Source organism: Gossypium hirsutum, chromosome A01, assembly GCF_007990345.1.
Source record: "Gossypium hirsutum isolate 1008001.06 chromosome A01, Gossypium_hirsutum_v2.1, whole genome shotgun sequence".
Classification (NCBI taxonomy): Eukaryota; Viridiplantae; Streptophyta; class Magnoliopsida; order Malvales; family Malvaceae; genus Gossypium; species Gossypium hirsutum.
In genome coordinates this window covers 17,714,751-17,786,839 of record NC_053424.1, presented here as the reverse complement: position 1 = coordinate 17,786,839, position 72,089 = coordinate 17,714,751, and the positions used below count along the sequence as shown (strand labels likewise).

Here is a 72,089-nt window from a genome sequence, read left to right as displayed (position 1 = left end):
TAAATGTCGTCTTATGAACATCCGCCTCCTTAACTCTCAACTGATGATAGGCTGAACGTAAATCAATCTTAGAAAACACAGAGGCCCCTCTGAATTGGTCGAAAAAGTCGTCTATTCTCTAAAGTGAGTATTTATTCTTGATCATTAGCTTGTTCAGCTGTAGAGCTGTAGATAATCGATGCACATCCTCATTGTCCCATCTTTCTTCTTTACAAATAGAACACGTGTTCTCCACAGAAACACACTGGGATGAATGAACCCGCGATCTAACAGCTCCTGAATCTAATCTTTAAATTCTGCCAAGTCTTTTGATGTCATTATGTAGGGCGCGATAGATACCAGAGCTGTACCAGGGATCAACTCAATTCCAAACTCCACTTCTCAGCTTAGAGGCAAACTGGTAGTTCCTCAGGAAACACAACTGGAAAGTTTATCATGGTTCTGATGTCCTCAACCAAATAATCCCCAAAATCTGAAACACTAATATAGGTAAAAATGCATCACATTAGTCAAATAATTCCGACGCGCTCCTTAATCACAACTACCTCAAAATCTTCTTCGGTTCTTAAGACGACTCTCTTCATCACACAATCCAGACTTACCCAGTGTTTTACCAGCCAATCCATCCCTAATATCAAATCGAACTCCCCAAACGGAAGCTCCATCAGATCAGCCAGAAATACTTTCCCTTGAACCTCTAACGAAACGTCTCTATACAACCCACTAAACCAAAAATATTGTCCCAATGGGCTCAACACAGTCAGCTCACTATCAATATTCTCAACTAGAGTACCCTAATGACATCTGGGGCATCTCAGTCCTCTCGGCAATGAGCAGGATAGACAAGAGCAGGCTGCCTCACCTCTATATGTCCAGCACTTTTGCCCAGTGCTCTCTATCCATGTCCTATGCCGTTACCACCTCTAGCTTGCCCACAGCCCCTAGGTGGCTGTAAAAATACCCTCGGCAGCTGTGTAGTCCCAATAACCGAAGCTTGCATCTGATCAATTCTCAATGGACAATCTCTAACACGATGCTCAGTAGACTCACATCTCAGGCATGCCCCAATAGTCCTCCAACACTCGTCTAGATGGCGTACAACAGGAGCCCCAACTTTCACTGACCCATCAGGTCTGGCCTTTTTCTTAGTCCTTAACACAGAACTCAAAGGCTCTGAATCTCTCCTGTTCTTACCCTTCTCGTCATCCATGTTCTAACGTTTCGCACGCTTAACATCATCAGCAATCTTGGCCTTCTCGACTAGCGCTCCATCTGCAGAGCTATTAGTACCCTTAGATTATGCTTGAGGTTGTCTTCAAAACGGACACATCTCTCATATTCATTCGCCACCATGCCTCACGCATAACGGCTCAATCTGAAAAATTTAGCCTCATACTCGGCCACCGATAGATCACCTTAGGTGAGATTTAGGAACTCATGGCTCCTAGCATCAATATAACTGGGGCACCTACATACTTACTCTAAAATGCTGTCTTAAAATACTCCCAAGTCAATCGTTCAGATTGGGCGCCCTCCTTAACCGTCAGCCACCATTGGTATGCTTCGTCACAAAGCAGAAAAACAACCCCCTTAAGCTTTTGCTCAGCAGTAAAGTTTAAGTCATCCATAATTTTTTTTTGTGGCCTCCATCCAATACTTGGCCACGTTAGGGATGACTTCAGTGACACCCCGAAATAACTCAGCCCCATTGGACAAAAGTCGTTCCGTAACCGACCCTTGGCCTCTAGATCCAATGTTAGGCCTGTGACCCTCTCTAAAATCCGTTGCATAGGTTGGGACAATGGGTCGTCCCCAGCCATGTGATCCCGAGACCCAGTCTCAATAGCAGGTGACACTGACGTCTCACTAGTGTCTAAATTTGGTATATTATCCATGGCAGAGGACTCAGCTCGAGCCCCTCTACGGCCTCTACCTCGACCTCTAGTACCACTTCCGCAATACCTCATACGCTCATTGCCTAATTGAATTTATCTGTATTAAAAATTTTATGAATCAGTTATAGTTTTAGTATTTATTAATAGATGTTTTATGCAAAATAGTATCAGAAGTTTAGAGTTTGTTTCCGTAAGTTGCAGTCTCACTACAGTTTTCAGTATAGACTAACTAAAGTGTTTTCAGTGTAATGTACTAACTAAAGTAGTTTTAGTATATTCTAATCATACTTTCAGTCAATTCTAAACAGAGTTTCAGAAACTTACAAAATCGGCACCGTCGGTGTACCACATACTTATTCATAGAAATATTTTAAACATTTACAAATCATTTCTTTAAAACCAAATTTTAAAACCCAAATCTTAAGCCGAGTTTTGCAACCTAACTCTGATACCACTAAATGTAACACCTCAAACCCGGCCTAGACATTATGGCCGAATCTAGCGATGTCACATAATAGTGCTTTAGAAATCGCAATGATGTTAAGACCATTTCTCCGTATGTACCACTTTTCATATCTTATGCTATCTTCTAAAACGTGTAATTTGTTTTTAATCACTATCCATTTTCAAAACGTTATACTTTGCGAAAGCTTTTAAAACCACTTTCGTATGCGTGGTAGTTTCATAAAATATTCGATTCTTTTGAAAACTCGAGTTTTCCTACTACTAGCAGTAAAAACCATAAAACTTTGTAAAATCCCAAATTAAGCAAAAATCTGAAAAAAGGGCCTTAATTACATCAAATTTTCCCCAAATATAAATTAAATCATAAGTAAATAGAAAATAGTCTAAGTGGAAAACCGTGTGGCCACCGCTAAGTCCTCCGCTACTTCGATCCGTTTAATGTTGGGAATTACCTGAATAGATAAAATAGAAAATGGTGAGTTTTCGCAAACTCAGTGTGTAATCCCTACAAATAAATCATGCATACAAACAAACATCAGAATACAGTCTTGGGCCAAAGCCCATCACAGAACCAGTCTGGGCCTTAGGCCACTCAGATACAGATGTAGACTAGATCATTAAAGTCCTACCCACAAGCTTCTACACACCATCTCCATCCAACCCTACACATCATGTGAGGATAAAATCAACCCACCCATCTCTAAAACCAGGCTGTATTGAAATGCAGCACATAATCAGATAATTGCAGCTGAGCTGCCAGATATCAGGCTTAAAAGCCTTTCAGAATACCTCCCCAAAATAACATCAATCCAACCCCGATCAATGCTACATACAAATATGACATGCTAATATGCAATTTATCAGATCATATACTCAATTCAGTACAGATATTATGCTCAGTCGAACACCATATACTCAGATCACATAAATAGAGGTCTAAGTAACGCTTACCGACCCTACAGTAGGCCCACAATCGTCTTGGGTGACCCGTACAACCTTACAAAATATTCTAGAAAAATGGGTTCACATGCTCATGTGGCCCACACAGACCACATTGGTCTTGGCCGTGTAGATCACACGGCTTGGCCCAGTATCCCACACGCCTGTGTGGTTTTACCCGTGTGGGTCCACATGCCCGTGTGGCCCATATGGCCCAAATCAGTCTATCCGTGTGTCACATGCGGCCTACTTGGCCATCGCAAGGCTGTGTCTAATGCACACGGCCTGGCCCTGTCAGTCACACGGTCGTGTACTGTCACACGGCCTACCATACAGACAACCACATACCCTTATGGCGTCGACAGATTTATTTTTCAGCTTTCACTGTTTTTCGTTTTCTGTGATTTTGGGTACACACCTAGTTTCGATTTGCTGCAAAACACTTTCGAGCCTTTAGAGACCTAAAATCAGTATATTTCATCATTTAAGAAGCCCAAAAACAAGTCTAAAATGATTAATTGCAAAAATGAAAAGTCAACTTACCGCTATAGAATGAACACTACTCTGAATCAAATCTATGAAACGCTAATACCAGCCTCAGGAATGCCTCCTAAACAATAACTAAAACCCTATTAAACACTTAATCAGAGTAACATACGAGTTAGTGAACCGAAAACTTACCACATGCACCCCAATAGTGAGAAAACAGGACAATAGCAAGAAAAGAAGAATGTAAAGTTGAACAAAGAGGGAAACAAAGGAATTTTGATAACACAAGGAGTAAAAGGAAGGGGAATCGGTAGCAAAAATGGAGGAAAGGGAGAAGGATAGCTGAAATTACCAAAAAAGAAGTAGTAAAACTGAAAACTAATAACCCCTAGTGATTTTCTCCTTAATTCTCTCCACAGCTAAGATTTCTAATCCAACTCAAACTCTTCCCCTCAACCATACAAAAATAAAGCCGACGTAAGGAATTGAATACAGAACATCTAACATTCCAGCATTCCACTTAACCATCAGACCAGCAGGCCTATTCTGATATGCTTTTACAAATTCTTAAATATAAGTCTATTGAACAATCAAACAAATACCAAAAATTTCCAAAGATGGGGCTTGAATTTGGGACCTCTCACACACACCCAGAACACTTAACCACTGAAGCAGATACACACTTGTGTCATAAATTCACAGAAACAAAAATATAACTTTTAGGGCGTTACATACAGGGTGTAAAGCAAAAGGATCATCATGAGTTTCACAAAATATCAACTCTTTTAGCTCAGAAACGGCTGGAACACAGATCCGATCACGGTATCTCAAACAACCATGCTTATCAAAACTAAAATTCTCTATCATGCCATTCTGAATCATTTTTATTTTATTCACCAACTTGTCATCTTCTAGTTGTGCTGCTCTGATCTGATCAAACATTACTAGTTTAACTCTCAACTAAGCCAATAAGCTTCCATCTTCATTTATTGAGCTTTGTAAACATCGCTTGTAATTCAATTACTGCTTTTCTACTCAATGCATCAGCTACAACATTAGCTTTCCCATACAAATAATGTCTCCAAATCTTCAGTGCAAAAATCACAGTAGCTAATTCTAAATCGCTCGTCAGATAATTATGTTTATGGGATTTTAACTACCGAGATGCATAAGCAATCATCTTTCCATCTTGCATCAAAACGCACTCGAGACCATTTAATGAAGCATCACTATATACAACAAAATATCTTTCTAACTTTGGTAAAGTCAAAATCGGTGCCTTAGTCAACATTTGTTTCAACTTCTCAAAACTATCTTGATACTAATCATCCCAAACAAAGGGAACATTCTTTTGCAGTAGCTTCATCATTGGCAATGCTATCTTTGAAAATTCATTTACAAACCTTCTGTAGTACCCATCCAATCCAAGAAAACTACGTACCTCTGACACATTCTTCGGTGCTTTCCACTGAACAATTGCTTCAATCTTCTTCGGATCAACTCTAATTCCATCTACAATACAACATGTCCCAGAAATACAACCTATTGTGCAGAAAGCTATCTTCAGTACATCGCTTTCTTTCACCTTCAATTGATAATAGCCTGATATCAAATATATCTTTGAAAACACAAAAGCTATTTTCAACTAATCAAATAAATCATCAATGCGAGGTAATGGATATCGGTTCTTAATTGTTACCTTATTCAACTACCGGTAGTCAATACAGAGTCGTATCAAACCATCTTTCTTTTTTAACAAATATTACTGAAGCTCCCCAAGGTGAAGTACTAGGTCAAGTAAAACCTCGATCCAGTAATTCTTGCAGCTATACCTTTAGTTCTTTTAATTCTATAGGTGACATTCAGTACAGAGGTACTGATATCGAAGCTGTACCAAGATAAACCTCAATTGCAAACTCCACTTCCCGATTAGGAGGAAAACCCCACAATTCTTCAGGAAAAACATTAGAAAATTCACAGACAGTTCAAATTTTACTGTTACCACATTATGTGCTTCGCCCTCTTCTCGTATTCGTACCACATAGGCTCGAGATGATATTCTAGCTTCTGACTGTTGTGTGGCAACATCACTTGTTCTTCTTGCATCTCTTCTGAAAATTGAACCACCTTTGACTGATCCTCGACCTCTAGCAGTAGATACAAATATCTGTAATGTAACGGGTGTAGCACTTTTATTTTTCAGACAATCTTTAACAAAATGCTCGGTAGATCCGCAATGAAAACAACTCCTAGTCATTTTCCAACACTAACCCCAGTGTTTCTTTCCACAATGTTCACATTTTGGCATTTCAATATCCTGTGATGGACCCTTTACACTGCCGATAAAGATGTTCATCTGATTCCTCCTATTTTTTTCATCTCTATCTGATCTGAAACTTGGTCTCCAACCACCACGAAATTCTTTTGATCTTTTCAGTTGCGGGTTCTTACTAATAGCCCCAGATTGTTTCCCAGTGGAACGAGTAATTTCAGACTTTTTACCGAGACCCAAAACTTGTTCCACCATTTTAGCTCTTTCAACCAGATCTACACACTCAGTTATTCTATGAGATACCAATTGTACCCTTAATTCATCGCGCAAGCCCCGTAGAAATCATTTCCAACTATCAGTCTCAGTCGGTACAAATTCAGATGCATACCTACTAAGTCTTAAGAATTCTCGTTCGTAGTCCACCACTGACATCTCACCTTGTTTAAGCATAAAAAATTCTTGCTTTTTGTCTTCTATATACAGTTCTCCAACATACTTTTTTTTGAAATTCTTTCTGAAAGAATTCCCAACTTATTTGTTCTGTCGGTATATGCCAAATCACTGATTCCCACCATACATAGGCTTCCCCTTGTAATAATGAAAAAGCACATAATAAACTCTTCCTGGGTACATTCAGGTTGTTGTAGGATTCTTTTTATTGATTCCATCCAATTTTCAGCAATTGATGGATCAACTCCTTTTAGACCCAAAAATTTTGTGGCATCGTACTTACATAATTTTGTGATCAGAGCTCATCATGTAGTAGGAGCAGATGCCGTAGCTGCAACACCCCCTACCCGTGTCTAACGTTGAGACAGGATACGAGGCATTACCGGACTTAAACGCAAACAATCATGTAATCCAAGCTATAAAATTTCATTCCAAATTAAAACCAATCGAATATATTCATAGTGTCCCTATTATGGGCTTACGAGGCCTATAACATACATTTAAAATGGTCCGGGACTAAACAGAGAACTTTGAAAAGTTCTGAGAAAACTTAGAATTTTTTCTCATAAAATAAGGTCACACACCTGTGTGGACAGAAGGGCACGCCCTTATGTCATCAACATGCCCGTGTCCTTAGGCCGTGTAACTCTCTGTTTATGACGTCAGCACACAATTTGAACCACACAGCCAGGTCACACCCCCATGTCACCAAGCTATGTCCCTCACAACAGTTTTGTCTTAGCCCGTGTAGCCAACACTTAAACTAGTTTTTCAAGCCTTCATGTTACCCATAATCCCTTACAACTTAATACACATATAATCACAATTCATAGTAGCATTTTAATGATTAAAACACTCTTTATTGTGACACAACATGACATTTTCAAGGTATCATACACGTTTTACATATTCTCACATTATACTGAATCTAGGCATACCATATCTCATTCATTTGACCAAGCCAAATACTTTACCACTTATTCTCTTATACCATGATTATCAACTTATCCATCAAGCATTCACATTCAAGGCATTATTATCTCACTTGCCATATTATATCTTAAACATGGTCATGATCACTTTGAATGGTCGTGAAGCATTCATCACATATGCATGTCACAACACCGGTCATGCATAGCCAACCATCATGTTCACATTATTTCATCATAAACATTATAACATAGCATGGATAGATAGATTTACAAACCATACTCAATATGAGCCACACCCTATGGCCATATACAAATAAATGAAAATAAGCCAATACATTTGGCCAAATCATAGAACACATACCATAAAAACTAATCCCTATCCATGCCACTCACATGAAACTTCTCAACCTATGTATCAATATCCCAAGGTGATAGCTTGGTAGTGTGATGTTGTCTCCAACGTTCTCCAACCCCGAGCTAACCTGACAACACTAAAAGAAATAGAAAGGAGGGAGTAAGCTTTACGCTTAGTAAGCTCGCATGAAAATAATAAGCAATGAATTAATATGCTATTTCAATTTCTCTCTATTTATTCAAAATCCAGTCAAGTTGTTTTCTTAAGGCACAAACACTAAATCATTTATATCTAGAGCTACAGAACTCCAAATTAAGATCCGTTAATTTTCCTTAAGACTAAACTAATATATCTTCTTACCATAAAATTTTCAGAATTTTTGGTCTAGCCAATAAGTACAGTTTATTCTTTAAAGTTACCCCTATTTTGCTATCTGGCAATTCCGACCTCTGTTCACTATGAATTAATTATATCATAGTACGGGACTCAGGTGATGCTCTCATATATTTCCTTTCAAAATAGACTTATTAAGGATTTTAAGCATATAATTTATAACTCATAATAATTTTTTTAAAATTTTTAAAGATTTTAAAAATTAAGATGGGGGAGTTCGAGATCATTTTGACCCTGTTTCACAAAAAGTCAAAAATCTCATCATATGAGATTCTTTTTCTTACACCGTTTCCTTTATCTGAAACCAAACTCAATAAGATTTAATTTAATGTTTTACTTAGCCTCTAACTCAATTTCCACTATTTTTGGTGGATTTTCAAAGTCAAGCCGCTAGTATTGTACTAATCTGTCTTAGTGCAACATGATGATAACCATCACAAATTTCTCATAGAAATTATTCTCATAAATACCACTCATTCATTTGCACTCTTATCACAAGTCCATTTCATTTCACATGACAAACACATGCTCATGGGTTTTGAGTACGTACCTGTGCTATCTCTTAGCACAACCACTCATCTAAATATGATAATCATCTACATCATACTAGTATCATCTAAGCATAGATGAGTTTATCATTTCAAGTGTTTCCGTTCCATTTCTCATATTAATTCCCATTAAATTCCTTAGAATCTTAATGGATATCACATTTATCGTCAAGTCATGCAAGTGATCATTTCAAGTACGCACTCCCGCGAACCTCACTCATTATGGTGGGATTACCAGTTCAGGCTAAATCCCCCGTATCATAACACACAAAGTGTTGTCAGGATTACCAGTCCAAGTTAAATCCCTTACAACGACATACACTATCATAAATTCGGATTCTGAATTACCAGTCCAGGCTAAATTTAGTCCTTAATTAGATTACTCATCCGGACTAAATCCTTAATGCACACATATTCTTCGGGAGGCTCGATCACTTGAGGAACACCTATCTGGGCTAGATCCTTTCTATATTGAGATAAACGGATTACCTGTTGATAAACCATAAATTATACATATTTTTACCCCATGTTTAATGCATTTTATGGATGATTTCCTATTAGAATTGGTGAATTCGATGCTCCTTATGCTTTAATTTCATGTTTTATACTTAGGAGAGCATAGGAGAGCGAAAGGAAAGAGAAACGGGCCAAAAATGGAGAAAATGGGCCAAAGTATGAAATCAACACGGCCTGGACTTCCTCACGCGGGCAGACTACATGGCCGTGTCAATTTTCCAGGCTCGAGTACGGCTTGAAGTAATCGAACACGGGCGTGTACCACGGGCGTGTCCCTGCCGAGCCCAAGTTGAGTCCAATTTGGAAAAAGCTAATTTTGAGGGCTTCTAGGCATTCCAAAGCCTATAAATACACCCTAGAGAAGGAAGAAAAGGGGAGACGGAGAAGAGGGAGTAAGGAATTACTCCAAGGAAGCCGATTGATCCATCTCAGAAGCCGGATTCATCATCAAGACTGAAGATCTCTCCTCAATTTCCCTTCAGGAGTTTTGGGTTTTCTTTATGTTTTGTATTCTTTATTCTTCTGAGATGTTTTCTTATTTAGTTATGAACTAAAACCCCTAAATACCTAAGGGGAATGAAACCTAAGACGAATCTTGTTATTATTTTTTAATCGTATGATAAATATTTAACTTGTTCTTAATTATGTGTTCTTAATTCTTGTTTTGATATCCCAGGATACTGATTCAAGACATGCTCTTATTCAGAGGAGGAATAGACCCTGTCTAAGAGTACATTTGTCATAATTAAGCAGAGTTGATTGAGCGTCTAAACATAGGGTGACAAAATTTTGCTGGATTAGGGTGAAACCTAATAAGGGGATCTATAGATCGAGTTAATGCAATCCTAGAGTGTTAATTAGAGAAAAGTCTCGGTTATTCAATCTAGGGATTAGACGTTATTAGTCTTGAATAGGGATAATAACATAACTTAGGGATCTCTACGGAACAAGTTGAATGAATAAATCGTCCGATTCGGAGCCAGAATAATAAGTAAAGTCTAGGTGGATTTTTCCTTAGGTATTGTCTTAATTCAATTGATGTTTCCCAAAAGCAATTCCCAAATTCTTTTCTCTGTGCGTTCTTAGTTTAGATAATTAGTTAATTAAAACAAAACCTCTTTATTCTTAGGCTAGATAATAAAAAAACAGTCATTACTAGTACTTTTAGTTCCTTTGGGTTCGACAATCCGGTCTTGCTAAAACTATACTACTGTTCGATAGGTACACTTGCCTACATCGCAAAAATAGTTACTTTAAGAACGAGTAATTATAAATATTTAAAACCTAACACGAAATCACGCGATCAAGTTTTTGATTCCGTTATCCGAGAACTAAGATATTAGGAATGCTCAATTTTTATTACTTTAGCCATTTATTTTTCTTGCAATTTAATTTTATATTACAATTATTATTGCTTACTTATTTACTTTTTTTCCTTCTCTTGGCAGGTTTTTATAGTTTATGACTAGAAGAAACCCGTCAGGACCATTACTTTTTGACAAAGAAATTGATCGTACAGTTCGTAGAAACCAAAGAGAAATAAGGCAAAGCTTAAGATACACGGAGAACGAGCAAGAAGACGATACTCAACCCCCAACTGAAGAGATGACTAAAAACCAAGGCAATCAGCTACTTCCTACAATTGCGGTTAACCAAAATCTTGCTCCACGCACTATGTATGATTATGCTAAACCTTCTTTAACAGGAACTGAACCGAGCATAGTTAGACCTACTGTAGCTGCAAATACTTTTGAATTAAAACCTAACACTATTCAAATGATTTGATAGTTTGCAGGATGAGGATCCCAACGCTCATTTAGCCAACTTCATAGAACTATCCGATACATTTAAAATTAATGGCAATTCTGATGATGCCATACGTCTTCGGTTGTTTCCCTTTTCATTGAGGAACAAAGCTAAACAGCGGTTGAACTCGTTGCCATGAGGGTCAATTAATACTTGGGAACAAATGATCGAAAAATCCTTACTAAAATATTTTCTGCCGGCTAAAACCGCTAAATTACGTAATGATATCTCTTCTTTTGTGCAGATGGATTTAGAAACCCTCCACGATTCATGGGAGAGATACAAGGACTTACTGCGAAGGTGCCCTCACCATGGGTTACCGCTTTGGCTCCAAGTTCAAACATTTTACAATAGTCTGAATCCTTCGACTAGGCAAATGGTTGACGTAGCCATTGGCGGAACCATCATTAATAAAACACCTAAAGATGCCTATGAGTTTATTGAGGAGATGTCACTGAATAACTATCAGTGGCAAGTCAACGAAAATAGCCGGTGTTTATAACGTTGATTCGGTCACCATGCTGTCAAATCAGGTAGAACTCTTGAATAAAAAGATTGATGGTTTTCTTAGTTCTTCACAGGTTCACCTAGTAATGCAGTGCGAAGCAAGTAGCGGTAGAACAAGCCATACGGAATGTCAACCTTATACCCATAACATGGATAACGAGCAACTAAACTACATGGGTAATAATCCTCGACCTCAAAAAAATCCATTTAGTAACACTTACAATACAGGTTGGAGGAACCATCCCAATTTTTCGTGGAGAGGCCAAGGAAATCAAAGACCACAACATCCTCCAGGTTTTTAGCAACCCCCTACCAACAGGAAAAGAAGCCGAACCTAGAAGAGATGCTCTTAAAGTTTATATCGGTGTCAAAAACTCATTTCTAAAACACCGATATAGCACTTAAGAATCAACAAGCATCGATCCAAGGGCTCAAAACTCAGATAGGCCAGCTTTCCAAACTAATCTCTGAACGGCCACAAGGTAGTTTACCAAGGAATACTGAACCCAACCCAAAGGAATAGCTCAACGCGATTAATAATCAAAATGAAGAAGGATTTGTGGAGCCTGAACCAGAACTGCGGTAAGAAACTGTGGTAAGTACAGGTTAAGGTGAAGTAGATCAAAATACAAACAAATCAGTAAATGTCGAATATAAACCTCGTGTACCATACCCCAACGCAACAAGGAAAGACCGCTCAGATGAACAATTTGGTAAATTCCTTAAACTCTAAAAAAAATTACATATTAACTTATCGTTTATTGAAGCTCTATTGTAGATGCCAAACGTAATGAAATTCTTAAAAGAGCTTTTAGCAAATAAGCAGAAGTTGGACGAGGCGTCGCATGTGGGGCTAAACGTAGTGTGCTCAGCTATTCTGAAATATAAGCTACCGCACAAACTAAAAGATCCAGGGAGTTTTACGATTCCTTGCTTAATTGGTAGTTTAGATGTTAATAATGCATTAGCTGATTTAGGGGCTAGTATCAACATCATGCCTTTTAAAATGTTCAAGCAAATAGGTCTCGGGAAACCCAAATAGACTAGGATGAGCATTCAATTAGCAGATAAAACTATAAGATTTTCTAGGGGTATTATTGAAGATGTGCTAGTCAAAATCGATAAATTTATTTTTCCCGTTGACTTCATTGTTTTAGACATAGAGGAGGATAGCAATACTCCTTTAATCCTAGGAAGACCCTTTTTAGTAACTGCTAAAACAATTATTGATGTTGGCACAGGTGAGCTCACGCTTCGCGTAGGGGACGAAACACTCACCCTTCAAGCTCGCAATTCTGACAACACATCGGAAATTGAAAGTGATCGTCTAAACCATTCTATTAAAACTGACCATATGATACAACCCACTTTGCAAGAGTTAAGTCTAAAGGAAGTATATGAGCCACTCTCAAGCAATAGTAGAGGTTCTATTTATGAAGAACAAATGCTGCAAATAGAGGAGCTAGATGAATGGCGAACACATAAACCGAGAACACACGATAAACAAAAACTACGCCAGAACGAGCCCGATACCTCTCCAAATCAACTTAAGGTTGGTGATAAAGTCTTATTAGATGTCAGAAATCCCCACATTGTCACTACCACACCAAATGAGGAAACCCTCTTACGGTACTCAGTATTTTTCCATTTGGTACAGTGGAGGTGAGTCATCCCAAGTTCGGCACTTTTAAGGTAAACAACACCTGATTAAAACCTTATTTTGATGAGATTGATAGCAGGAATGAGGAGTATAAACTCCTCAAACCACCATGACCATTCACTGGAGAGGTAAGTCGAGCTTAGACTATAAATAAGCGCTTCTCGGGAGGCAACCCGAGCACTAACAATATTAATTTCTTTAAATTTTGGTATTTAACTCCTAACTTACTAATAGAAATCTTGAATACAAGTGTTTTCGCAGAGACACGGCCAAGCACACGGGCGTGCTTAAGGCCGTACGAAAACAGGGCAAGGATTTCCCCAACACAGGCTACGATAAAATGCCACAGCCGTGCGACATGGCCGTGGTCAAGCCTACCAAAACAACATGGGCGTGCGACACGCCCGTGTAGAAGACCCATGGTTGAACCTGTTAAAACAGCACGGGCGTGTGACACGCCCGTGTCTAACACCCGTGGTCGAACCGTTAGATTGACACAGGCGTGGGGCTTGTACACACAGGTGTGGGAGAAGCGAATGAAACTAGACACGGTCGTGTGACACGACCGTGTGAACCCACACGCCCGAGGAACATAGGCTTGTACTAAATGTCAGACGCGCCCAAATTTGAAATTCGCAAATCACACGGGCTGAAATTGGGGAACACGGGGGTGTGCCCTGGCTGTGTGGCCCAAAATCTATAAATACCCTGCACTATTCGCTTTCTTTCCCATTCAAAATAACCCTAACCCTAGCCGTTGCAACTCCACATGGCCTCCCTGCTACGCCCATGCGCTGCTTCCCACTTCATTTTTGACGCTCAATCTTTTTCCCTTAGCGTTTGTTTACTCCTTTCACTTCAATTTTACTTATTTCTAATGCTTATTATCAACATAATCTTCATATCTTTTGAACTATTTTTCATTTTTCTATCATTTAATTTGCATTCTTAGGTTAGTTATCATACATTTTGTGTTAGTTATTAGGAACACCTCATACCCATGACATTACTATGTTTATTCTCATGCTATTACCATGCCAATGTATATCATTTAATTTACATCACACATTCCGTGTTCAATTGAAATTAGGAAAACCTCATACCCATTACATCTCTATTCTCATTCTCATTGTTATTGTGGTTGAGTTTGCTTTATATTAATAGTATTGGATGAAATAATTAGTTCCAAATTCATGCTTTTTATTTTTTCAAATTTGTTTACCTATTATTATTCTTTATATTACAGGCTTGTGATGTCGTCTCCACAAGGAAAGAAAACCGCCGTACCTGCTTCAAAGAAGAGGAAGGGAGCGTCCTCTTCTGCGGGCCCAACCGCGAAAATTCGTCACCTTCTCCTACAGTTCCCCCGAGGGTTCTAGGAAGAACTGTTCCAAATATTTCGGGCCCGACCTTTAATTGTTGGTCGCTGCATCGACTGGGCTGCTGTAGAACAAGTTTAGTTGGCTGATTCGATTCGAGCCCTCTTAACCACCGACCCTTGGGAGCTATTCTTTGGGATTATCGAGCCAACATACCTTGAGCTCACGATGGAACTATGCTCAACGTTCCATCTTTAGACCGTAATGACGAACTAAAATGATCCCAGCACGGTTCAATTTCGCCTAGGCGGATTAATCCGCCAACTAAGCGTCCTAGAGTTTGGTGCTGCACTAGGCTTATATACAGAGGAGTTCAAGGAGGAGAATGAACTACATGCTCTCAGTCGCCACATACATTTCTCTCCCTCGAAGTATTGGCACACTTTGGCCCCTGGCGTGGCCTCCTACAATCCTAGCTGCTCCAAGGCATCAGTTCTCCCACCATCTCTGAGGTACTTACACGTTATTTTAACTCACACGGTTACAGGGAGGCGAGAGAGCACTGGTGTCGTCAACACCCACGACGCCTACTTCTTATGGTGCATGTCGTACAGGCACGCCATTGACCTTGCCTATTTCATCACCCTCGCAATTTAGCACCAAACAGAGCGGCATAGGAAGGGAGTCATCTCCATTGGCTCTTACGTGACTTAGCTGGTGTGACACTTCGGACTCCTAAACACCGTGGCCCAAGAATCATCCCTCACCTTCATCGGCTAGATATCTCCACAAGGCATCTCGAGCATACTTAACATGAGGATGATCGAGAGGCGCCGAGGAACCTACCCTCCCCAGTATCGTCTCGCCCAATCTACTGAAGAGGAGGCCTATGAGGACATTCCTGATGATGTCCCCCCACAGTAAAAGGGCCCACCGACTCAGCCACCACCACCCTCTCGTCCAGTTCATGCGGTGACTTCATACGCTGACATCTCTAAGCGCCTCACTCGATTCGAGCAATAGTGTTTACAACAATTTGACAACGTTGATGCTACTCTACAGCAGATTTGTCAGCACCTCCACATCTCATCGCCAGTCCCACCTCGCGAACCATCCAGCGATAAAGATGTTTAAAAATATTTATTTATTATTTTATATTTTTAATTTTTATTAAAACTACTTTTATTATAGATTGTTTCCCCAAGTCTAGGTATTACTTTGAATTGGAATTCACAAGTTTTAACACCAAAAAGCCATAATTTTTGTGAGATTTTTGAGCTTTTGAGCATCTATTAGTTCTTTCATGCTCACTTTTATCATTGCTTTGAGTGCGTTAGTATTGAACTGTTATTCTAGAACTTGCTTGATTATGCATGTCGAGACCACACTATTTGATTTGATATGTCAAAATCATTAAGGCACTTAAGATTAACCCACTCATGCCATGAAAAGCCTACCTTCACGATTAACCCCTAGTAAACCCCCTTGACCCTAACAAGTCATTTCTTGTATTGCCCTTAATATTAACCTTTAACCCATTATTGTTGAAATCCCTTAAATTAATCCCTATTTTTGTCGAGATTTGAGTTAAATGGATTGCTTAGCTATGTTTTGTTCTTAATAGTTAGTCCATATTATTTAACTTGTTCTTGAAAAAAACTATGTATATATATCAGTAATTCCATATTCTGAGAAGAAGCTCTGTTGTACGCAAGTAATGATTAACTCTTTTTCTAGTTAGGTAATTTGTCAATTCAATCTTGATTCTAACCCTTTCTTTCATCTTGTGACCACACCCCCTAACCAAGCCGCATTACAACCCTCTAAAGACCTTTTGATTGATGTATCATCTTAAATTATAGTGGTGGAGATTTGATTTTCATGCAAGCCTATGGTAATGACTTTTCATTATTAACTATTGAGTGCTTCATTTATTGTCCTTAAACACCTCGAGTGATTTGAATGAATCTTTAGTGAGGATGTAAAACTCTGTGATATTTTGAATCAAAAGGTAATTACTCAAATGAGGAGAGACACCTATGTTTGCATGATTAAATACTCAACTCAGAATGTTTGAAACTTTTATGTTCTTTTAGTTGAATTCTCAATGTATGATTACTTATGGATTAATGTGAGATATTATCGATAGAAATTATAAGTTGAGAAGAATTTATTTTGATTATGAGTTGAGAATTTTGCTTGAGGAAAAACAAATGCTTAAGCGCGGGGGTATTTGATAAACCATAAATTATACATATTTTTACCCCATGTTTAATTTATTTTATGGATGATTTCCCATTAGAATTGGTGAATTTGATGCTCCTAATGCTTTAATTTCATGTTTTATACTTAGGAGAGCATAGGAGAGCGAAAGGAACAAGAAATAGGCCAAAAACGAAGAAAATGGGCCAAAGTACGAAATCAACACGGCCTGGACTTCCTCACACGGGCAGACCACACAGCCGTGTCAATTTGGCAGGCTCGAGCACAGCCTGAAGAAATCGAACACGGGCATGTGCCACGGGCATGTCCCTACTGAACCAAGTTGAGTCCAATTCGAAAAAGGCTAATTTTGAGGGCTTCTAGGCATTCCAAAGCCTATAAATACACCCTAGAGAAGGAAGAAAAGAGGAGACGGAGAAGGGGAAGTAAGGAATTACTCTAAAGAAGTCGATTGATCCATCTCAGAAGCTGGATTCATCATCAAGACTGAAGATCTCTCCTCAATTTCCTTTCAGAAGTTTTGGGTTTTTTTTATGTTTTGTATTCTTTATTCTTCTGAGATGTTTTCTTATTTAGTTATGAACTAAAACCCCTAAATACCTAAGGGGAATGAAACCTAAGACGAATCTTGTTATTATTTTCTAATCGTATGATAAATATTTAACTTGTTCTTAATTATGTGTTCTTAATTCTTATTTTGATATCCTAGGATACTGATTCAAGACATGCTCTTATTCAGAGGAGGAATAGACCCTGTCTAAGAGTACATTTGTCATAATTAAGCGGAGTTGATTGCGCGCTTAGACATAGGGTGACAAAATTTTTCCAGATTAGGGTGAAACCTAATAAGGGGATCCATAGATCAAGTTGATGCAACCCTAGAGTGTTAATTAAAGAAAAGTCTTGGTTATTCAATCTAGGGATTAGACGTTATTAGTCTTGAATAGGGATAATAACATAACTTAGGGATTTCTACGGAACAAGTTGAATGATTAAATCGTCCGATTCGGAGCCAGAATAACAAGTAAAGTCTAGGTGGATTTTTCCTTAGGTATTGTCTTAAGTCAATCGGTTTTTCCCAAAAACAATTCCCAATTCTTTTCTCTGTGCGTTCTTAGTTTAGATAATTAGTTAATTAAAACAAAACCTTTTTATTCTTAGGCTAGATAATAAAAAGACAGTCATTACTAGTACTTTTAGTTCCTTTGGGTTCGACAATCCGGTCTTGCTAAAACTATAATACTATTCGATAGGTACACTTGCCTACATCGCAAAAAATAGTTAGTTTAAGAACGAGTAATTATAAATATTTAAAACCTATCACGAAATCACGCGATCACCCGTCTGGGCTAAATCCTTTTCTACAACACATGCAAGATCTCATGTCATGTAAACAATGATTTATCCATCGGACATCCCTTTTCATTCAACCGGGATTTTCTCTTTTCATCAAGTATATCAATATGCATAGATGATCATGCAATGTACATTCAATTCAACACATTTTCATGTTTATTTGGGCATTAGTCCATACAACCAAAAATAACATATCATCTAGTTTTCATACAAACTTATTCATTTAATTTAAAATGTCAATTTCCATCAAATGTCCATTAACGTCAAATTCAATACAATCATAGCAAGATATATTTCATGTATAACAATAATAACATGAATAATATGCTTATTAAATCACGCGAACTTACCTCAAATACAAAAACGACAAAGTTACCATTTTAATCCATAACCTTGTATTTTCCCGATTTAAGCCCTCGATTTCCTTGATCTATAATTTCAAATATAGACTATTTAGGAATCACATTGTTCAAGTTGACCCAAAAATCATAGTTTTGAAAATTTATAATTTTACCCCAAAACTTTCACATATTTGCAATTTAGTCCCTAGGTTCGTAAAATGAAATGTGTTTAATTTCTTGATTACCCAAGTGTAGCCGAACCATATTCAATCTTATGGCAGCCCACATTTCTCATTAAAATAGATTTTTAGTTACCTATTTTACACCTTTTTAAGTTTAGTCCTTTTTAGCTTTTCCATGAAAAATTACTTAGTAAAAGGTGTTAAATACATTTCAATCTTTCATATTATACCATTAAAAATAAAAATACTAGCATGTCATGCATGGGTAAATTATTAATTACCTCAAAATAATGGTAGAAACGAGTAGAGCATGTTACCGGGATTTTAAAAATACAAAGAACGTTAAAAACGAGGCTCGGGATCACTTACTATTGAGCTTGAAAGCTTGGAAACCCTAGCCATGGCTCCCCTCTTGATTCACATGGCCATGCGAGGAAGATGGGCACATTTGGCTTTTAATTTTTGTCTTTTAATTCATTTTACCCCTAAATGACCAAAATGTCCTTTTTACCATTCTTTCAAATTTTACCCTTCCAAGCCCATTTTTGTCCAAATTGTTAGAACTTGGTAAAATTACTCTTTAAGGACCTCTAATTAATATTCCAATTCAATTTCATGCTAATATCTTCTAGAACACAAGTTTTACAAATTATTCGATTTAGTCCTTAAAGTCTAGTTGAGCACTTTTCCAATAAAACTACCTCATGAAATTTTCACACAAGCATAGAGACATATCATAGACCTTATAATAATCATTAAATAATTATTACCATATCAGATTTTTTATCTCGAAACCACTATTCTGACTAGGCCCTAATTCGGGATGTTACAGTGGCAGATGTAGTTCCTACTACTCGTTGAAGGGCATCAACTATGACCCTAAGTAGTTGTCAATCATCCCTCTCTCTAGAATTTGGCCGTTCCACATTAGGGGGTTGATTACCTATCGAATTTACACTCGGTGTTGCTGACTTTGTTTCATCTAATTCACGGTCTCCAGTATACATTTCTTGATCTACATCACCTATACGTTCATCTGAAATCTTTAACTATAAAACAAAATCAAACAGATATATCAGCATCCAAATCCCGACTCAATTATGGCATGTACCTCTAGACTCATTTCTTAGCTCGATTTAGTCTGAGAATCGACTAAACCTGAATAACTCTGATACCACTAAATGTAACACCCCTAACCGTCACCAGAATAGAGTTATGAGGTATTACCTGACATATCAAATCAAATACAAAATTTAAATAAATTATTTATGTAGATTTCATAAATATATCATATGTATTATCCAAATCAATTCAATTGATTTCATTCAATCCAATTCAAAAACCATACCAAAATAACCCAACCATGCCATTTCATAATCTTAACATTTCATTTATATTGTATATAACCATCCAAGGTTAATTTATAATACCATTCAAAAACATATTTCAAAATGACCTATACAATCAACCTAGGTACATGCCATTTTACAAAAGAGAATATACATCACCACTTTGCTGAGTTCGGGATTGGCTTGGATGCTGATCCGAAGCTTTTGACTTCAACTAACCTACGCACGGAGACAACCGTACACTGAGCATATACACTCAGTGGTATTACTATAATTCAAATTTTAAAAGAAAAAAATAAATAAATATGCACTAAACTTTCATTTCTTAACAATAGCTATTTCAAATAACTTTTCTCCATTTTGATTCACACATTATTTCACTATATCAAAAATCCATTCCATGAATCCATGGTTCAAACATTTCGTTTTCATATCTCAATTCAATATCTCATTCTAATTCATATACAAAATCATACTGTATATCAATTCATTTAATACCAATTCTAATTTCTAATTTGTTCATTTACCCCAATTAACTTGACTCGGACTTTCATGGATACATGGATCCAACAAGCACAATAGTACGGCACCTTGTGCCTCATCGGCCTTGCCAGAGTGAATCGATACTTAGTACCTCATCGGATTTAATCCGAACCAATAATACGACACATAGTGCCTCGTCGAAATTATTCGAAGCAATATTACGACACATAGTGCCTCATCGAAATTATTCGAAGCAATATTACGACACATATAGTGCCTCAATGACTCGAGGACAAAGTATCCCTAAACACTTCCAATCCTATGGCATGCCAATTATATTCGACTTAGCCCGACTAGTTAATAGGGTTTTCAATTCACTTTCTCAATTCAATTTCAATCAAATTCTTACCAATTACAAATTCTCATATTTTCAATTCAATATCACTGTAATACCCCGAAAATTTTTATAGTAAAATATTATCCGTGATATAGTAAAATAAGGAAATAAAGTGACAAAAAGGGAAATTTTGAGTTATGTCAATATTGGGAAGTATATTATGACATATTGATTCAAGAAAGGATTAAATTGTAAAAGTGAGAAAAGTTTTGTGGCCTAAGAGTAAATACTCAAAATTTGAAGGATTAAAGTGTAAATATGAAAAGTTGAAGGACTAATAGTGCAAATATTTTAAGGGTGGAATGATCTAGAAACCAAGGAAAATTGATGAATTAGGACCAAATTGAATAGGTGAAGAATTATGAGGGACTAAATTGCAATTTTACCAAATTAAGTGATGACTCAAGAATGGAATTTTAAAAGATCACAAAGGGCAAAATGGTCAATTGGAAGAGAGAGAAATCTAGAGACAATGATGATGTTGGAGATATTTTAGATAAATTAAATAAAAATTAATTTTTAAATGATATTTTATTATTTTATTATTATTGGAAAGAAAGGGGAGGAGGATATGATCACCTTTCTCATGCAACTAACGTGAGAAGAAGAAGAAGAAAGAAAGTTTTCCTTTTCTTACAATTTAGTCCTTCCTTCAAAAATTCATTATTTTCTCCTAAAAATTGAAAAAATTTCCATAGCCATCAAGAGATAAAGATAGCAAGGAGATGATGGGGAGCAAGAATATCAAGTTGGATTCAAGAAATAGAAGCTGGAGGAGAGAGAAAAATCAAGTTAAAGATTGAAGTCAATAAAAAAAGGTAAGTACATCAAGATTTCAATATGTTTTTAAGTTTGTTATTATTAACAAATCATGGAAATAATGTTATAGTAGAGTTTTCTTACATAAGGTCCTATGTTCTTGATATGTTAGTGAAGAGAAAATAAGAGAAAGTGATGAGAAATGGTGTAGAAAAAGAAAATAAGGGTGTTATAACATGGTAATTAATAACTTGCACTAAAACAGTTCTAGACAGCAGCACTAGTCTAACTTTGAAAAATAACCAAAAATTTTAGAAATCGAATTATAGGATGAATAAAATATGAGATTAAATCTTATTGAGTCTAGTTTCTTATAGAAGAAACGGTGTAAGTAATGTATTTGTAAATCATGAGATATAATGAATTTTTTGAGACAAGGTCAGAATGAATTCGGGTTCCCTGTTCTGACTTTTGAAAATCATAAAAAATTGGATAGAAATAATTAGGGGCTTAAATTTATATTTTTAGAATCTTGAATAAGTATATTTTCAATATAAATAAACATGAATATCATTTGAATTCTGTAAGAGGAGATAATTAATTTTTAGTGGAGAAGGGTCAGAACTGTCAGACAACAGAATAGGGGTAAATTTAAAGAATAAACTGTACTTATTGGCTAAACAAAAAATTCTGAAACTTTTATGGAAAGAATATATATGACTCTAGTTTCAGGAAAAATTAGCGGATCTTAATTTGGAGCTCTATAGATCCAGATATAAATAATTTAGTGACTATGACACAGATGGACAGTTTGAATATTCATAAAAGTAAATAATAAAAATTATAGATGATGTTACTTCCAATTGTGTTATATACATTAAGGATGTGGAATGGAGAGGAGGAGGAGGAGGAGGAAAATATATATGAATATTCAGCTAGCATGGCTAATTTGCATGTTTTAAGCTTAAGGACTAAATTGAATAAAAGTAAAACTTCAGGGGGCAATTTTATAAAAATGTCAAAATGACCAAATTGAAGGGAATGAATTGTTTTATTATCCAAATTAATAAATTGAATGAAATTGTCAATTTAAGATCGAGTGAAAATTGGGAAAATGGTAAATTACCAAAATGTCCCTGAATCTTGATATTTTTGCAATTTTGCTAGGTAAGTTCGTATAACTTGAATTATATTCTTAAATGCTTGAAATGTATGTTATTGATGTGAATATGATTTGAAAGTTCATTGTATGAAAATTTATGAAACATTGATATATTTGATAAAAAGGGGAAGAAATCCCGGTTGAATGAAAAGAAATTTCGATGGATCTCTGAGAAAGAATTGACGGTAAAAAGGATCTAGCCCAGACGGGTGATCCTACCCTGATATAGTCCTCCCGAAGAATATGTGGAAAATGGATTTAGCCCAGACAGGTAATCCGAATTAGGGTCTGAATTTAGCCTGGACTGGTAATTCAGATCCAAGCTCATTAGAGTAATTGTCGTTGCGGGGGATTTAGCCTGGACTGGTAATCCCGACAATACTCTATGAGTTTATATTGCAGGGGATTTAGCCTGGATTGGTAATCTCGCTGCAAGGATGAGGTTCGCAGGAGTGTGCTCTCTGATATGAAATGTGTAAGACCATGGTTGAAAGATACCATGGCAATCTGATATGAAATGTGTAAGACCATGGTTGAAAGATACCATGGCAACCTGATATGAAATGTGTAAGACCATGGTTGAAAGATACCATGGCAACGTGATATGAAATGAATAAGACCATGGTTGAAAGATACCATGGCAACATGACGGGAAATGAATAAGACCATGGTTGAAAGATACCATGGCAACATGATATGAAATGAATAAGACCATGGTAGAAAGATACCAGGCAACATGACAGAAAATGAGTAAGACCATAGTTGAAAGACACTATGGCATCATGTCAAAGATAAATAAGACCGTGGATGGGAGACGCGATGACATCTATTGAACAATAGATATTCAGGTAATATGCATCAGATGACGAATGGTTATATAAAATGGTTGTGTGAAATGTTTACAAGAACTGGTCATATGGAAATGTATGTACAAAATAGTTATATGAAATAATTATGAAGATAGATAAACGAAATAAGAATAAGTACATGGACTATAATTTATGTTAAGTTTGATATAAACTTTACCGGAATAAATATACATAAAATATATGGAAATGATGGAGCATGAAATATTGATATAATGAAATGATTGATATATACTTATGAAGAAACGGTAAGAGAATGATATGTTTCATGACATGTACATATATGATTATCTTTGATATGTTGATACAAGGAAATTATGTAAGTAAAGACAATTATTAAACTCAAGTGTGACTTGTCGAGAAAATAAGTATATCAATGTTGAATTTATATGAAATATGTGCAAGTATACTAACAATGATGTGGCGTGACGCTTAGACAAGCGTCAAGCTATTGATTGAATGGTAACATGTTTAATTATAAGAAGCATTGAAATAGTAAGTACTTAGATGAAAATAAAATTTAAGATTTTGCGAATTTTTTTATGATCCCGATTTAATTCCGGTTGGTTTTTAATGTATGTTTGGGGCTTCGAGGGCCCAATAAAGAGACGTTATGATTATTTTCAAAATATGAATAATAAATGACTCAGAATTATCTGAAAATGTTCAGTAAACTCCGGTAATGCCTCGTACCTATTCCAGCAATAGATACGGGTAGGGGGTGTTACAATCACAATAACTTATTTAATTCAATTCAAATAACTTTCAATTTCCAATCAATATACATTCAAATATTCACATAATTCACAATTCAATATCATTTCTTACCTCAATTCCACCTACCACACACATTAATTAAAGTTCAAAAATAAATAATAACTAAATTCGAATTATAGTAATACAAACCATAATTTCGAATCACTCTTCGTCGACTTTTTCCTTTCCTTTCTTGGTCGATGTCTCCGGCATGATGTTAGCAAATTAGCTTGGAACCCTAATTTCCCTTTTTTTTTCCTTTTTTCCTTTCTTTTTCTCCCTAATTTCTCTGTTTTCGTTTGCTATTCTGTTTATGTTTCTTTTCTTTCTTTTGTTTATTATATATAATAATATAATATAATAATATAAATTAATATATATTACTTATTTATTAAGTAATTATAATATAATATATTATATTATAATAAAAAATATCTTTAATATTTCTATCGTAAACTACCTCAATATTTGAAAATGGCATAATTGCCTATTTGGTCTATTTAACTTTCTTTAATCTACAATTAAACTTTCACCTCTATTGCAATTTAGTCCTTTTTCTTAGTTACTCTTATTTTAAGCTAATTTAGCTAACCAAAACCTAATTAAACTCACAACTAACTTCGTAAATATTTTTAATAAATATTTACAAATCCGTTGTACTAAAATGAAGACCGACAACTCACTTTTTTATGCCTGTAAATTTTGGGGTCGTTACAGCTACTGTCTTTATGGCCGCAACACCACCTATTGGATGTCGGGATGCCAACCTTTGAAATCACGAAATTGAACCCAAGTTTGAGACATCCATCTAGTATAGTTTGGAAAATTTTACAATTTGGTCCACGAATAGGGAAGCTTGTATACTGTCTTAGAGGTCGCAACATTGATTCCTTGATATCAAGACATTAACTTGAAATATTTTGAGAGTGTTGCTTATTAGTTTTCCAATGGTCCTGGGTCATCAAATAAGATTTCATAAGCTTGTATGAACGTCGGTTCGACATATGCTATGATATAATAATATAATAATCATGTTTTTGAATTTAATTTAGTATAATGATGAAGAAATATATTGTGATTAAATGATGTTTTTTCGATAATGGTTGTGACATCCTATAACTCAGACCCGACAACCGGGTCAGGTATGGGGTGTTACAAGAAATGTAGCCCCTTCACAAAAATCAAACTCGGAAACTAGCTAGTCTACCAATGGGAAAGAAGACAATTGGATGCAAACGGGTGTTTACAAAGAAAGAAGGATTTCCTACCAATGGATGTTTACAAAGGAGGGAATTTATTACAATGAGGTCTTTTCTACAGTTGTAAAGCATTCCTCAATTAGAATTTTATTGGCTTTGGTGGCACAATTGGATTTGTAACTAGTTCAGTTGGAAGTAAAAAAAAATTTACATGGAGACTTGGAAGAAGAAATCTATATGGCTTAGCCAAAAGGATTCAAGGTTGCTAGAAAATAAAATTTAGCGTGTAAACTTGAAAAATCGTTGTGCAATTCAAAGCAATCTTCGAGGTAGTGGTACAAGCGATTTGACAAGTTTAGGACATAACACAAGTACACAAGAAGCAAATATGATCATTGTGTATATTTTTACAAGCTTAAGATAGTTCTCTCATGTATCTTTTTTTTATGTTGATGATATGTTGGGTAGCTTTTAAAAGTCAAATAAAGATTGAGAAGCTAAAGACACAATTGAAAAGTTTGAGATGAAGGATTTATGAGAAGCAAAGAAGATTCTTGACATGGAGATAACTCGAGATAGAAGCTTAAAGAGGCTTTGTTTGACTCAAACAACATTTGAAAAATTTGTTAAAGTGTTTAAGCATGAATGAAAAGTCAAAACCTATTAGTACTCCCCTTGCTCCTCAATTCAAGCTTAGTGTCTTTATGTTGCCAAAGAATGATGCAGAATAAGAATACATGTCAAAGATGCCATATGCTAATGTTGTTGGTAGCTTAATGTATGATATGGTATATATAAGGCTTGGTATTTCACAAGCAATTCTGATTGTGAACAAGTATATGCATGATTTAGAAAAGGAGCACTGGCAAGTTGTGAAATGGATTTTGTGATATATTCATAATACAATAGATATTGGATTGATTTTTGAGTAAGAAAATAATCAAGGTGTGGTTGGATATTGTGATTCAGACTATGCTGGTGAATTGGACAAATGACGATCAACTAATGGTTATGTGTTTACTCTTGCAAAGGCACTAGTTAGTTGGAAGTGTACTTTAAATTCAACAGTTGCTTTATCTATTATAGAAGTAGAGTATATGACAATCAAAGGCTTAAAAGAGGCAATTTTGCTTCAAAGGTTGCTTGGTGAACTTAATTAAGCATAAATATGTCAAAGTACATTACGATAGTCAGAGTACTATTCAATTAGAAAAGAATCAAGTTTATCATGCAAGGAAGAAGTACTTCAGTATCATTTTGTACGAGAGATTCTGGAAAAAGGTGGAGTAAAGATCTAGAAAATTTCAACCAGTGAGAATCCTGCTGATATGATGACTAAGGTTGTGGCTATGTTCAAGTTCCAACTATGTTTGAACTTGAAGGTTGAAATTTGAAAACACTATCAAATGTTGTTCTGTGATGAGATTGAAGATGTGAAATTTTGCTAAGGTGGAGATTTGTTGAAATAGCACAATCTCACATCTAAAAAATACAAAGTTATGGAGGTTTTGTACTACTATAAATAGGGATTGTTTCTCCATTTTTGAATTATCCCAAAACTTGTCATATTCTTCATAAGGCAATTTTTCTCTCCCCTCATTTGTAGTATTTCACTTGTATCTTTTGCAGAGAAATATATTTGGTAGTGTCCAATGACGTAGGTATAATTTGTCGAACCTCGTTAAATTTCTAGTGTTCTTTATTACTTTTTATTTATGTTTCAATATTTTGTAGCGTATAATTTTAGTAATATATTGACATATTAAATTATATTATAGGGAGATTTTGTCTAGGACGTTGAGTTTTAAGTGGAACCGTTTGTGACCTCTCCAGTAATTTAAACCTAGTGTGGGGAAGCACGGGAATTAAACCTAGTATAGTTTTCTAGTACAACATAGCTCTTATAAAAATATATAACTTAGTTTTGACCCATAAAAATTTTATTACTTCACCTAGAAAATGCCATGGATTTAGCTTGCATTTATGCTTAGATTGTGTATCTAGTGTTATGTTACAAGTTAACTATTTAGAAATGATAATGAATTATATGGTTGTATGTGTTTATTTGAAGTGACAATTATAGAAAGGGGTGGAGGAAGCAAGGGGAAGAGTAAAGCTTTTAATTGCAAAGAGTAAAAATATTTCGACTTTTTTGTAAGTGTTTCATAAATTTTCTTTTACCTTGTAAACATACTATTTCATTTAATCATGACTTAGTATATGAAAATTAAAAAGATTTTACTAATTTAAGGCAAACAATAAAATTGCTTAAAATATTAGCGTATTAATAATAATGAGATTATTAGACTATGTATGATAAATAGTATATAAACTAAAGATTGAAAGGTACTTTGTTAAGTTATATTCAACAATGCTCCATAAATATGAGTTCTAGAAATGTTAAATGACACAATTCAACCAACTCTTAATCATTGTACTAAAACAACCTATACCTAATAAAGATTTACAAAGTCGAGTTCATGTCCCAAGCAACAAAAGAGGTCAAAAGGTAATTTGCACATTGCCCCAAGTTGAGAACTTATGGAGATATGAGAAATAGATGGAATCATTTGTTCGTTACAACAGTGCAACTTTTTTTCTTTGAAGTACAGGGGTGATCTCCTCTCACCACTATTCAATTTCCATAAATGGTGTCTTACTTCTGACAAAATTGAAAAAAAAATGTATTAGGTATATTTTTTCTCAAGATTTTCGAGAACCCTAAACTAAAAAGTTTTAGTGTTATTAAGAGATTGAAGATGAGAAATTATAATTAATTTTAATTAGCTTTAAATAAATTTTTAAGTGTTTATTATAAATTTCTTTAACTTTATTTTATTATGTTTTTTTAGTAATGTGTTCAATTGTGATACATCTACTGTGCATAGGACTCATACAATGACAGTGCATCAAATGTAATCTCATAAAAATATCAAAGGAAGTAATGAAAACATGTCAACGAATGAGATGTCAATATATGTTGCTTTTTATGTCCAGTCATTCGCCTCTTTTAGATTATGATTGGGTCTTTCCCTCACTTTAACGATTTGAATATATTGTGTTAATTGTTTATATTATTCTATTTTAGATCTCTCTAAATTTATATTGATTCATTTCTTACCTTTATTTTTAGGAGTTTGCATTTGCTATTTCATTTTTCCCCATATGTAAGAGAACCAATCTCAAAAGAAGAAATCTTTACTTAGTGCTGTGAATTTGCATAAAGTCTTTTACAACAGAACCACATGACTGTCCAAATCTTTCACCATAGTTGCGCGCTCAAAGCTACCATGTTCTCTTCCTTTTCTTGATTGCCAAAGACAAATTTCAATGGATTTCATTGTCATCTTTTTCTCTCAATTCTCCAATTCTACAACAGTTACCACATCCATCATTCCTTCTTGAAATATCTTCTTCCTTGAACGTCTTCATTATAAATTTGTAGCAACGTCTAGAAAAAGAAAGAGTACAAATTTGGTTAAGTTTAAATCCTCTATGGATATAATAATTTATCACTTTCCATATTATTATATTATTTTAAATTTTTAAATAATATATTTTTATAAAAAAATTTAGCCACTTATTAAAAGAATTCTACACTTATGGATACGAATCTGTCTTAATCATGACAAGAGTTAAGCCATAAGATAGTGTTACATGATGTTAATATTGCGTCTATTTGAAACATGGAAATCAACTTAACTCAAATTACTACTTATAAGTATTAAGTGTAAAAGTAAGACGCATTATACTCTTAATAATAAATTCAGGTTTAAACTTTGAAAATGATATTGCTAAGAGAAATAACAATGATTTCATGAATCTCAAAAAATTAATCTTTATAAATTGTAAAATGAAATGAAGAATAATTATGTAAGAACTTTCGAGCTTACCTAGCAATACACGAAACCAATACCAAGAAGCAATGTAAGGCTATAAACCTTAGAATGGCTACAGTATAATAACAAATAAAGTTTAAGCAAGGTCTTGACCAAAAACCAAGTAAACATAAGAGAATGACAGAACTAAGAAGTGTTATAATGTTTATTAATTAAGCTAAATTGTCATACTCTAGGGCATACCTTAATTTTTCATTTCCATTCAGTGTTGAGCTTTTCCATTAAAGTGTTACAATGCTTATATTTATATTTTTTTTTGGTATTCTCCATGTTTATTTTAATGTTTATATATATATTTAAAATTTGTGATTATCCTTTTCAACAATATCATTTCAAAGTTTGAACATGCATTCTTCTCTTGGGAGTGTAATGTACTTCATTACTACACCCAACATTTGTTGGGTTTTTTCTAACACCTGAGTATTAATATTATAATTTCATTTCTTACTTGGGCCTAGAAGTCTCCAGATTATTTCTCTCTCTCTAAATATTATTTCATGGCCAATAAGTGGTTAGAAGAAAGGGGAGTGAACTACTTCAGATATTTGAACCGAGTGTGAAGAGTTCTCATTGTTGAGAGGGTTTTACCTAAATACCACCTGACTTGAACAAGACTAGTATAGATAGTATGGTAGAAAGATTCATATTTTTTTTACCATAGTATAGGGTTTTATAGGATAATGCCAATTCTAATCCATTCATTTTATTTAAGACATGAAGTTTGAATTTTTTTTCTTTACACCTTGATAAAAAGTCAAATTTCATTCAAATTACCAACATTAACTGATAGTTTTTATGTATTTACTTCCATAAATTTCATTGTTCTTTTACTTCACAAAAACTCGAGATTTAATCCTATAGATATATAAATTTATCGCTTATAAATTCAATGCAATGGCTTACATTTTAATGACATCGAATTGGATAAATATCATGAAAAACAAAATCTAAGCTATCAAATTGATTCACTGTCAAAAATTAAATAGTATAACATAAGAAGATCTATCCACACTAAATACAAAAAGGTGATTCAAACGGTAAAACAGATGAGGTTACTCGTTGTTATAAAAAAAATATTATTTCATTAATATTTCCAATATGCTTTACAAATTAAAGTATATGTTAATATGATGTTTTAATATTAATTTATGTAATTAAAGATAGATATATTCTAATCCTAATTAAATGTAAGCATTTTATTATATTATAAATAATAATAATGCTTGGTGGTCATTGTATTTTGACTTAATATGATCTAATATATCCTTTGTGAAATTCATATAACTGAATATATATATTCTTTGCGAGTATTTTATTCATAGTAATTGAATATAAGGCAAATAGATGTTGATTGGGATCATACAATTAACTTCATAAATAATGTTTAGGTGAAACATAAACATTAATTAAATTGAAATTTTAAAATTTTTAATCATTAAATAAAATTAATTTTTTTAAAAGAAAATTCATTAACCAAATCAAATTAATTTTGTTTAATTTGATTAAATTTGATCAATTAATCAAAATTTATACATGTTATTTTTTGCTCCAACAAGAAAAAAATATATACCGACAATACGCTCTTTTAGTTCAAAGAAATTTGAAAAAAACAAAAAACAAAAACAAAAACAACAAATAACTAATTGCTAGACTAAATTAAAAGCAACATTTTAAATATTTTATTTTATTTTATTTTTTATAATATTTTCCTTTGAATACATTTAGCTTATACATTTAACATAAAATATGACAATTAAATTGTTAAAATATTAATTATATTAATTGTTAAAATATTAATTATAAAAAGTTATAAAATAATGTAAAATCACCTAGATCTGAATCCCTTCATTTTTAATTAAAAAAAAACACTGATAATTTTCTATTAAAAAAAGAAAAGAAAAGCACTATGATAGTTCAGGCAATCAAGAGTCTTGCATATTAATAGGCATAAATACATAATTTTCTGCCATGGAAAAAAACAGGAAAGAAAGTTTTACCGTATACAGCCAATACTATATATTTTCACTTCTAATCATATCATTATAAAATCCCAAGTCCAAAGACAAAGTCCAACCTCATTTACTACTGCACTTGTCATTCTTTGAAGAATTAAGGCAAGTATGACTAAACAAAACTGGTGCATGATGCCAACCAATTACCTGACTTTTCGATAAAAAAAGAAATTACTTAACTTTAACCAATTCAATATCAAAAACCAGCCAGGAGTTTGGTGGAATATTCTCACTTGTTCCTTCATTTCTATAACTGCAACACAAACCCAAGAAAATTGAACATAACAAACAAGCTTGGAGCACTATTTAACAAAATTGAATTGCATACCTTACTGAAGGAGGGACAATGAGCCTACGTTTGCCACCAATTCGCATGCCTAGGAATCATCATTATTTAAACTCATTAGATATAGAATTCAAAGTAAGGGTAATTGACATATTCAATTGGTTAGCAGATAAAAAACTTCAGAAAAAGAAAGGAAGTTCATACCATCAAGGCCAACATTCCATAGTTCTTGAACTTTTTTCCCACCTGTAATAGCAACATAAAATGTCCAACTTAAAAACGTATGCATTTTGGAAAGACCAGCATTTAAATAAAAAACATGCCCGCCATCTCTATTAACCAGTCTCCCTAGAATGTAGAATGCCGGTTGTCCATACAAAACAATGTAATATGATAAGGAATGGAATTAGAAGACTTCTTAGAATCAAACACTACAAACTGCGTTTGCAAAGCAAGACTGAACAAAAGATGTTACCTAGACGAAACTTTAAGTGTGCTTTGCCAACACTAGAATCAAATACTTGCCCACTCTCCTTCAATTTTCCAGTGTAATGGACACGAACCTGGCACCAAGAAAACTTTGTAAATAATTTCCTTTAGCCTAGCATGGAAGAAGATACAAGTAAAGCATTAATTACAAGAAATTGAGTACCTATTCATTCAAGTCCAAAAAACCACCACAAAGAAAATTCAGAATATCATCACAATATATGACAGAAGAGAAAATCATACGTGCCTTTTTACCAAGAGAAGCTATTTTCCCATCTGGTTTCCCTATTTCTAACTCTTCAATGATAATTCCATTTGACAGCTGAATTTCCTTGTCATTAGCGTTCTTAGCCCCCATTTCCACATCAGATCTCTTCTTTTCATGGGCTGGTAAGACAGGTTGTTCCACCTTCATAGCATCCCCCTCCTCATCCTTACTCCTCTTTTTCGTCTTCCTAGAATGATTTTAAGAAAGGAAAGTAACAGTACACAGTTAAACTCCAAAAAATAGAAAATGAAAAAGATTGGAACAAGAAAACAATATGATATGGTAGCAAAGCCAACTCAGGCATCCAAGAGAGATTATAAACTAGAAATGAAAAAATTGCAATTACAGTATGGCTATTCACAGTCATGTGTATCAAAGGATAAACACCTACTTGTCATTAACTTGGTTTTGATTATCCCTATCCTCCACATCTACATCCTTGGTCTCGGTATAATTTGAACCACTTTTGTGCGTTTCATCCTCTTTGTTAACATTGTTTTCAAGTGTTTTCTCTTCAAATTGTTCTTTTCTTTTCCTCTTTAGCTTAACTCCAACTTCAGTATCCACTTGACAGGAAGCCAGCAAGAGATTATCGTATTTACATTTCCTGCAGTAACATATCAGATAGAAGTTGTGACTTACAAGGCAATTTGCTTGCAAAGGATACAACCACACAGACAAGCATGGAAACACGGATTTCCTTGAGCAGATAAATCTTTAAAAAAATAATATCACGCACTTGTTACTGGTCAGTTTCTTATTTTGGTCATTTTGCTCCAATATCACTTCTTCAATCATGCAATGATCAGCTTCCAGTAATCCTTCCTCCTTTGCCAGATCTTCTCTTTTCTTCTTTGGCACTAAAGCATTATCAACACGAAGCTCATGCTTTTGTTTTCCTCCACTCCTATTCCCTGATTTACTGCAAGCCAATAAGAAAATCAAATGCAGGCAAAAATAATGAACAATGAAGCAAACAACCATATCTCAAACAGATGATGGTTGGCACCCATGGATCATCTTCTCAAAATAGTTAGCTTAGATATTGCATCAAATTTCATTATTTGTTTGATAGAATTATTTGTCATAAGGCAATCATACCATTCAGGCTCAACACCTCTCACAGCATTAGTCCCTTTTAACATGGTAACATTATCTTCAATCTCATTGTCACTACGGTTATCTGTTTCTTTCCTAGATTTTTCCTCCACATTGGCTTTTCCACTCTTTGATGTGCATTTTCCCCAAGACAGTGAGGAGATAGGCAATTTATCTTCAGTTTCACTTTCCAATACTTCCATAGCAGCAACACCACTGGTGAAATCCTTCTGCGAAGAACTTTCCTCATTTTCAAATCCACTGTTCCGGTACTTCTTCCTAAGCCTTGTCTTAGGCCTTCCTTTGTCACCCTTAGGTATCTTTAAGTCTGCCAGTTCTTCATTTGCTGAAGTTAGACAAAAAAAAAAAACATTTAAATTAGAAAACGACTTCAAATGTATATCTAACCAAAACTAAAGATGCTTGTCACCTAAAAACAAAAAGGCAAACTTAATATACAGATGATGGAAACAGTTTCTCTATGCAAGAGCATTTTCTGTAAACTATTTAAAAAGATAAAACCAGATTAAGGAAGTGAAAACTGCCAAGAAAGTAAAGTAATGTAGTGAGACATACATTCTGATACAGCAGAAAAATCTTGAGAAGATGAGAGGACTTGTGGTTCTTCATCATCAATAAAACTACCACCATATTCACTTTCTTCACTATTCTCGGATCTTTCTGTTTCTGTCCCAGCAATATCCTCCCCATATGATTCTCTGAGCAATATAGTTAATGCAAACGGTAGGAAAGAACTCCAAGAACATGAAGTAAATTCAAAACATAAAAATAAAAGGATACGATTCATCATTATGATGATTAAGGGAAGAAGAGGACAGATAGTAACCAGTAAGATGAACAGTTCGAGGGCCAATAACAGAAAAAACGACTTCATCAGACTCCTCAAATTCCAAATTGAGTTGACAACACTCAGCCTTATCAGGAAACAAACTGCATAGAAATACAGGCATCTTATTTCCCACATTACATTGAACTATGCTTTTCTTTATTCCATCACCCATTCCTAATGTCGCCTGAGAAAACATATTTATGTTTATTTTCTCATCAGATAATGAAAATAAGCCATTAACACGGGAAAGAAAGAAAGAAAGAAAATTGGAAATTTTATTGATAGTACCTGGGATAGATGAAGCCTTCCATTGAGAGGTGCATGAGTGAAGGGTTTCCCAGGTTTCACTTCGGTTCCTACAAAAATAGAAAAAAATGTTAAGCTTACTTCACTTACAAAAAAAAAAGGAAAAAATGAAGAGAAATGAAAAGAAGAAAAAGAAGTAACCCCAGAAAGCCATTGAAGAGCGAAGAGATTAGAGAGGTGACTTCTAAGAAATGGAAAGAAAATTTAGGTAAAGCCTTATTTATCGTGTGAGTTGCGAGGGAAACTGAAGGCTTTGAAGCGGCTCAGCACTCGGCAACCCTTGTTAATTTAAAAAGAAAAGGAAAAATGGAAGAAAAAGGAAACGTGGCGGCAAAAGGAGGGAATGATAAATAAAAGGGATTTTTATGATCGGATTTTTAGGGTTCTTTTTTCTTTTTTACTTTAATATAGTGAAAAAATTAATTAAGTATTAAAATAGTTATGACCATGAGATATTTTCATAATAATTTTCCGGTAACTTTTTATATTTTTCTCAATTTGATTATTATTTTTAAATAAATTTAACCTTAATCTTTTGAAAATAGTTAATTTGATCATTAATTATTTAAAAGGTATTGAATTACTGACTTTTAACGAAAATATTAGCTAAAACTTTAAATTTTTAAATATGACCATCCACGTGATAATTTATGTATAATTCATATTATTTTTTTTCATTGTTATTAATTTTTTAAAATTTATAATTTATTTTTATTTTTAATATTTTGGAATGATTAAATTATTTATTAAGGTGACAAATAAGACAAATAATGTTACACATCAACATAAAGTGCATATGAATTTGTCATGTAAATTGTCATACCAATATCATTAAAAAAAAGTAGTGTTTTAATCAACATTTCTATTAGAAAAACAATTTGACTAATTTTAAAATGTTAATGGTCAAAATTTAGCTAAAAAAAAAGTTCCAATTTGACAAATAGGTAAATATTGAGAGTTGATTTTATCATTATACCTAACTTTTTTGATTGAGTACATTCATTTTCATGGGTGTCAAGTTTCCTTATTAATATTAAAATGACAACATTATGATCTTGACAATTATGGATTTCGAAATCATTTTGATTACTTTTCAAGACCTTCTTAACAATATTATATTCTTTTACAAATGCAAAATTAATTTGACTGCAAAGATCAAACTCTCATGAAAGTCAACTTCGAACCATCTTATATCATATTAAATCCAACATCAAAATCATATTATCTTAAGTGGTTTGAACCCTTTCCCTTCTCTTGTAAATTGTATAATTTTTCATTGCATCTCTCAACTTTCTCAAACATATACAAATCCTAAAGCATTCCAATTACCTCCAAAATTTTCTATTAATTACAACTAAAAGCCCAAAGGTAGTCTTAAAAAACGTACTCATTTTAAAAATTGATTCAATATTCATTATATTCAAATAAAAAAATTATCTATTAACTACAATTGGAATTATATTCTAAAGAGATCAGTTTTAAAATCATATGCCTCAAAATTTCATGCACCTTGGAATTAAGGAGGTGATCAGAGAATAGGAATAATTATATGATTGGATTCGAATAGATCTAAATATTATATCATTATTTAAAAGCTACTTTTACATATCTTTTATACTTATTTAAATAAAAATATTTTTAATATTTAACTTATTAAATTGAGCTGAAAAATGCTCAAGAACGAACTTATCATCTAAGTAATTAACACATTCTTTTTGAGTTTTGAAAATTTTATATATTCATTTTATAACTTTCTGAATTTCTAAAAATGATTTTTTATTTTGAAGTTCTTTTTGAAATTTAAAGTGTTAATTTTCATAATTTTTTGAAATTTTTAAATTTTAAAATAAATTTTTAAGATTTTTTATTAAAAATATATATTTAAAAAAAGATTTCTTAGAATTTATTATGCCTTTTAAAAAGTATTCAGCTTTTATAATTACCACTTGAACAAGACTAAGGGGAAAATTGAATTAGGTTATCAGATTACTAAATTAAAATAACATATTTAATCCTAAAATAAACAAACAGGGTATGATACAACTTAGAGACTAAATTTTGGGTTTTACAAGACTATCGAATTTCTAAACGTATAGGCATAGCATCTTCAAAATATCATTCTTTTTCTTAAATAAAATCCTCCACCTGGTAAAACCTGAGTGCATTAGGAAACAATTTTGTTTTAGTTAGAAAGGGAACTATTCTTTCCTTTTCTTCCTCTGACTATCGACTTTCACATCTTAAACTCAGAGCCCAAGCAAACAGGAAGGAGAAATTAGGCCATTTATATAACTTGCAGAGTTGTATAGCCTTTGTTTTATCAGCCATTTGAGTTCCTATAAGAAAAAAGCATAACGTGAAACAGCAAGTGATGTACTACTGCTTGCTTATCTATGATTACGACTAGTGTTGTTGAGAGCTCAAGGTGCAATCCAAGCACTAAAACCCTTACATTGCCCGTGGCCAAAAATATAAAATAAATAAACACTAGAGTGAAGATGCAATATGTATAAATGTCTCTGTGCATGTGTTAACAAGTACTATCCCTTATCTTACTAGTAAAGGTACATCCAATAAAATAATGAACTTCAATTATGCCTATCAATTAAAATAAAAAGAACCTAGGGCCATGGCACCTTTGTTTTCTAGCACTAAGACACAAAACATGAGCACGCCCAGGCGCACATCCTGATAACACTGATTACAACTGCAAAAATTTAGCCTAAACCAAAAACATAAATTCACATAGTGATAAAAGAAGGCTGCAAGCTTACCCTCAGAAGTAGAAAGTAAATCCTGCAAACTTTCTGAGTTCTGACTTTTAACTAGCTGTAGTCTCTGCCTGGAGCTTTATCTTTACTTCATCAAGGCAAGCTTCAAGCTTCCTGAATTCTTCGGTGTCTGAAAATATCCCAGCCTAAAAAGTGCCACAATTCTACCTCATCAATCAGCTACTTACAAAATGACTAGGGAAAAATACTAGTTGATTTTTCAAGCACTAGAGAGTAAAAATCGGTCAAGATTAACTACACTTGAGCAACAATATTTTATTGCAAAGTCACTCCGTTTCCATTTGTAAACTTAATATTTAGTTAATTGAACTGTTTGGATTCATTACAGATTTGGTACCTAAAGTTTATAAGTTTTGCATTAGGAACTCGAACTTTCTTTCATCCATCAACTTGCACATAAAACTGGGATTGTTAGTCAATGGGTGATATGTCAAAAGAATCCAATTAAATAATGATATTTGCATGTTTTGTTGGCTATTAGAGGACAAGTCATGCATTTCACGAATATTCCAAGTCACGTGTGCAACTGCAAACTGATGTGCAGGAAAAAAGATTTGAGTACCTAACTAAAAATTTTTAAAATTTCAATTAAAAAAAGGAATTTGGAAATAGTTTAGGTACCAAGTGTGTAACCAACACATTGTTTGTTGACATTGCCAAATTAGGAATGTTAAACATCTATAACAAAAGACAGTTTTCTCTCATTGATGTTATGATTCAAAATATCTTCAACTTAAAACTTAAAATGAATCAGAAGGATGAATAACGTGAAGACCTACAGCTGAATCAGTAAAAATAAATTACACGAAAAAAGATACAAAACTAGTTTTTAACAGTGAGCAAGTCGCAATTATATGAAAAAGTGAGAAATTTAGACTAAGCTAGAAAGCACGGAAAAGGTAAATGCAGCAGCAACAAGATCCATAAACCGCAAAACTAACTACTTGCCTGTTTTAGAGTGTTCTTCAAGTGCATCTCAGCAGTATGTAGTTCTCGACGACTATTGGTAGAGGAAGAAATATCCATGTAGACCTCACAAAGATCCAATGAGGCCTGTGCAAAGCTTTTAAACCGGTCTTCATCTTTCCACAAATTAGATCCCTGAGAGAGAGAGAGAGAGAAAGAGAGAGTCAAACTCATGGCATCACAACAATTAATGATGGGCACTTAAATCCATTTATTTAGAGATCAACTATAGGATGACAAATTTGGTTGCACACGTCATTATTTCATTAGATTAGGATAAAAACCTATGCATGAAAGAACAAAACAGGAGAAAGCAAGACAACCAAGACTGAATAGACTGCTGTTGTTGTCTTCATGGTTCAGAATTACATTCAAGGTCAATTCTGAATAATAGCACATAAGGCACAAAAGACGATCTCCAAATAGACATATAACTCAGATAGGCATTAATTACTTTTTCCTACTCTTTCTACTGATATACTATAAAGAAAAGGGGGAAGTAATCATACTTGTATTTTAGTCCTATCTAGAACCATTTTATTGAGAAAGAAGTAGTTTCAAGGTAGGAAGGGCAAGGAAAGGAAGAGGCAAATGTAAAATGTGGTAGCACGAAAGGGGGATAAAGTCCAAAGCCAGGCAAATCAAAATAAAATGTATACCAGAAGTCTTCAGCATCCAAGCATGCACTTAACCTCAGGCTTGTTTAATAACAAACTTTAACTTAGCTCAAACTAGGCTGTTTTCCAGAAAGCAGAATTCCTCGAAATTGAGCTAAGTTCCATAACTTAACTATCATGGCAAATTTTTGCCTAATTTCTTTGCTGCTTACTTTTGACACCACAAAGTCAGAACATAGGTCAAAAAGCACATCATATACTCTTCAAGGAAAAGAATGTTCTTGGCAAATTATAATGCTTTAAGTACAACAGCAGAATATAAGGCATTGTAAATGTTAATGGAGATACCTGATATGATCTAACTTGCTTTAAGAGTGCTTCACAGCACATTGTGAGGTCACCTTTAATTCTGTGCCACCTTGCATATAAGCCCCACAATTCTGGCCGACTTTCACTCCGAACTATCTGTATCAGACAAGTCATATACATAAGGTATAGTGGCAATACTTATTACTGTTTCTGAATGGATAGCTTATTTACTTCTTGCATATCTTAGATCTATCTACAAAGAGAGTAGCCTCATTTCAATTAGAAACACACATATATCATCATATAGACATAAATTAGCCAAACTGACACAGTCCAAGTAACACCTGCATAAAGCATTATGTTTTAAGTACAAATTCATCTGACCACGAATTTAGAAGTCCAGTGATAGGTGCTGAGCATAAGAATCCTATAAGGAGACAACTTTTGATGCCCCGCATGAGAGAGCTTAGCAACACTCTCAAAGAAGGGAAAATAGCAACAAAACAACCATTAAAGTATTGGAAACCTGTTGTAGAATTTTTCCAAGAAATTCCAACAAATGCTCATTTTCTCTCAATCTTCCCGCATTCTTCTCAGCATTTGCAGATGGATTAACAGAACATGGAATTGAATCAGAACTGGTCTGACTGGGAAGATCATCATCATTGGTTATAGCAGGCAGTCTTGCTGAAGTCCTTTCCTCCAGATATTGCATGATTTTCTCGAGCAATTCAACATCAATTCTCTTATTATTGGTCATATTTAACACCATCTTAATAGCTTCAAGAGACTACAAAAATAAAAAGAGAGATAAAAGACAAATAGAAGTATATTCATAATTAAAATTGAGATTAATAGTCATTCAACTGAAGGCTATTTGAGAAAAAGCTCACAGGCTGAGAATCTTGAGATTACAAACCAGAAAGAACAGTAAAATTTTACATTTAAGCACTCCCTTTTATGTGCAAAAAAAGTTTATCTTAACATAATGGCTCATTCAAACTCACAAGTTATTTTCTATCCCATTCAAATTCATTTGCATTTATACACTTGAGCCCATACTAGTTCAGAATTTAGCCTCTTAGACAACAGGAAAGATTCATATAGCTCATAGACACAATGTGGTGAAAATTGATTACAGTGAACTGTCTTGTAATTTATAACAAGTTATTACAAATAAGCTTGTTTTTCCTGGGTTCAAAGAACTGGAAAAGGCAAATCTGACTAGAATGACTGACCCATACAGTCTGAAGCTTAACCTAATTTGACTCTTTAAGGATTTGCATGGCATAGCAGAAAACTGAAAAGATCGAAAATGGGAAACAAAATGGATTAATTTTAGGTGAGCTACGGTAGGAGAGAAAATCAAGAGGAAAGAAAAGGGAAGAGGATGTTTTCTTTCCAAGCCCACAAAATCCATCCATAGTTGGTGGATGAAGGGAAAAAAATAAAGCATATTTAGATAAAACCTGTCAATGTAACTGTTTTCACCAGATCTGACAAACAAGTAATCCATAAACCCAAGCAGTGGATGGAAAAACTTAGTTCCTTTTCTCCATTTTTCCATATTTCATACAAAGCAAATGCACAGAAGCAAAAGCATATTTTCCATCCTACTTTTGTCCTCTCTCCAAACATTTTCCTCTCCACCCTCCATGCAAAGCCTAAATCCCAACAACCCAAACCTGAATAAACAGAGAAAAAAACCCTCAATAAACCAAAACCTGGAGAGATTTTGATTGAACATGAACTTGAGGTAACCTAGATCCAGATCAACCAAAAAATGACTCTCAGCTGAACCCCAAATGACAACACGAAACCCCTGTTTTTTTGGTACAACATGAAACCTAAATCAAGCATAATTTATATTTTTATTAAAAAAAAAAGAAAAATAAACTACAAGTTAATATAAAAAAATGACCCAAAATCAAACTCAACCTCACTGATTTCAATTTTAAATTAAACTTGAATAATCTGAAACTCAAAATAACCAGTTAATAATAGTTAAACACTATAAAATGTTCTCCACCATCTGCATAAAAAGGCCAGAAAAGTTCTCCAAATATTATATCTTCAGACGAATCAACCAAAGCCTTCCAAGAAGGGCCAAAGAGAAGATTTGCTCAATGTTAAACCACATTGGCTATACTAATATGGCTAATTATTACCACCAAAATAACACCTCAAAACCAAACAGCTTAAGCAAGATTATTACCTGACCAATATTGCCAACATCAAAAGAAACTTGACTGTAGTTCTCCCACATCTGCCAGCTATCTCGTCTGTCACCAAAGAAGGTTGTCGGTACCATATAGCAATAAACAGAGTGTTTGAGAATACGGTCTGGTGTGTGCATAATGTGTGATTGAATCAAGGTGAAAAAAGCAGTACTTATATTTCAAGGCCTCCTTGAAGGCAATAAAGGACTCTTTGCTCTTCCTCTTAATCATATGCCTGCATCGTCAACAGATATCAAATAGATAAAATTTACCATGAACCAACGCTAATATGATTGAAAATAACAACACAAATTCCATCAAAATTTGGAAAGGAACTATGATGGATAAATTCCCACACACAACGAAGCAGAAAACTCAAATAGTGATATTTGATTCAGATGCAAAAAATATGAAAACATAGTTCAGTAAAGATATCTCTCAAAAAGCATCTCTAAGCTACCAAACAAGCCTAATGAAACTTGAACTTGGCTTGGCTTTAGTTCCATAACAAACAACTCTTCCTTAGTATGACTCCAGTAATAACTTTCTTAAATAGTAGCTACAACCAGACGAAAATATTTAGATGTATTCCAGTCGTAAGTCTATATTTCCACTTCAAAATGTCACTTCTACATAGTAATTTTACCTTTTGCAATTACATGTGGCACAAATATAGAATGTTAAGTTGCTTCTCTTCACTTTCTACAAACCATCCATGTCCAACATGCATATAGAGGACATAAGAGTACAAAGGTTCGACACTCCAAAAACTTAAAAAAGTTGAACTACCTATGTTGGACGCATACTCCTATCTGAGACTCATCCCTAAGCCAAGTAATATAAATTGAAACCATTCTATGGTACATGCAATAAGCAATTCACCTATGTTTCCATAATTCATTGAGCCTATTTTTCTTTTCTCACAAGCAGAATTTTCAAAAACACATACATATAGAGACAAGCATGCACACAAATAATAGTAATATCGAATATTAAATGGGGCCAAAATGTACTCCCTATTCTTTCTTTTGATAGGACTGAAATTCTAATGACATGATAAAAGGGTTCATCATCCTTTCTTTTCACTATCTTTTCCTATACGGGAATATCATCAGTTATCTTGTCATATCAATTATAAACATTATCATATTAAATTGACATATCTGCAGTGCCCAATCAAGAGTTGAACGGTCAGGGGGGGGGGCAAATATTATAAATTTTCTTTAAATCCTTTATATTACCATTTAAAATAAGGTATATTTGTATCCCCACCACCTCCCCCCCCCAAAAAAAAAAAATTTAACAATCTTAAACTACCTTAAAAAATAAGTTATATTGATGTTTAATCCCTCGAAGATTTTTTTTCGTAATTTATCCCTTGTAAAGTTCATAATTATAAATTTAGTAATACTTTTGGTCTAAACCTCATTCATTAATATTAGTTAAATTCTTTTTATTTTACTTTTTAATCAATCAAGTAGGTGCATTTATGTTAATTGCTAAGTTAATCAAATAAATTTATCCAAAATTTAATCTTTAAATTAGAATATAATCTTTTGACATCAAGGCATTATTAATTTTTTACCTAAGCAACATGATCTCTGTTTAGGCTAGTTCAAACTAAGGTACTACTTAATAAATTTCATTATGTTTTGAATAGTAAAACAAGCCACAGGGTTAACTGGAGCCATCCTAAAACAGTTCTGGGTAAAAGGTTATAAAAAATTTTCAGAATTCACTGTACACTGACCTGAAACCAGAAGCAGGTAAAAACTAAAATAACCAATTTTCATTAAACCAGTTAATTCATCTAGACAATGATAATAATCCATATTTAAGACGCATGTATAAAAAAAAAGGAAAAAAAAATGAAGCATACAGAAAAAAATGCCAAAGCTGAAAAAAAAAAAACCAGCCCCTATTCATTTGAGAAATTCCAAACACAAATATCCTGTGAAAAAAATCAGTGATTGGCATTGCCAGAAGAGAAATGTATGAATATCTTGCAGAAACAAATGAAAACGTATGACAGATGAAAGAGAAAAGAGCATACAAACAAGCAATATTATTCCAAGCCTCTCCATTTTCAGGATCAAGTTGCACTGCACGAGTAAAACCATCAAGGGCCTTTTCAACATTCCTAGCCTGTACAGCATGATGTTAATGGTAAGGTTAAAAGCTTTAAAACAGAAACAAACTTGCACAAAAAGAATCCATTTAGTTATATACACTCTAAGCGTGCAAAATTGGTGTAAAACCTAATAAACAGATCAACAAGTTTGCCTAGCACAAAAAGCAAAACAGAAATATCAAGTTGCTTACCTTCAATGCAGCAGCACCTAGTGCAAACCATCCATTTGAATACAACGAATTCAAGGCCAAGGCAGACTCCCTGAGTCAATTGTAATCAGTTTTTCAGCCAAATGATCCTTTTTGTTTTATGTCCAGCCAAATCAATTATAAGCTACAAAAACTAAAAGTCCAATTGTAACAGAAACAGCAGAAGAAACAATGAAGCAGATATACCATAGGATCTTAGATTTCTCATACTCTCCTCTTCCATATGCATTATAGGCAAGACACCGCTGGCACACAGAGAAGGAAATAAAAAAAATTAAAAAAATTAAATTAAAGACCAAATATAATAATACTAAAACAAGACATACTGAAACCAATTTAACCATAAGCAACATAAGCCAGTCACCTTAGCTCGTGCTGACCTATCATTTGAAACTTCCAAGGCTTTCTCATAACAGGCATCACTATGTGTAATATCACCCAATGAACACCTACAAATTAAAAATTACATTTTACCATACATTACACTAATTTTAGTTTATATACATAGGTGCATATTTACATATTATCATATGTATATAAAGCGTAAAACAAAAATAACAAAATTAATTCGTGTCCACCACGGGAAATAATAGCAACTAAAACCCAAGTTGCCATAACCATCCATTTCATTCGTGAGAAAATCCAATAAAATTGCCTCTACTAGTTATGTCAAGACTAGTGAACAACTAGGTGACATCTTCAAAAAAGCTTTAAATGGTTCTAGGATTGACTATATTTGTAACAAGCTAGGCATCATTGACATATATGATCCAGCTTGAGGGGGGGGGTGTTATAAATATAGCATATAAATATTTATTTACTTTATAGGGCTGACTTTAGATTGCTTGATTTTAGCACCAAAATTTGACTTGATTCTAAAGATATGATTTCATTCTCTAGATTTGATTCTCTAGGTTGTATATATATCTACTTATTGTACTACTTGAAACATATAGTAAAGAGAACCCTTTTCTTCTTCTCCCGTTTTGTTCTTTCTCTTGTATTTTATTTTGTTTCTAACTCTTTGGATCACAATAGTTAGATGACCAAGAAGAGTAATACTTCTGTATTTTCTTATGATTTCTTAATTATTTGTCAGAGAAAATAACTCATTTAAAACTATCACACACTTCATGCTACTAAAAAGGCCAATTTTGTGATTCATTTTACATTGAATAATGATCTTACAAAGTGTACATTTAGTTTTTCGACATAATAATAATTTTCAAAATAATTAAAATGCAATATACCACTTTGGATACTATATTAATTAATTACTTACCTCCAAGGTAAACACCGAAAACAACCATGATAAACCAAAAAACATATACAACATAAAACCATAATAAAGTGACGTGATTCAGGGGGAAACAACAGAAAATCAATAGAATTAGGGTGAGCAAATGGGTAAGAAAGCCTCTAATTGGTGTTGCATTTTAAAATGCAATAAACCATACATAAGAGTTATAAAAAGCCTCTAATTTCTCTCTATTAATTCAAAGGAAATAATTATATCATCGGTTGTAAAGTTTATAGCTTATTTACACTAGATTTACTTGCAAATAAAGTTTTAATCCAAGCCCTAGGTTAAAACCCAAAGATATATTATAATCTTAGCGGTCCATAATATTTCTAATAATTAAAAATATTACTGAAATAAAATGTACATAAATAATTAAAATATATAGGTAATTGGCTTTAATATGATTTTCTGTAATGTCTATAGTTCACATGATTAACTATCTCTAAGACATTTTAATTTTATTGAACAATTAAAATAGATGTTGCATTTTAATTTTTCATTATTACATAACTGCAAACAAAAAAATAAATTTTAAAAAAGGATAAAATAATTAATAATGAAATCAGAATTAAATGCAAAAATGTCTACTCGATGTGCTTGTTAACTTGGTTATTGATGTTTGCTAGCAGAAGCACAAGGAAGAAATGGCTTTTTTATACAAATATATCTTTTTTATTATATATCAAAATATCAATACTTAAAAATTAATTCTCAAAATGCACTTTTTTCAGCATGAAGGAAACACACATAGATGGCAAGTTCTGAACATAAAAATTTTACAGATTTTGCATCTAATGCTTGGACTCATCCTTAAATTTACATGTTCCAAGAGCTCTCTTCGCATAGATTGGAACTCAATAAGCGAGTTCCAAAATATTTTTAAATTGAATTTTAGTTTTAATTTTAATCTTTTTTATTCACATTGGAACTTACCAAAGCCAACTCGGTTGACAAGATACAAAGACTTAAAATAAGAAGTTCAATTAATTTTACAGTATCTGAATTTTAGTATATAAAAGAAATATGTATATTATAGAAAAGCTAAAAAACGTGCTTGGATATATTAAAGAACATAAAATTAAATTGCAAACGTTTTGAAAGACATAATGCTTGATTTGACTTCTATATAGACTTGTTATGTTAGGATCGGTATTACACTGAAATCAAAATTAAATGTGAAAATGTATTATTACCCTATATGGGTGTTGACTTTGTTATTAATGTTTTACTTTGAGAAGGCAAAATAGGCATTTGGAAATAAAACCAAAAAATATTTTTGAACACTTATAGTTAAATGGCAAACATTTTGAATAACATGATGCATTATTTTACTTTAATATAGAATTGTTATGTTATAAGCAGTATTACATTTTAGCTATTTGTTCATGTTCATTAATTATGATTTTTAGCAAATGTAGAATGTAAACGTGGTGACCGACATCTTTAGCCTAGGTACAAGCATTTGTAAACTGGAATAAAAGGAATAAAAATAGGTAATCCCCCTTACCATAACTTTGGGTCATTTGGCATCCTAGACAGCTGCTCCTTGATGAGTTCAACAGCAGCTGCTTTCTTCTCTAATTTGCTGTTTAAGCATATGCCATATCTCACATGAGATTGAAATAGGAAACAGAGTTCCAAAAAGAAACAAAACCATGGATAAACACAGAAGAAAAGGTAACTCAAAACAGAGACGCTATAGTTCATCATACCTGTAGCAGTATATTAGATTATCCCACAACTCTAAATCCTCAAAGATTTTAAGCGCCTCTCCAATCAAGCCACAACTAACTAAAATATCACCATATTGCCTGAAATTACGAGGAAAAGGAGAAAAAATGAATAAAGAAACACTGCAAGAAATTGTTAAAAACAATCAGCTCCATTAAAGAAGATAAAATACAAACTACATAAAACAAGATTGTAAGTATGATGCAACTTAGTGCCAAAAAAACAAAAGATTTACTTCCGAAGAGCAGGAATTGTCGGGATATAAACAGAAAAACAAAAAGGAAGCCTCAGTGGAACCCCAGGTGAAGGCTTATGAATACTCTCAACCTGAAATAGTGCAAAATAAGTATGTTAAAAATTGAAATGGGCCCCAAATATACTAGAATTGAAAATCTTTATGCATATAGAGTAAACTTAAGAAAAGAAAAGACAGATAAAAGAAGCAACAGCTTATAAACACCCGAAGTCAACTTCTTAGAAAAAAATCTTGTTCAATGTCATAAAAAGCAACTCACTAAGGCAAGATGCATGATTAGTTACTCAACACAATGGTAGAAAGGATATAAAATTTTGGCATTCATCACATTATTTGAAGTAGTACAGAGTATCAAAAACTATGTATGCATACTGTAAATCAAAATAATATGTTCAGTAGAAATAAATGTTAAATTATTAATTGGACATTGTGATTACAAAATCAAACATAAGCAAAGATAAAGCAGGGAATAAAATGACAAAGCCACACCATAATTTTAAACAAGGCCAGAAAAGCATCAATACTTGGACACTAGTATTACCAAGTTATCCATCATCTCTAGAGCACGCTGCTTGGTGCGACTGCGAGTTGACTCCCAACGAATTCGTAATATGTTACAGAAGCACTTCAACTGAAACAAGTTCAAAGCAAGCAGCAAACCAAATTAAAGCTTAAGATCATTTCAATACTGAACAACCTTCAGCATTTAGAAAAAGAAAAAACTAATAGTTCATCTTATACATAATGGTGATGGTGGTTAAATCATCTTTATTTGGGACAAGCCACTATCACTTGACTATCTTGACTACATTTAGATTGCATATTCAATTCTGACATGCTTATTTCAAGGAAAGCTACTTTTGTAAAGCACAAAATTTTCGAGGAATATAATTCACATTTCATCCAGTTAAAAATTAAAGATTAAAACCCCAAACAAACTTGTAGACAAATTTTTTTGACACAAATAACTGGATACTCTTGCAATAATCAGCTTACAATGAAGTATGATGATTTTTGAGAATCAATCGCCTCAATATATGGAGCCATATCCCAACCTGAAACAGACATAAAACAGTAAATTTTAAATATGTATATTATGAAAAAAAGAAAGCCATGTAGACATTTACAATCACTGTCCGATAGTTAGCAAAGAAAACAGACATAGAACAGAAAATTTAAATATGTATATTATGACAAAAAGAAAGCCATGTAGACATTTACAATCACTGTCCGATAGTTAGCAAAGATAATAAAAGTAATTCCTATTTACTAGGCATTAGTCTCTAGTTTCACTGATATTTTGTTTCTCTTTTTAGATAAGGGAATATGACATTTATCCCTTAAATTAAGGGATTTTATTTTGTGCTGCTAGGATTAAGGGATTCATTGGTAATTTCTTTTCATACTTATAATTCCAGTATTTTCCATAATCAACAAATAAGAAGAATCCGGTTTACTTTTTTCTAAACTTATATGATATCAGAGCTATAATAACAACACAAAGGTATGTATGATACAGGAGAGATAGCTACAACTTAGTATATGCCTATAGAGTTCCAAAAATGGTACATCAATGAAGAGTACCAATAATGCAATTATTTTGCTTTTCCCACAACTAATCTAGACTGAAGATGAAGGGGAGCAAAATTAGACATCAAAAACTTCTCTAAAGCTTAAAAATAAGTTTATGAAAGCTTTAAGATGAAACTTCTGTAGGAAAAGAATGAGTAAATGATAGACAAATAAATAAATTGTTTGTTCTTAATTATTTCAAGTAATTTCAATTTGTGAACATCTTTTACTCTTTAGTGACCAAGCCAAACAAGCTAAAAATTGTGAAGAAAAAGGAAGTATAGCCTAGAGAATAATATCGCCTTAGCAAAAGATTTTATATATCATGTTATAATATAGATAAATAAAAGAAAACCAAAAGCAATGCTCATACCAGCAAAAGGTCCAATCCACTAATATTTTATCCCCTTACCTTGCATTTCACCATGCGGACTACTCTTCTCAATCAGCAGGCATTGTGCTAAAACCACTGCCTGCTGGGCTGTTGTTAAAGTGGACACAACACAACCACACTCATTCTTTCCAAAACCATTACCATTCTCTACCAGCTTTGGGGTCATATATATGTCAGATGCTTCACTGACATTGGGACCAGTCAATTGCGTGTCAGGAGCTATGGAAGTGTTTATATCACCGCTTACTGATTTCGAGCTTGTATTTGCAACCAATATCATTTGTGCCTTTGGTTCTACCTAAGGAAAAATAATTTTTAATATTAAGGGTAACTGAATGATAATTCACAAAAGGCATTATTAAGACCTTCTCAACATTTACCTGATGTACAGTACGTAAGCCAAGAATACCAGTAACAGAGAGCTGAAGACCAGCTGCCACTTCAGCTGACTCCAAATCTCGCCTGAAATGAGCAAAATGAATTCAATGAATAAAAGTAAGCTTGAAAACCAAAGCACCTTATACCAGTTGGAACTTCAGGCCAAGCATCTAATAATCATGGTTGGAGAACTTGAAAAAGGTTTGAAGAGAAAAATTGCAAAGCATAGAATCACCTACAAAGCGAGAATATCAGGCTTCCAATATTTTCCCAATGATTGAATTACTAGATTTCCCTCTTCATATTTTACACATGGCATAAAATGTTGACACTCAAAATAAAAAATTTAAGCAACGACCATGTCTAGAGAAAAGGTATGGCCCACCAGGTAAAACCTGTTAAAAACAAATATTTGTTGAGTAATACCACAAATAAATATTGACAGGCAAAATATGTCATTTGGAGCATGCTAGCCTCTCAAATTCTGAAGCATGCAACAAAAAATCAAAACAATGAGAAATTAATTGATGGAAAAAAAAATCACATGGGATGGTAAAAAGGAGGGATAATCTTCTCCAGTGTAAATAAGTAGCTCCACACATGTATGTACAATTCCATTAAGGCAAGATTTTTTCAATATCTTTTGAATAAAAATCAATAAATTTGTAATAAGCTTATCCAATAGACCATGCTTACAAGAAACTCACCTACAAGGATCAAGTCTGCCATAAATATATTCTAGCACCCCTGCTTCTAAATGAACCATTGAAACAATTGTAGATGCTTCCCCATCTTGTAATTGAGCACCCCAGTAACTTGTCACTTTTTCCAAACTTCCAAAATGACCTAAAGTTTCACCCTTAAATACTTGCAATAACTCAAAAAGGGAAGAAGACCGCTCATCCAAAATTTGTTGATGAATAAGTAAAGCTCTAAACAGCCACCATGAAATGCTCCTGATCTTAAATGTGGACATGAAACTTGCTTCAAATGGTAGATCACTTGTCTTCAGGAGTAACATTTTGGCAAAAACTATGTACTACAAAGCAGACAAAACAATCTTAACTAAATTTATAGAACTCAAACTATAAAGTAGAAAACAAGAGCATCGTCCAAAATAACACAACTAGATCCTCAAACAAATGGAATTCGAGGAACAGATTTCAATTCTCAAATTTTATACAGGGCACATGCGGGCATTATTAATATAATTAAGCTTACCTAGAAAGCAATTCACTTCTATAACGGATAATACTATGAGTTTATTGTTATTTTTCTTATAATGATTTGCATTTCACAATCTGCTTCTGTTTTAAGAAAAGGCAAAATTAACTTGCAAACATCAAGGAGAAAAAAACAATGAAAGCCTAATACTCTGTACCAGTTAAAATTATGGGAAGTTGAGAACAAAAAGACTAAAACGGAAGTAAAAAAGAATCAGTTTATTTGAACTAGTATACTAGTTTGGAAAGATGGAAAAGCGCATGGAAAGAAAAATATTGTTTCATACATTGCTTTGTAGTTTGTAGAGTTGAAACTGAAAACAAAGATATGAAACCCCATTATTTAACGTTAAACCCCCGTAGCTGGACATAAAACAGCAAACATATATATATATATATGAATAGCACTGTAAATTACCAACACTCAACTGACATGCCTCCCATTTTCTCTTCCAAAATCTTTCCAATTGGAGATTATCTTTTTTGTTAACATGAAGATAGGAAATACTTCCATTTTTTCTCCTATCACTCTTCTCTCTTAAATAAGCATGAGAAAACAAAATCACCAAAACTTTTTCCATCTTCCCACTCCCGTATCTTATCAAGCAAAACAAGACTCACCTTTATTATCCTACTTGCTTTCTACTATGTGGCTAGAAAACTGAGTAAATAACTAAAGAAAGGGCTAATTAAAATATAACAATTATTTAAAGAAGAAGATTCATCTAATGCTATAATTCTTCAAATTGCTCTCTTTCACTTAGATACCCAATCTAAAAGTTTTTGCTCATTGCTTCAAAAGTGAAAAGCAAACAGTAAAGCAGCAACAAGCAAAAAAATTAACATTATTTTATGAAATTGGAGGACAGGCTTAAGAACTGATAATATATATACCTGAAGATAACAGAACTTGCCAAGCAAGTCTGAGCCAGCAGCCATGAGTTGATTCCTCGCCCAATTTTCCCATTCCACCATCTCACTTCCTTCCCACCATGCTTTCATTGGTAGTGGACGCTTTGGTAACCTATTCACCGGCCTAGTTTTTAAATTCAAAATTTATTTTAAGAAAAAAAAGGAAATGAATTAGTTTTAAAATAAAAGAAATAGAAAAAAAAGAATATTCATAAACGATTAAAACCAAACATAAAAACTAAATACAATTCCAATTTTAACATAATTCTTACATAAAAAATAAACACATTTTCTTGTTTTATTAAAATGCATTTTTTTTGTTCAATTTTCAAGAATATTGTTGGATTTCATATCAAAACTCAGTTACTATGATATATATATTATTCGGAAAGTAAAAGGAGAGTAAAAGAGCTGCAAACAAACGGTAGCAGTCACTTTTACATTTTACAAGAAATCGAAGGCCTTACCCAGTCAAATTGCATTGAATGAACCAGAATAAAGCGGCCACAGCAACGCACACAACAAGAACAATCCTACAAGCTTTTTCCGCATCGTCAATGGAAGGTTCATTGATGAATGATTCGACTCGGTCTAGTAAGTCGGAGTAAACTCGGTCAGGCGAGAGAGAAGAGAGGTCGGAGTCGGGGGAGGCAAGGACGAGTCGTGCGGCGTCCGAGGAAAGGGCCCCAAGGTAGTTCCCGGACTCGACGGAAGTGAGGAAGTCGGAGATAAGAGCGTGGAGAGGAGGAAGGGAAGCAGCGAAACCAGAAGGTTGGAGGTGAGAAGAAGGATCAGACGGAGGTTGACAGAGGGTGCAGCGAAGGAGCCTTAGCTCATGCCCTCGTAGGATTTCTATTTCGCGTTTGGCCATGTTCATTGAGGTACTGGAGTAAAAGCCAGAGAAATCCGGGGTTTAAGGGTTTTACAAAGTAACAATAAAAAATGGCAATTAGCTTCTGTTTTGGTCACCAATTATTAATTCTTTTGATTTAATTATTTAAATTCAATGTCCTAAATCTAAAAAATTCAATAATTTTAACTTTCTTAAATTAATTATACATTAAAAAATTCCAGTTGGTTTAATCCAATTATATAAATATCATATTTTAGATAAATACATCATATCATTCAATGACACTCCTCTTTAAAAAAATTAACAAATTTTAAAAGTTAAAGGGGGTAGAGTTAATAAAAAAATTAATAATTGAATAACTAAAATAAAACTAAAAGCATAGTTGAGTGACTATAAGTGCAATTTACCCGTGAGACACGCTTTGCAACTGGCGATGCCAAAATCTAAAACCAACTGAAACCTAAAACCCTAAACTCTTCGAAGCTTTTATTCAGCTTCTCATCTCTTATTTCCTAACTTTTCATCAAAACTTTCAACAAAAAGCTTTTGCATAGATTGTACATTATACCAGTGTATACGAGATCAATTTCAGCTCAATTTTGTTGGAATACAAGTTGCCACTATTGTTGAGTAAAAAGCTCCTTCTTGATCATCCAAAAGGTGCGTCAAATTCCTTTCCTTTAAACAAACTCTTGGTTTTAAAACCCAGAATTTTTTATTAAAATTTTAAATAATTTTGTAGCCTGGAAAAAGTACTTCAAATAATTTCCTTTGATTTGGGCATGAACGTTTCACTGGGTCGGCTTGTTTGGTTCTAGTGATTTCTGTAACTTCTGAAGAATGTAAAATGGTTTTCTTGTTCCTATATTGCTGATAATTTTCATCTAAAGGTTGATTTTCTTTAAAGCCCATAGAAAGCGAGCTTCTTTTAGAATTTTATTTTCACCGGAAAAGCATTCTTAAGCAACCAAAAGAAAGTAATCTTAAAACTGAAAACCTTGAAAGATTTTTCATATATATATATACACTTTTCTTCAATGGGGGCTTTATTGATTCTATTGTTTTTCTGTGTCATTTTCAGCTCCAAGAAATCTACTAACCTGGAAAGAGAGGGAACCGTTTCTGGAAGAGCATTGGTTTGGGCTTCAAAGCTCCTCGTGAAGCTATTGAAGGTTCGTTTTCCTTCAAACTTATGTATATATTCAGGTCTTGTGGAATTAAACTTTATGATTATATAAACCACTTCTGGAAGTGAAATACATAAATATGCATTTAGAGTTTATCTTTTTACATAAACCAATGGAGAAGATTGAACCGGTGGGTCCTTAATTATGGCCTGAACAGTGGAGCCAGGTCCAGTGCTTTTTCAGTTTCTGGCTTGACTACCGGCAATACCGCCCAATATAGCTGAGCAAAGTTTTGAATTTGAATCATAAGATACACTACAGTAACTTAACTCCAGTACTTTCCATGTCTTTTTATTTCATTGTATTGTAGTAATATAGTCCTCTGGTTTTCTCATGTTTTCTGTTTGTAGTATTGGTTAATGCCATTTTATTTGCTTTTGTGGGGTTGTATGGTTCAAGAAAAGTTACAGTCCTTGCTTTAGTTGATTAAGGAGCTTCAAAGCTTTGTTCTTTTGCTCTACTTAAAAGACAGATATTTGCTTTGTTTTTAGTCAGTTCTATTTTTTTATTCATTTAATGCTTTTTTTTAAAGACAGGTTTGACTACAGAACTAGTTTTAAAATGGGCATTATTTTTCCAATCAGATTTGAGTTTTCAAAAACCCTTTACAAAACAGCATTAGAAACTTTTTTTTTATGGAACATTAGAAACTTTAAATATAACAATTAAGTAATGATTTTATATTCATTTATACTTGATTATTTGTTATTATTTATTACCATATTTGTTCCATGTTATTATTTATTGAACTGGTGGTTCCATAATTATAGCCTGGAAAAAAAACTTCAAATAATTTCTTTTGATTTGGGCATGAGGGAGGTCGGTTTGTTTGGTTCTAGTGGTTTCCATAACTTTTGAAGAATGTTATCATATTTCAGTTTCCTAATTAAGGAGTATTTGAGTGTATCAAATAGGATTTTGTAAATATTTTATCCCTAACTTTAAGTCTGTTTTTAGGTACAGCATCCCTAGAATTAGTCTGTTTCCTAGTGTGAAGTTTCCTAAGTTAGCTCACTATGTGTATAAATATCTATGTAATTTCTTGTGAAAAATATAATCAAAATAGCCTATTTTTAACATGGTATCAGAGCTTTTTTAGCCCGATTTCTGGGTTTTTTTCTTTGTCTGGCGATTTTTTTTCTTGACTCCCAACCAGCCCTCAAGCCTGTAGAATTTTTTGAAACGAAACATGATTGAAACTGTCCAGATCAGTAACACTGGGGATGTCTCAGAAGTTTCTGTGACCAACTCAAACCCAACAAGTGAGTTTCAGAGTATCCAAGTAGCCTACAGGCTAAATGGGAAAAATTACCTGAAGTGGTCTCAACTGGTTCGTATGTTCTTGAAGGGAAGAGGAAAGCTGAGTCACTTACTTGGAACTGGACCTAAAGAAGGAGACCCTAAGTTTGATGCTTGGGATGAACAAGACTCTATGGTAATGTCTTGGTTATGGAACTCTATGATGCCAGAAATCAATGATACATGCATGTTTATTAACACATCCAAAGAAATATGGGAAGCTGTGAAGCAGATTTATTCTAAAGTTAGAGATGTTGCTCAAATCTATGAAATCAAGACTAAGATTTCATCCACCAAGCAAGGAAGTCGATCAATCACGGAGTATTCCAATCTGTTGCAAAGTTTATGGCAAGAGATGGATCATTAGCAGTGCATTCAGATGAAGTGTAGTGAAGATGCAACACTCCTAAAAAGGTTCGTTGAAAAGGATCGAATTTATGATTTTCTTGCTAGACTAAATGTTGAGTCAGATGTAGTAAGAGTTCAAATACTTGGAAAAGAGGAACTACCATCACTAAATGAGACAATTGCAATTGTTCGTGCTGAGGAAGGAAGAAGAGGAGTTATGGTTGAGAACAGTCAAGTGGATAGTTTAGCCTTGGTTACAAAAGCTGTAAGTGAGAGGAGATTTGGCCTGGAGCAGCCAACTAGTGAAGATAATAGACGGACAGAACGTACAAAGCCTATTAACAGGGATTCGATATGGTGCACCTACTGTAAAAACACCTGTTACACTAAAGAAAGATGCTGGAAACTCCATGGGAAGCCACAGACAACAAACAAAAATTTTTCAAAAAAAGGTGGACAACCAAAAGGACAAGGGCGAGCAAATACAGCAAGACAGTTGGATGGAAAAAATAATTCTCAGGAATCACCTGTTGAATTCAATAAAGAAGAAATTGAGAAGTTAAAAAATTTGTTGGGATCATTGGAAAAATCTTCTTCAACAGGTGCTTGTAGTTTGGCTTTTTCAGATATATCCTCTTCTCAAGATTTTAAAGTCTCGGATACAGATACCAAAAGTTCTTGGGTCGTTGACTCAGGAGCTACGGACCACATGACCCACTCCTCACAAAAATTTGTTTCATATACACCTTGTCCTAGTAGTAGAAAAATAACAGTAGCTGATGGTTCTGTGATCACAGTGGCTGGTCAGGGTGATATTGTTATAAACAAAACCCTTTAACAGATGTCCATGTTCCAAAATTATTTACCAAACTTTTATCCATTCAAAGAATTACCAAAGACTCTAATTGTAAAGTTGTTTCTATCACAATCGATGTCTTTTTCAGTAACAGAATACGAGGAGGATGATTGGACATGCTAAGGAAGTAAATGGCCTATACTATCTTGAAGAATCCAGTGAAGAAGTTAGTGCTCTGAATTCCTCACCTTTATCTTTCATATCCGAATCTATTAAAACCAATAAAGACCAAATTTGGCTCTATCACCTTCGCCTTGGTCATCCATCGTTTAGAGTCCTTAAAATTATGTTTCCTTCATTGTTCAAAGGATTAACTGTTGAAAAATTTCATTGTGATATCTGTGAACTTGCAAAACATAAACGTACTTCTTTTCCAGTAAGTAATACAAGAACATCCACTCTTTTTACTCTTATTCATAGTGATGTTTGGGGGCCATCCACTATTTCAAATATTTCTGGGGCTCGGTGGTTTGTATCATTTATTGATAATTGTACTCGTGTGTCTTGGATATTTCTTTTAAAACAAAAATCTGATGTAAGGTCTGTCTTTCTAACCTTTTACAACATGATCAAAACACAATTTGGAGCTGAAATAAAAAGGTTTAGGTTAGACAATGCCAAGGATTATTTCAATCAATTTCTCTCAACATATTTCCAAGAAAGAGGCATTATACATGAGTCATCTTATGTTAGTACACCCCCAAAAAATGGTGTTGCCGAAAGAAAGAATGGTCACATTTTAGCTATTACAAGAGCCTTTTTGTTCCAAAAAAAGGTCCCTAAACAATACTGGGGGGAGGTTGTTTTATCTGCTACTCATTTGATAAATAGATTGCCTACAAAGGTCCTTGAATCTCAAAGTCCTATGCAAGTTTTAGCAAAATTCTTTCCTGATTTCAATACTTAAAGTAACCTTACTCCCAAAATATTTGGCTGTGTTGCCTTTGTACATGTTCATTCTCAAAATAGGGGAAAATTTGATCCACGAGCTGTCAAGTGTGTCTTTCTTGGTTATTCTTCCATTCAAAAGGGGTACAAATGCTATCATCCAGTTACAAAAAAAAATTTTGTAACAGCGGATGTTACTTTTGCAGAACAAGAGAATTTCTTCACTTGTCCTTATCTTCAGGGGGAGATCTTATTCACAGAAGATAAGGACAAAGAATTCTTTCTTCTTGGCATTCCAGCTCCTGTCCAGCAACCAAACACTCCCACTCAGTCCTTGCCTGCTAACCAACTTGCCCGACTTGAAACAATGACCCCTATACAACCTGAAACAGAGCTTAACACACCCAAATCACCAAGAGGAATTCAGAACACTACTCGTCCTTTACTGGTTTACTCAAGGAAGAAGGCACCGGTGCAAGTTCAATCATCTTCTTCTCCTTTACGACCTGAGGTAATTGCTGAACTTACTTTGAATTCTAATACTGCAAATTTAGATGATTTTCCCATTGCTATTAGAAAGGGGACTAGAGCCTGTACAAAACATCCCTTGTACCTATTCATGTCTTACAAAAACTTGTCTATAACCACAAAGCCTTTCTTACTAGCCTAAATTCTATCTCCATTCCCAAAACTATATTCGAGGCATTAGAAGATGAGAATTGGAAAAATGCCATGAAAGTTGAAATGGAAGCTCTTGAAAAAAATAAGACATGGGACTTAGTGAAATTACCGAGAGGAAAGAAACCAGTGGGATGTCACTGGGTGTACATAGTGAAATATAAGTCAGATGGTAGCAAGATTGGTTGCTAAAGGGTACACTCAAATATATGGAATAGACTACCTTGAGACATTTGTCCTTGTTGCAAAGATGAACACTGTAAGAGTGTTGTTGTCACTAGCTGCCAATCGAGGTTGGAAATTACAGCAATTTGACATCAAAAATGCCTTTTTACACGGTGAGCTTGAGGAGGAAGTCTATATGGATGTTCCTCCAGGATTCGGTCCAAATATAGGACAGGTAGTTTGCAGACTAAAAAAGGCTTTGTACGGACTAAAACAGTCCCCGAGGGCTTGGTTTGGAAGATTTACCAAAGTAATGCTCAAGTTGGGGTATAAACAGAGTCAAGGAGATCAGACTTTGTTCGTAAAACACTCATCTTTAGGGGGAGTGACTGCTTTATTAGTCTATGTTGATGACATTATAGTGACTGGTGATGATCTAGAAGGAATGGAGAATTTAAAGAAATGCCTAGTAAAAGAATTCGAAGTTAAAGAGCTCGGTAAGTTAAAATATTTCCTTGGTATTGAAGTGGCACATTCTCGGGAAGGAATATTCATATCTCAGCAAAAATACATAGTTGATTTGTTGACAGAGACGGGCAAGTTGGGCTGTAAACCAACAAAGACACCCATAGAGGTGAACCACAGACTTGGAAATGCACTAGAAGATGCAATAGTTGATAAAAGGTCATATCAAAGACTTGTGGGGAAGCTCATTTACTTGTCTCATACCAGACCAGATATTGCCTATGCAGTAGGTGTTGTAAGTCAGTTTATGCACAATCCCAAAGAATCACATCTTAGAGCCGTATATCAGATTCTACAATACTTAAAGGGTACGCCAGGCAAAGGAATCTTATTTAAAAAAAGGGGAGAATTTAACCCTTGAAGCCTATACTGATGCAGATTATGCAGGATCTATGGTTGATAGAAGATCAACCTCGGGCTATTACACTTTCCTAGGAGGCAACCTTGTGACTTGGAGGAGTAAAAAACAAAATGTTGTGGCTAGATCTATTGCAGAAGTTGAATTTAGGGCGATGGCTCTTGGAGTTTGTGAGTTGTTATGGCTAAAAATTATTTTGGAAGATTTGAAGATCAAGTGGGAAGGTCCAATGAAGTTGTATTGTGATAATAAGTCTGCTATCAATATTGCACATAATCCAGTTCAACATGATTGAACGAAGCACGTTGAGGTTGACAGATATTTTATAAAGGAAAAACTGGACAGTGGCTTAATTTGCACTCCATTTGTGTCCACTGATGGACAACTAGCAGACATACTTACCAAAGGATTGTTTGGGAAGTTGTTTTAGAAATTAGTAAGCAAGCTGAGAATGGATGATATCCACTTCCCAGCTTGAGGGGGAGTATCAGATTTCAGTTTCCTAATTAAGGAATATTTGAGTGTATCAAATAGGATTCTGTAAATATTTTATCCCTAACTTTATGGCTGTTTTTAGGTACAGCATCCCTAGAATTAGTCTGTTTTCTAGTGCGAAGTTTCCTAAGTTAGCTCACTATGTGTATAAATATTTATGTAATTTCTTGTGAAAAATATAACCAAAATAGACTGTTTTTAACAAATGTAAAATCAGTCTTCTTGTCCCTTTCTTGCAGATAATTGCCTTGTTTGCAAGTTCGCAAACAGGTCCTGCAATGGTTGGGGAATCATTGCCAGAGCTCAACTATCCCAATGATGTTTTGCAGCCTTTACTAAGCGCATCAAATTCGTCTTCGCTACAACAAGCCCTAGAGATTCTAATAAAAGATTCTAGAGCTGCTGTTGGCTGTGGAGAACTTGCTTCAAAGAATATCCTTCCTACTGTTTTGAAGCTTGTTGAATCTCTCCATCGTGCATCAAGTCGAGAATATCTCATGCAAGCTATGAAGCTTCTTAGGAATCTATGTGCTGGAGAAGTTGCCAATCAGAATTCGTTTGTTGAGCATAATGGAATTGAAACTGTTCTCCATCACTTCTTTCTGATCCATATTTTGGGATTATTCGTTTGAGTTTGCAAGTTCTGGCAAATGTTTCATTGGCTGGAGCAGAACATCAACATGATATTTGGCTTAAGATGTTCCCTAACGAGTTTTTCATACTAGCAAGCATCCGTAGTCAGAAGACCAGTGATCCGTTGTGTATGATTTTATACACCTGTTGTGATGGAAGGCCTGCACTGGATATTGAGCTATGTAGAGATCCGGGGTTGCCTATTGTAGCTGGCATAATTCCGACCATCGCTTCAGGTACAAATGATGAGCCTTTGATTTTAAGTTCTTTCACTATGTTCCCTACTTTGTTTTAGATAGATTTAGCTAACTCTAGATCTCTCTTTTTTCTATTATCTTTTAATACCAGTTGGTTCTAGAGAAGATTGGTTTAAGTTACTTCTCTCAAGATTATGTTTGAAAGACATTCACTTCCCTGCACTGTTCTTTAAATTATGTGAAGGCAATGCTTCTGAGGATAGGGGAAACACTGCTTTAGGGGATAATGTTTTCTCATCGGAGCAGGCATTTCTTCTGCGAATCATATCTGAGATCCTAAATGAAGAATTAATAAAGTAAGAGTTCCCAATGAGACTGCATTGTGTGTTCTTGGAATATTTAAGAGATCAGTAAGTATTGTTGATTTTGGTGCTAGAGCCAAATCTGGTCTTCCAACTGGCTCTACATCTGTTGATGTTATGGGATATTCCCTCATTTTTTTGAGGGATATCTGCGCTCAAGACGGTCTAGGAGACTTGAAGAAAGATTCTGTAGATGTTGTTGATTTGCTACTATCCAATGATCTTACAGATGTTATTTTATCATTGCTTTATGATCTTGAGCCGCCAGCAATCATAAGAAAAACCCTGAAGGATGGGGAAACCTTAGATCTGAATTTGGGTTCAACAAAACTCTGCCCTTACAAAGGATTTCGGAGAGATTTGGTTGTGATAATTGGGAATTGTGCCTATAGAAGGAAGAACGTGCAGGATGAAATAAGGCAGAAAAGTGGGATTCCATTGTTGTTACAGTAGTGTGTTACTGATGATGACAACCCGTATTTGAGGGAATGGGGAATTTGGTTTTTGAGAAATTTATTAGAAGGTAATGCAGAAAACCAACAGATAGTAGCTGATTTACAGCTACAAGGGTCTGTTGACATGCCTGAACTTGCCAGACTTGGTCTTAAAGTGGAGGTTGATCAAAACACTCATCGTGCAAAGCTAGTAAATATCCCAGGAAGCTACACAAAGCCTGTCGAGTAAAATTTTTTTGGCGATTTTGGTATAGTTTTTTTTTTTTTTTTTTTTATATAATGCTATTTTAGTATAGTTGACTTGTAGGTGTCATATTCTTTGAAGAATTTTTTCCGATTTGTACACTTCTTTTAGGAACTGATCTAGAAAACAAGAAGCTTGAACCTTGAAATCCGATTTTATAATGGTACAATTTGTAGATGAAGATATAGAAAATTGTCTTTCCCCTGTGTCTTGATGATTCAGTTTTTGCTGATGTCTGGGAATGAATTCGCTTTTATATGTGTATTGTTCATCATTTTCCAGAACACTTGATATTTCTTGGTACAGATTATGCATTGACCTTTTGATTGTTCTTGCAAAATTCAATGTTTTCAGTGCTTGTGTTAAAAATTGGTCTTACTGAAGAAAGAAAAGCCAACTCCCATTTTAATATTTGATGGATTGTTGAACCCCTTAAATGTTATTGTATGATTTAGATAATTATCCTTGGATTGTTTCATGACAATATTGATATATATCTGAAAGGGTTCCCTTCACATTGCTCCTTGTCCTTTCTTAGGTTTTAAGTTATGCCTTAAAAGAGTTACTCCTTTCTCTGCTTTAAAACCATTTCTCAGTAAGGTCCTTTGTTGCTTGAATGTATTGTTTAATTATTGAAAGAAATTTCTTCTTTCTCCTTTTAATAATGCATGTTAGTTATTGGGATGAAAATGTTGTTTTTAGCTCATATTACTTTTTGATAAATAATTTATGATTTTTTGAAATTCAGTTGATTCTATCTTTCGCAACACTCAAATCACTGTGCTGTCACTTGATAATAAATAACTGGCGTGTAGGTCCTCTCAAGTTTATGGAGAAAATGTCCATCAGAGAACCACAATTATACATTCAAGCACACCACACTGCAACTTTTACCAATTCCAAATGTTGAAGGTATTATGCTTATTTTTCATCCTCCCCACCAAACGGCCCAATACACTTACATTTGGCTTCCCAGAAAATGTGGGGCTGTAGTAAATACTAATTTTATACAGCGCATGAATCTCAACAAGAGAGTTTGGAGATTCCCAAGAGTTGGGTTGATAGAAGTCTATTCTGGTACACATGACACCAAAATTAATATGAGGATTAAATAATAGTATAGATTTATCCATATAATATATACTATATCTAGTCTATATTTATAACCTCTTCCAACAGTACATATATATAGAATTTTTTTTGTTTTCCTTTTTTATATTACATTAATAATTAAATAATGACTATAAGTATAATAAATAAATAATAATACGGAACAATAAAATTAGAAAAATAAGTAATAAAATAATAATAAAATATAATGAGTTTAGGTTTTAATCCTAAGATTTAAAATTATAGAAAGGTGGATATACAACAAATTTCAAGAGAGATTAATGTTTTCGCGCATGAATTGGCTAGTTTGATGAGAGAATTTCCTTATGGTTTTAAAGTATTCCAGGAGACTCCAGATCTATTAGTGGAGTAGTTACATATGGATTTTCAGCATGTAATTATTTATATTAATTTACTTTTTTTATATAAAAGAAAAAGAATAGAATGTGACTACAATAAGCATTTAGCTTTTCACTTGCATATATATATTGACGTCAATTGGGATTTGTATAAATTCTTAATATATTAAATATTTTTAAGTCATATTATAACTATTATAACCTAAAATACGTTTTTATATATCAAATAGGTTTTTCTTATGAAAAAGAGAATGGATAGAGGAAGAGACGGATGCTATAAGCGGCATCTGTATCCACACCCATACTTGTTAGGGGTTATGCAAATTTAATCATTTAATGGGCAAATCTTAAGAAGCGGGCACAACAATTGAGACTTAAATTGAATTCTTACTGCAATTTTTTTTCCAACCACTTAAATGAGGTCTGTGAAGATCGTGATGTTGCGAAGCACGTTTCTTGGATCAATTTAGGAAGCTTCCTACTTTACAAAGTTTCTTAAATTAATAGTTTTTTTTGTTTTTACTTTAGACAATATTTGTAACAATTAGACAAGATTATTTTGTGGTTATAATAAACTTTATCCACTTAAATAAGAATGTAGTAAAAAGGTATAAGGTGTTCAAACGGTTAACCATTCGGTTAATCGAACTGAACTAGTATTAATCGAATTAATTAAAATTTTTAATTTTTTAATCATTAACTGAACCGGAATTTTTTTAAAAAAAATTATTCGAACCAAAATATTTCAGTTAACCGAATTAACCAAAATTTATATTTTTTTTAAAACAAGAATTAAACATATAAAAAAAATTGATAATGTTCATTTGATTGAATTAAAACTATATATAATTTGTATTATTAATTATTAAGTTTGGTTAATTCAGTTAATTACCCGGTTTCGAACCGAATTAACCGATAACTGAACTTTCAAAAAATTATTAACCGACCTCTGATCGAATTAGATCGATTAACTAAATTAGATCGATTCGATCGATTAATTCAATTTTAACCGAAATTTAAATATTGGGCAGCTTCAAAAAGGATTCAAAGGAGTCAAAATTGATTCAAACTCCAAAGAAAATAAGCTCATCCTCACCCTACTAGTTGGTTATATTGTTTGAAGGAGTTTAAAGTACTCACATGCGTTCACATTCAATATACTTAAGAATGCAAACTTCAATAAGATAAACCAAAAAAATTCAAAAAGAGTTTTGAATCATCCAAATTCCCCATATCAAGGACCATTATGTTGTGTTGAGGTAAGTTTTGAGAGAAATGGCCACTTCAGCTAGCATTACTCAGGTTTCATAACTTGTTTTGTTTATGGATTTTGTACAACCAATCTCATGGTTGTAACTGAAGAAGTGATTAGATCAGATAAAATCATTTTTCATGGATTTTAATGTGATCTACTTACCTTATTTATTGAGATATCCAATCTAAGAATATACAGGCTGACTTTATGAAGATTTGTCTCAATCCTTTTTAGCCACATTTGATTTGATGAGATTTGTGCAAATCAAGATGGCTTGAAGGTTACTTTGTGAAGTTAGATTTGTGCTATAAATATGAAAGCCTTGTTCTGTAACGACCCAAAAGCCAATTTTGTTGGAAAGTTTGGTTTCAAAACCCCAATTCTGTAAATCAAGCTCGTAAATATTTTTATTAAATATTTACGGAGTTATATTAGAAGTGAATTGGATTTCAATTAGGTAATTTTAGCGAATTAGAAATTAATTAATGTGCAAGGACTAAATCGCATAATCGATAAAAATTTGTTGTGCTCATGGAGTTATAACTAGAATCTAATATATAGGGGTTTAAATAGTAAATATACCTAGAAGATGTATATATATATATGTCCAATTAGTGTGGTAAGTATTATGTTACAATATAAAACATTAGTAATTATAAAAAATAATTAAACTAAAATGAAAGATAATAAGTTAGAGGATTGAAAAAGAAACATTTCACTTCTCTTTTCATCCAAAAATTTTCAAAACCAAGAAGAAAAGGGAGAAGCACACACGATAGAGTTCTAAGGTTTCAATCTTCAAATTGGTTCGTTTAATTTAGTCAATATCTTGTAATTTTTACGTTTTCTGAAGTCTGATAGTTCAAGCTAGTTGACCCATATCATAATTTTTGTTACTGTTAAAGAATTTGGATGCTACAATTGTTGGATAATTGAAGCTTGAGGTGTTATTTTGATAAATTTTAAGTTTAGAATTGATAAAGGACTAAATTATAAAGTTAATTAATGATTTTGTGCAATAGAGACTAAAATGAATAAATTTCAATTTTTTTGGTAAAAATGAAAAATAGGAAGCTCAATTGGGATTAGAGTGAAATTTGCATAAAAATTTGAGACTAAATTTGCAAGTTATGTTAGTCTCGATCTTAAGGACTAAATTGAATAAAATGAAAAAATTACTTAAATTAGAAATTGAATGAAATTTTGGGCCATGTATTGATAATATTGTATTTTTGTTTTAATCCATAGCTAACATTGACTCGGATCCCTCGAAAAAGAAAGGAAAAGATAAAGTTGTCGACGAATAGCTCGGAGTTTATGATTTTCGTTTCTATAATCTGAACTATCTCAATTGTTGCATTTTTACATTACATTGTATGGTAAGTTTATAAGGTAAGCTGCAAATTGATTCGATGAGATGTAATGATGTGGTTGAATTGGTTATTTGTGTTAAGGATTAAATTGAATAATTTCAGAAATATTGAATGTTATTTGAAATGTGAAATTGGACTTATGTTGTGATGAACTATGTTGTTTATATATATTTATGAGAATGATGGATTTGTTTGATTGAGATTATGATAATGAAATGGGGAAATGATTGAAAATAAATGTGAGAAATTGTTACCCTTTTAACTGTTTGGGCCAGGTCGAGTATAATTGACATGCCATAGGATAGGAAGAGTTTAGGATTATACAACTACGTGTCAAGGAGTGTTGGGCACCCATTTGTCGGTTATACCGGCCAATGTTGGGCATGTTTATTTGTTAGTTTTACCAGCCAGCGCAGGGCGTAATTCATTATTATGAATTTATTCTGTGTTGGTTGGATCCTCATATCTATCCGAGTCTGAGTCACGTTAATAGGGAAATAAAAATGGGAATTGAAATAAGGGTATATAAATGGAATGGAAATAAAGATATATATGATCCTTGAATGTATAATATGGAAATTGAGAAGGCAATTGAATATGAAATGAAAGAAAAATGTGAAGAGGAATGTTTCTTAGTGAAATGAATTGAGCTATGATATGTGAAGTGATTTTTTATGAATTAAAAAAATAAGATATGTTAGATTGTATAATGGAATATGTGAACTGGCATAGATGATATGTAAATTGCATTCCAATATTCATTTTTAACTTATGCATTTGAAATGTTTTATGTTATGTTTGAATGTTCAGATTATAGAAATACCACTGAGTTATACTCAACATATTGTTTTTTGTTAAACAAGTTAGGTACCTTTGAGTCAATCGTCAACTTTAGCATTCAACAGCAATCCTAGACTCAAGAGTTGGTGATAGTTTATTTTGGGTTATGACATGTACCTAAGGAGTCTTTGGTTAAACAATGCTTAAATTTGATCTTGTTGGCATTTGAGAACTTTGTATACATGCTTATATATGTAATTGATGACAATATTATCTTGTTGATTTGATTTGTGTTTTGCTTACAAATTGATAAGGCAATATGCTTGAGATAAGTTAATGAAAGAATGCTATGCAATTGCTAGTTTGAATGGTTTTGGCATGGTTTGGTACTTGTTTATATGCTTGATTTTGAATTATGGTTATATGGTGCTTGAAATGGTTAAAAAATGTATGCTATGCTACTTGATTTTGAGGTGCCTTGGAAGGCATATTAGACTTGTTTGAATATGAATCTATGTTTGAGTTTAAATTGCTGGATTAAGGTGCCAATTGTGGCATATTGGTTAGGCACTTAGGTTGGTTGAGATAAGTATTGTTTTGGTGTTATATTGATACATTTTGAATTGGTTGAACATGGTATAAATGTTTCTTATGATATAAGTGAGTTAGGATTAAAAGTCTTGTTTTGAAAGGTACCTATAGGTTGACACGACCTGATACACGGCCTGGCACATGACCGCGTGCTATACATAGGCATATGTCACGACCGTGTGGCTTGTAAGTTTTTAGGTAATTTTGGTGCACATGGCCATGGTCTGTTACATGACCCAGTGACACGATCATGTGAAACATTTTTTAATATTTACACTTTTGACACACATGACCTTAATAAGTGTACAGAGTTGTTTGTACGACTGTGTGACTCCAACACCACACGACATCAGTCTATTGCATGGTCTATTGTAACACCCCGGTTTTTAGGGGTTGGGTGATTTGAGCGTTGTGAGAGGGTCAGTGGCCTGATTGTACATTTGAGTTTCATTTCGCGTTTTGATGTCAAAACGGGCCTGTTGGTCTGGTGGTTGGTGGAGTGTTAGTGTACCTTTAGGTTTGTGTTTGAACCCCCATAGGTGTGTTTAGGAAATTACTTTTATTAAAGTGTTATTTTGTTTTTTTATTTAAAAAAATCAGTCATTTATTTATTGTTGTTTTTTTATTTTAATTTTTGAAAATAAAAAACTTTTCATTTTTTTTCAAAAAATCTCTCTGTACATTTTTTCTTCTCTCCCTCTCTTCTCACGTTAGTTCTTTTTTGTGTAACAGCTTGATTTTGGGCCTAGTTGGAACAGTGGTTTTAGGACCACAAATCTGACATAGTAAAATTCATTTTTATTATATTTCCTATGGTTTACAATTTTATGGAATTGTTTTGTGAAAATTTTGTTTGAAAAATTTGACATTTGGGAACTCAATTTAGTCAAAAGGACTAAATTGTAAAAAGTGCAAAACTTGAGTTCTAGAAGCTAGAGGTGTCTAGTTGCTATGAAATTTTAAATTGGAGGTCTTTAAATGGTAATTAGACCCTTGATTAAGTTGGCGGACAAAAATTGACATGGTTTGGTATATTTCTAAAGTTTTTCATTAAGGGTATTTTGGTCATTTGGTTTTTAAAATAAATTAAAAACAAAAATAAAAGCCAATTTTTGTCCATCTTCAACCCCACGGCTGAATTTCACAAGGGAAAACCATGGCTAGGGTTTTTCAAGTTTCCAAGCTCGAATGATTTTCGTGTTTTTGAAATCCTTGTATCATGGTAATATATTTGATCGCGTGATTCGTTAACAAGTAATGAATATTTATCATGAAGGTCAAATCTAGACTAACTATTATCACGACGAAAAGGCAAGCGCACCTATCGAACAATAGTATAGTAATGGCAAGACCGGGATATCGTACCCAAGGGAACCAAAAGTACTAGTAATAATTATCTTTTTATTATCTAACCTAGAAATAGAGAGAGGTTGTTTATTAAACTAATTAACTAGACTAAGAACACACAGAGAAAAGAATTGGGGAATTGCTTTTGGGAAAATCGATTGACTTGAGACAATACCTAAGGAAAAATCCACCTAGACTTTACTTGTTATTCTGGCTCCGAACCGGACGATGTATTCATTCAACTTGTTCCGTAGAGATCCCTAAGTTATGTTATTATCCCTATTCAAGACTAATAACGTCTAATCCCTAAATTGAATAACCGAGACTTTTCTCTAATTAACACTCTAGGGTTGCATTAACTCGATCTATGGATCCCCTTATTAAGTTTCACCCTAATCCAGGAAAATCTTGTCACCCTATTTCTAGGCGCGCAATCAACTCCGCTTAATTATGAAACAAGTACTCTTAGACAGGGTCTATTCCTCCTCTGAATAAGAGCATGTCTTGAATCAGTATCCTGGGATATCAAAACAAGAATTAAGTACACATAATTAAGAACAAGTTAAATATTTATCATACGATTCAGAAAATAATAACAAGATTCATCTTAGGTTTCATTCCCCTTAGGTATTTAGGGGATTTAGTTCATAACTAAATAAGAAAACATCTCAAAAGAATAAATAATACAAAACATAAATAAAACCCAAAAATCTTGAAGGGAAATTGAGGAGAGATCTTCAGTCTTGATGATGAATCCGGCTTCTGATATGGATCAATCGGCTTCCTTAGGGTAATTCCTTACCCCCATTCTCTGTCTCCCTTTTCTCCTCTTCTAGGGTGTATTTATAGGCTTTGAATGTCTCGAAACCCCCAAAAGTGGCCTTTTCCGAAATAGACTTAACTTAGGCTCGGCAGGGACACGCCTATGTGACACGACTGTGTGACGTGATTGCCAGGCCCTGTTCGATCCGTTAAATTGCACATGGCCGTGTGGGTCAATGGCCAGGCCGTGTGAATCGTGAAAGCCTTGGTTGACACCCTCGAAAGACATGAGCGTGTGAGCTACCCGTGTGGCAAGGCTTAGGCCTTGTCATCTTCTCGATTTGGTCCATTTTGTCCCTTTTTTGGCTCCTTTCGCTCTCCTATGCTCTTCTAAGTGTAAAACATGAAATTAAAGCATTAGAAGCATCGAATTCACCAATTCTAATGAGAAATCATCCATAAAATGCATTAAACATGGGGTAAAATATGTATAATTTACTGTTCATCAATATTTTTTGGGTCACATTGAATAATGTGACTAATAATTGGACTAAATTTGATATTATAGATCAAGAAAAATGAAGTTCGAGTCTAGATCGGGGGAAAAGCAAATATTGGACAAATAGGTCATTTTTGCCGTTGTCGTATTCGAGGTAAGTTCGTGTGTAAATAAAGGCAATGTTATATTTATATTTTTTTATATGTTTTATTATGCATGAATTGTATAAATGACAATGTGGATACGTTCGGCGATGAAATGACAAGTGAGAAACCTCATTTGAACCTTAGGAATAGATTAGGATACGAGTGACATGTCACTAGGAACCCATGTGATATATGTGATTTATGTGATTCGGGTGCTGGTTTCGTATGTCTACCAGTGGCTAGGTAGTCCGGCATGTGTTATGGATACCTAACAGCTTATGTGAGCAGCATTACGTAGTTACGTCTTGACTGACAGCTTGTGTGAGGAGGCCCGTGATTAGCTCAAGCGTGAGCCCTTATGTGTTATAAGATATGAGGTAGCATTGGCTATGTATGTGGCACTTATGTGCAAGACTTTCTGTGTATCTGATTAGTATTCCAAGTGTTCAACGGGTATGTCAAAGACGAGAAAGAGCATGATATGTTACGAATTTGTACAAGTATGTACATAAGTTTATAAGCATGGATTTCTTGATATCACGAGTTCATGATTTCCATGAGAATGTTTTGTGAAAGCTTGTGATTTTGGCCTATACTTGTGATACATGAAATTCATGATAAATTTAGTTGAGTATCATGTGATTGGCTTTAGGGCCAAATTGAGCTATGATATAACATGTTCTATTCACACGAATTGTGATTTATTGGATATGAGAAAAAGGAATGATTGGCATATTTGCCTATTAAAAATGACTATGGAAGTATGGGAAGAAATGAGATTTAACAATTAAAAGGTGTTAAAATACATGCTTGAATAGTGAATACTCATAATTTAATGTGCATGTTCACTATGAGGTTTGAAAAGATTTGTTAATTGTTGTAATATGTTACAAAGGAAAATTTATGGTTGGTAGGCCAATGCCAGGATATGTTAAATTATGCTTATAAGTTGAAAGGGGTAAACATTGTAACTGGATAAATTGTAACAATGAAATTATGGTAGATTATAATAATTTGTGTTCATATTGTTGAACATGATAAAAACTTGGTAAGACGTGAATAAGTAAGTTATATTATGAGACTTAAACGACATTCGTATGAATTTTTATTATGTTAATTGTATAATATATGTATGGTTGGGGTTGCTTATTATTTGCATATGAACTTACTAAGGTATATTATATAGCTTACCCCCTTCCTTTCCTATGTTTTATAGTGTCGTCAAGCTAGCTCAGGTTGGAGATCGCCGGAGATTCTATCACACTATCATGCTATCATTTTGGGTATTAATGAATTCAAGTATTTTGAGTTATGGCATGTATAGGGACTTAACTACTTTGTTATATGCGTCATATGATTTTAGCCAATGTAATGACTTGTAATCATCAAAGGCTTGTTTTGCTATTTGGCCGTGTAATTTGGCTTATATTGGCTAGCATGGTTATAAGCCTTAGTATATTTGTACATATGTCAATGTCTATGGTGATATGATCATGGTATGCTTGGCGAATGTGAAATGTTTGGAAATGTGATTTATGGCATGATTGTGTAATTTTTGGAAATGTGACCTATTGATGAGATGAGGAATTTGAGTATAATTCGGTAACTAGAAAGTAGTTGAATGAAGCCTAATGAATGTGAAATTTGTATGTTTGATATAATGCTTAATAAATGTAGTGAATATGCTAGACAAAGATATAAAGTTGATATGTTTTAACCATGAATGTGGATGCCTTGGTTGCCTAAGTATATATTGTTTTATGCCTTTGAATTGGGGAAAGTGCACGTATGAATAAGGGTGGCAAATGGCTTGGTAAATAGCCTTATTATTGTCCACACGGGTAGACGTACAGGCGTGTGTCTAGGCAGTGTGTGACACACGGTCAGCCCCATGGGCATGTGATCCGCCCGTGTGTCCATTGCACCTTTATTGTTACAAAATAGAATGTTCAGTATCGAGCACACGGGCAGAGACACGGGCATGTGTCTCAGCCTTGTAAAGGACACGGCCTCAGGACACAGGCATGTGTCTTGATCGTGCGACTTCAATTTGTTGATGACGTCATAAACAGAAAATTACACAGGTTAGGGACACAGACATGTCCCAAGCCATACGGACGTGTGAGCCCTATTTTAGCAAAAATTCTCTAAGTGTCGTAAAATTTTCTAAAGTTCTCTGTTTAGTCCCGAACTACTTCCAAAGCATGTTTTGGGCTTCGTAGGCTCGTAATAGGGACTTTATGAGTATTTACAAAAAATTTTAATTTGGACGAGAATTTGTGGCTTGAAAATGTGTGTTTGCTTGTGTTTAAGTCCGGTAATGCCTCGTACCATGTTCCGGCATTGGATACGGGTAAGGGGTGTTACATTTAGTGGTATTAGAGCTACAATTTAGTCGATTCTCGGACTAACGTAGCGTTTGTGAGTCTAGCTATACATGTCATATTACTACCTGTGATAGTGTGATATCTCTCGACTCTGATGA

General features: G+C 33.9%; 3 protein-coding genes and 1 non-coding gene across 6 annotated transcripts; 1 reads left to right on the top strand and 3 right to left on the bottom strand.

Moving 5' to 3' along the window:
- Positions 1–11,271: 11,271 nt before the first annotated feature.
- Positions 11,272–11,378, bottom strand: LOC121208211 (small nucleolar RNA R71). The gene has a single exon (XR_005903167.1). It is a non-coding gene; the product is annotated as a small nucleolar RNA R71 (small nucleolar RNA).
- A 20,141-nt stretch (positions 11,379–31,519) lies between these two features.
- Positions 31,520–35,148, bottom strand: LOC107916816 (peptidyl-prolyl cis-trans isomerase FKBP43). 2 transcript variants are annotated; one of them, XM_016846189.2, is made up of 12 exons: positions 34,969–35,148; positions 34,810–34,877; positions 34,473–34,705; positions 34,248–34,390; positions 33,675–34,017; positions 33,313–33,495; positions 32,965–33,180; positions 32,553–32,760; positions 32,292–32,379; positions 32,021–32,062; positions 31,859–31,907; positions 31,520–31,783 (listed from the first exon to the last, which is right to left on the bottom strand). In XM_016846189.2, exons 1-12 carry the CDS (start codon positions 34,979–34,981, stop codon positions 31,702–31,704), a joined length of 1,668 nt encoding a protein of 555 aa, XP_016701678.2. In that variant the 5' UTR covers positions 34,982–35,148; the 3' UTR covers positions 31,520–31,701. The 2 variants fall into 2 exon arrangements, with proteins under 2 accessions (XP_016701678.2, XP_040968905.1); XM_041112971.1 differs by having other exon boundaries at positions 34,473–34,622; positions 34,969–35,132.
- Positions 35,149–36,847: 1,699 nt separating this feature from the next.
- On the bottom strand, positions 36,848–52,781 carry LOC107917895 (tetratricopeptide repeat protein 27 homolog). Of its 2 annotated transcripts, none has more exons than XM_041112859.1 (21): positions 52,307–52,781; positions 51,822–51,963; positions 50,412–50,743; positions 49,707–49,788; positions 49,345–49,624; positions 48,357–48,415; positions 47,902–47,991; positions 47,340–47,431; positions 47,086–47,184; positions 46,881–46,958; positions 44,435–44,519; positions 44,257–44,315; positions 44,053–44,122; positions 43,784–43,875; positions 41,903–41,965; positions 41,727–41,793; positions 40,038–40,301; positions 39,551–39,667; positions 38,568–38,720; positions 37,602–37,744; positions 36,848–37,163 (listed from the first exon to the last, which is right to left on the bottom strand). In XM_041112859.1, exons 1-20 carry the CDS (start codon positions 52,714–52,716, stop codon positions 37,649–37,651), a joined length of 2,730 nt encoding a protein of 909 aa, XP_040968793.1. In that variant the 5' UTR covers positions 52,717–52,781; the 3' UTR covers positions 36,848–37,163; positions 37,602–37,648. The 2 variants fall into 2 exon arrangements, with proteins under 2 accessions (XP_040968793.1, XP_040968814.1); XM_041112880.1 differs by having other exon boundaries at positions 50,412–50,665; positions 52,307–52,771.
- A 6,369-nt stretch (positions 52,782–59,150) lies between these two features.
- Positions 59,151–61,367, top strand: LOC107917894 (uncharacterized). The gene is made up of 6 exons (XM_041082329.1): positions 59,151–59,276; positions 59,731–60,075; positions 60,189–60,360; positions 60,473–60,627; positions 60,726–61,110; positions 61,204–61,367. Exons 1-6 carry the CDS (start codon positions 59,151–59,153, stop codon positions 61,365–61,367), a joined length of 1,347 nt encoding a protein of 448 aa, XP_040938263.1.
- Positions 61,368–72,089: the final 10,722 nt, after the last annotated feature.

Bases quoted from the DNA above. Each gene is read 5' to 3' on its own strand.
- LOC107917894 (XM_041082329.1), top strand. From the start codon at position 59,151: ATGGCTCTTGGAGTTTGTGAGTTGTTATGGCTAAAAATTATTTTGGAA. The intron at 59,277-59,730 runs GTTCAACATGAT...CCTTTCTTGCAG, and splicing joins TCAATATTGCACATAATCCA to ATAATTGCCTTGTTTGCAAG. The intron at 61,111-61,203 runs GTGGGATTCCAT...GAAATTTATTAG, and splicing joins GGATGAAATAAGGCAGAAAA to AAGGTAATGCAGAAAACCAA.
- LOC107917895 (XM_041112859.1), bottom strand. From the start codon at position 52,716: ATGAACATGGCCAAACGCGAAATAGAAATCCTACGAGGGCATGAGCTA. The intron at 48,416-49,344 runs GTAAGGGGATAA...TGTCTGTTTCAG, and splicing joins TCCGCATGGTGAAATGCAAG to GTTGGGATATGGCTCCATAT. The intron at 39,668-40,037 runs GTTTCCAATACT...TGTCTGATACAG, and splicing joins TTGGAAAAATTCTACAACAG to ATAGTTCGGAGTGAAAGTCG.
- LOC107916816 (XM_016846189.2), bottom strand. The intron at 34,018-34,247 runs GTATGTCTCACT...GTCTAACTTCAG, and splicing joins TTTTTCTGCTGTATCAGAAT to CAAATGAAGAACTGGCAGAC. The intron at 32,761-32,964 runs GTAGGTGTTTAT...AAATCATTCTAG, and splicing joins CAAAACCAAGTTAATGACAA to GAAGACGAAAAAGAGGAGTA.